The sequence below is a fragment of the Lepidochelys kempii genome, chromosome 1, assembly GCF_965140285.1.
Source record: "Lepidochelys kempii isolate rLepKem1 chromosome 1, rLepKem1.hap1, whole genome shotgun sequence".
Lineage (NCBI taxonomy): Eukaryota > Metazoa > Chordata > Testudines > Cheloniidae > Lepidochelys > Lepidochelys kempii.
In genome coordinates this window covers 258,074,739-258,145,539 of record NC_136380.1, presented here as the reverse complement: position 1 = coordinate 258,145,539, position 70,801 = coordinate 258,074,739, and the positions used below count along the sequence as shown (strand labels likewise).

At 52.7% G+C, this 70,801-nt stretch overlaps 1 protein-coding gene across 1 annotated transcript; it reads right to left on the bottom strand.

Moving 5' to 3' along the window:
• Positions 1–34,959: 34,959 nt before the first annotated feature.
• On the bottom strand, positions 34,960–66,126 carry CYTH4 (cytohesin 4). Its single transcript, XM_073330250.1, has 13 exons — positions 65,969–66,126; positions 59,350–59,432; positions 55,203–55,267; positions 54,641–54,707; positions 51,868–51,986; positions 51,296–51,376; positions 50,201–50,313; positions 47,664–47,812; positions 43,291–43,402; positions 42,864–42,940; positions 42,403–42,474; positions 36,752–36,906; positions 34,960–36,199 (listed from the first exon to the last, which is right to left on the bottom strand). The coding sequence occupies exons 1-13, from the start codon at positions 65,985–65,987 to the stop codon at positions 36,127–36,129; spliced, it is 1,185 nt and encodes a 394-aa protein (XP_073186351.1). The 5' UTR covers positions 65,988–66,126; the 3' UTR covers positions 34,960–36,126.
• Positions 66,127–70,801: the final 4,675 nt, after the last annotated feature.

Sequence of the window (70,801 nt, the reverse complement as noted above, 5' to 3'; positions counted from 1 at the left end):
TGCACAGATGGGCACATGCCCGTGTAACAGTGCAAACTGTCACATGGGAGGAGGAAAAAAATTACCTGTGGAGCAGCTGATTCCAATGAACCAGTCCTCTCAGGGGCTGCTGGGAGTGGGCGTGGTCTGGAGTGTACATAAACCAGGGAACATGTGTGAGAGAGAGGTGGTGAGGCAGCACCCAAAATGACTGGGAGGCCGAAGGAATTGCCAAGGGAAAACCAGGCAATCACCTTTTGGGAAAAGGTGCTGAGTTTGGAGAGAGCTGGGCATAGGCTGGGGCCTGCCTCCTTAAGAAAATTTGGACTTGTCTGAGAAGTGAGAGGTTTTATGGGGGAAGTGGAACTAGTGTATTGGGTGTAGGTGATACTGAACTAAATACTGATCTACCCCTTTTCTAAGTACACCTACATGCTCTCTGACTTCTCTCCTTCTCCCCCACCCCCCGGGGCCAGAATCTGCCACCCCCACACCCCCCGTGGTCAGCTTATCATAGAATCATAGAATATCAGGGTTGGAAGGGACCTCAGGAGGTCATCTAGTCCAACCCCCTGCTCAAAGCAGGACCAACGCCAACTAAATCATCCCAGCCAGGGCCTTATCAAGCCGGGGCTTAAAAACCTCTAGGGGTGGAGATTCCATCACCTCCCTAGGTAACCCATTCCAGTGCTTCACCACCCTCCTAGTGAAATAGTGTTTCTTAATATCCAACCTAGACCTCCCCGACTGCAACTTGAGACCATTACTCCTCTTTCTGTCATCTGCCACCACTAAGAACAGCCAAGCTCCATCCTCTTTGGAACCCCACTTGAGGTAGTTGAAGGCTGCTATCAAATCCCCCCTCACTCTTCTCTTCTGCAGAATAAATAACCCCAGTTCCCTCAGCCTCTCCTCATAAGTCTTATTCTGGCCCTCGCTGTGGAATTTGAAGTTTAACTGGATGGCCAAGTCACCTTTGTGATTGTCTGCCAAATTCCCTGGGGCTGGTGAGAATCCAGCAGTTCACAACTCCACACTGAAGCGCACAGATGTCCACACTCTTCCTTTACCTTCTGCCATGGATCCAATGATCTGTGCTATGCCCTGGCTTTTTAACAATCCCTTGGGAGGGTCTCTCAGAGTGCCAGACTCCCAAGGGGGTCACACTTTTTCTTACAGGCAGGTCATGTAGCCTCAGCACCTCCGAGACTGAGCCTCTTGGATCCAGCACTCCAGTTACACCCCATGAGCTCTGCCCAGCAAGTCTGACTGAGAAGATAGACTCTTGGTCAGAAACTTTCCCCCTCTTCAGGGATCAGTGCACCTCAGCATCACAGCAGGCAGCCTTTCAGAACAGAGTAGGGTTTATTGGTCAACCAGAATGAGTACTGAATTGTTCTTAGGTTAGCACAGAGAAGCAAAGGTTAAGACAAAGTTCCCATTGGCCAAAGCCAGGGCTCCCTTGTGCCAGGCTCCTAGAAACCATCTTAGTTTCCTTTCTCCGTGTCTGTGCCCTTGTCTTAGTCCTAGGAGAGCTCTCTCTCTCTGGGTGAGCCCAGTTCTTACCAACGCTTCCTGTCATCATCTCCTCCCATTGTCCTGCTAGGATCACCTAGCCAAGTCAATTGTTCAGTCATTGGGGTTTCCATTGTCTCATGGTCTTCCACTGAGATGGAGGTCTCCTGCTGTTTACACTCAGTCCATAGCAGTACAGACCACAGAGGGAAACTGAGACACACATTGCTACCATACAAATATGACCAAAATTCCCACATGTTTTGTACCTTCCTCCAGCCACCCAAGAAGCAGGTGTGCCCAGTGACACACACACACACGGACCAGAGACACAGGCACATACTGGGAAAGCCGTTGCCTACAAGCTGGGTAAAGAGCAGCTCCTGCATATGTTTGAAAGAGTCAAATTCCTTGCTGGCTTCCCCAGGGGCCCTGCCACCACTCCGCTTTGAAGGGCTTATTAACATCACCAAAAGGGCTGTCAGGTCACACTAGCCCAGTGCAAAACAAAAGCTGCCAGAATTAGGAGTTTAGCAGGAACCTCCAAAGATAGGCAGCACCCTGCAGACTAGGAGCTCAGGAGAGTGGCTGTATGAGCAGCAGCTCTCTGCTTTCCCCTCCTTTCCCCTGCTTTTCGTTCCCTCCATCCCTCCTTTCCCAGCCTACCTCCCTATTTCTTCTCACTCCTGCAGGTGCCACCAGGACTTGCCCTTGCCCAGCCTGCCATGGGCCCCATCTCTGCACATTGAGGAAGGCCCATACATCTCTCCTGATGAGCTTGCTGTCATTTGGAATGGGTGGCTCCTTCCCCACCTTGCTCTGGTAAATGGAGTCACAGTGAGAACAATTATCCATAATGACCCATTGCGGTAATAAATAGCCGGAAAAAACGGAGATGGTCATTTCTCAGTGTAAATGGCAAATCAATACCCCGCTGAGCCAGGTCCCCAGCTGCAGGGAGTCCCTCCGGAGAAGAGGAGATGGGGAGCTAACAGAAGGGGGGAGGGCACTGCTCCATGGGAAGAAGGATCTTCTGCATTCACCCCCAGCTTGCACCCACATGCTCTGCTGAGGCAGCGGGGAAAGCCTATCCCCATGTTAATTTACTCCTTGTGATCTCTCCCAGGGTGACCTAGAGAGGAGAGGCAGAGAAACAGTGCCCTCCTTGAGCGAGGCTAAGGGGATGGGTAAGAATCCCTTGCCTAGCACAGGATAGTGAGATCTTGATTTATGAACGCAGCCTCCCAAAGGAAAGTGGCGTCTGGTGCAGCAGTTCTCAGCCAGGGTTCTGGGGCTCCCTAGGGGATTCTGAGCATGACAGATAGGAGAGACAGCCCTTCCCCCAACTCCACTGTGGGCCACAGGGGGACTCCAGAGGTTGAGGGGTGGAGAGAGAGCCCTCTGTTAGTGTGGGGCAGACAGAACTTTGGGAGTCAGAGGCATGGGGAGGCTCATGCTTGTGCATGGGGTAGGGAGCAGTCCGTGAGGGAGAGGAATCGACAGTGCCCCATCTTGCCATGGGGCAGAGGCGTAGCTTGACAGGGGGATTAAATGAAGCACAGAGCCACCCTGCAGCACGTGGGGGCTTCTGCCACGGGCCTTTGTCATGGCCCAAACCCCTCAAAGTGTGGCCAAGTGTGAATGGGGCAGCCTCAGGGCTCCCCTGCGGTGCCTGGTGGAGGCTTGGGGCCATTCTTCCCCTCTTACCACCCTGTTGATGGGAGATGGGCAATTTCATTTCTAGCAGCCAAACCACAACTCCCCCTGTCCCTGGCATTTGAGGAGCAAAGCAGAATTTGAGGGGCAGGTCAGACTCTGCACCAGCAACAGAGACAAGGCTCATCTGGAATCATTTGTCTGAACCTCCCTAGACCAGCTAAAATATGGGCCCTGGATCCTAAGCGTGTGTGGCAGGGCCTGGCTCTTCCAGGCCTCCTGTTCACATGACAACAGGATTAAGTATGGGAGGTCTTAGACTCTCCTTTTCCTGTCCCTTCCCATTGTCTGCCCGGTTGTGACTCTCATACATCAAATTCCAACAAAGCTGTGGCCACCAAGGACTTCCCAGGTGTCACTATGCCGCAAACTGTGACGACCCACAGCTTCATGGTGGCAGCAGGGACAGATCTCTGATTCTCCTGCTCCAAAAGCACAGGCCCCTGCCACTTGATCTGAAGGAAAAGCACCATTAGCTGCTAGCAATGGAAGGCCTATGGCACATAGGTGAGCTGTTCTGAGCCCCTCCACTACACAGCAGTAACACACATGTACTAGTCATTACACTGCCCACCATTGAGCCAGCAACCTTATGGGTCCCTTTCACATGCCTACTCTCAGATGTCCCCCCTGCCTCCACTGCTCCCGAGTCCCCTTTTAGCATCTTACAGCTCCAGATAGGGTTGCCCATTTTGGTTGGATGTATTCCTGGAGATTTCATCACATGACATAATCTTTAATTAAAGATTCATCTTTAATTCCTGGAGACTGCAGGCCGAGCCTGGAGGGTTGGCAACCCTAGCTCCAGAGGATGCCTGTTTGCTGTCCTGATTTACTCATTGCTCTGCAGACCACCTGTGATGCCCCCTCCTCACCCACCGTGCTTCCTTAGCAACACGTGGTCCACAGGCGTGTAGGAAAGACATCTTTACTGAGGGTGTATCGTCCTTGTATGTATCTCTATATATGGTGGAAATAGGTTTGGTATATTTGTTGCTCTGGCAACAGAGGCCTTTCTTTAGGGTTAACTTGCACTCCCCCCGATAGTGCACTGTGAACGCCCATTCCTCAGAATGTACCCACGCATCCTCTTTCCAACCCCTTTCGCTCACTCTCCTCCCTCTCCCACACGCCTTCTCTCTGCAGGGCTTTGCTTTCCAGAGCAATCCAAATTTGTGTTCTCAGCTCCCCTGCCCTGACAGCTGTTAATTACCTGCCAAATATCCCAGGTTACAGAGCTCCGGCCTGCTTCCTCCTTATGAAATATTGACTCCAACCTTCGCCTCTTCCCCCACACCATATGTTGCCCGAACCCCCCCCACCCGCGCCTCGCCTCAGCTGTATTATCAATTACCTCCTTATCCACCCTTCCTTTTAAAAATTCTTTTTCATCTCTCAGAAGGTTTTTCTTTTTATGGTTTGTTTCCTTCATGGGGAGGGGGAGGAGAGAGACAGCATGGGGGGAGAGCCCCCCCCCGGCCCATCTAGAAATACAAAGACTGTTTATCTGTTGCACAGTTTTTAATTGGCTGCATTCTGGCACATCAGCCCTTTTCTCAGTGATGAAATGGAGCTTTGCCTCTCCTTTATATAAGGAAACATGGCAAAAGCAGAGCCTCATGTTCTAAGGCGGGAGGAGGGCGAGTCGAGATGATTCAGCCAGGAAGATATAGAGACAGCGACCCCAGCTGGCAGCTCCTACCACATGGTTGCCAGCTCTTTGTCACTTCCTGGGCTCCCTGAGTTGAGTCCTCACGTCAGGTGTCGACTCAGAAACAGCCACACAATTTGTTAATTGGCCTGCCGGGGTCTGATGCTGCTCCCCGTGGGGTGTGAACCCTCAATCTTCTGTGCCAAAAGCAGGAGCCTTTACTTCTTGAGCTAAACAATGGAGCCCTAGAGGCCATGGCAGTATTGGAACCGTAACTCTCTTTTGTGGACCAGCCACTTAGAGGGCGACAAAGCCCTGCCCTCTCCCAGAAGGGTGGGGATTTCCTAGGTCCCCATGGGAATTCTGGGCCTGGCGGTGCTCTGCTCGATTCCTGGCTCAGAGATGGAGGGGAGGCGCCCCTCGCTGCTCACCTGCCACAGGCGTATGTCTGCGTGAGGCTGAGGCTCAGCTGCTGAAATGTGGAGGATCTAGGAGCCAAACCCCTGGGTGCAGGCCCACTGATGGGGTAAAGTGCCCCAGAAGGGGGTCTGGCTGCCCATTGCCCACCGATGGCCCCGCTTAGGGGGAGTGCCCCAGTGACAGAGACTGGACACTAACCCCTGCCTGACTACCACATCGGCTACAGCAATGCAAAGAAGGGAGGCACGGGAGGCCTGAGGCAATACCATCACAGCCAGCCTCGCAGCTGGAGGGAGCTTGGCGTCTCCTCTCTCACGTGGACCCATTGGCACAAAAAATGCCATCTCTTGTCAGCAGCAGCAAATGTAAACCCCCTAGAAGGACTTATGAACATCGGGCCTGCGCCTGGTCCCACTGCTACTCAGGGAGAATCCCTCCAGAGGGACAGGGTCAGGGCCTCTCGTCATGTTGGGATTTGTCTGCTGTGAGAAGCAAATGGTCAGAAGGGTGGGGGACATGGGGTTGTGTGGTTGTATTCCACAGTGCGACAGCTGGGACAGAGGACAGGGCAGGAGAAGGAGCCTGTCTTTGAGTGGATGGGGTGCGTGTCTGTACCTGCTGGAGTGAGTTTCCATTTGGTTGGAGGTGGGCACCAGGATGTGACAGAGGGCCCGGGCCCTAACTGGTCTCTAGCAAGCAAAGGGTTAACCTGCAAGTCCGTGGCAAGCAAGGAAGCAGGGCTGAGGGCTGAAGATGCAGCCAGGATCTGAGAGGGGATGCTGAAAGAAGTTATTGGGAGCCAGAAGGAGAGAGTGCCGCGGGGGGGGGGGGGGGTGTCGGACTTCACACCTGGTGGGAACAGGGCTTGGGTGTTTGTATCAGACCATCTTGTCTGGTTTTTATTCTGGTGGCGGATTCGCTCCGAAAACAAACAGAACGTGGAGGAAGGAACCGGGGGAGTGAATGACTGTTTTTTTCATTGCTAAAGCCATCTGTTCTACTCCACCAGCTCACTGAGGGCTACGGGGGAGTGGGGGAGTGTATGTGTCTGCGTGGGCAGCTGTAGCTGGGTGGAGTGAAGGTGGATGTGGGGATGTAAGTCTGTTTGTGTTGGTGTTTGGGTGCATAACATTGGCGGGGGGTCTGTGTAAATGTGTGCATGTCTTTCTGTGGATGGACTGGGTGTACAAGCAAGTATATTTATGAGGGTGCATGTGTGTGAGATGCATGTGTAGGTGGGGCTGTGTGTCTGCAGGTGATGGAAGTGTGTGGGTATATGTGGAGGGGGGGTGTGTATGTAGGTGATGTATGGGTGCAGGGTTGTGTGCCTGCAGGTGATGGAAGTGCATGGGTGTGCGTGGAGGGGTTTGCATATGTGGGTAATGTAGGGGTGCAGGGTTGTGTGTCTGCAGGTGATGGAAGTGTGCAGGGATGTGTGTGTAGGTGAGTGATGTAACTGCGTGGCTCTGGATGTGTGGGTGTGTGCAGATGGGTGTGTGTCTGTGCATGGAGCTGGTGCATGTGTTTCAGGGAGCGTATGTGTGTGTGTGTGGGGTGTGCATTGGGGGGATGTAGGTGAGTGTGCATTGGGGTGTGGGCCACGGGCACTATGGCACATTGGCACGTCGGTGGGTGAGAGCCTTGTGTCCCCTCCCAACGCGTGTTGCTCCCAACAGCATTGCCTCACCCCTGCCTCTGACATTCAGCCACGCGTCCCCTGTAGCCGGCTGGTGTGCTAAGGATGGAGGATGGTGACAGGGAACGACCTCTGCATATCAATTCCCCCAAAGCAGGCTGTGTCCCCCCCGCCCCCCCACTGCCACCCCTACTCTCATTCTCTCTCACTCTCACCAGCCAAGGCTGGTTGCCATAGCAGCTGCCGACTCGCTGGGCCGAACCTCTGGGGAGAACAGCAGCAGCTGAGCAATGCTCCCTGGCAGGCCCAGAAGGAAGAGGCCTGCAGCAGGGACGTTCCTCCTGGAACACCCACCCAGCACCTCCGTCTGGACTCAGCCCCCCCCAGAGGAGAGGCCAAACACCTCCTGAGTCGTCCTGGGTGAGCTCTCGCTCCTGGGCTGGTGACGCAGGAGGCTGAGTCCTTCCCTCAAAGTCAGTATTGAACCAGTGCTGCAGCATGATGCTTGGGGGACACGGTGCTGCCATCTCTCAGAGGAAGCTTAAAACCAACGTCCTGACTATGTGTGATCACTAAAGAGCCCACTTCCTCACTGCTTAACCCTCCTGTCCTGGCCAGCGTGGGCGATTGCATCCTGCTGACCCATCTTGCCCCTGCAGTTGTGACAGGAGGAGACATTTTTCACTTTGTCGCCTGTGTCACACCGTTGTGGTGCAAATTGGCTGCCAAGTTCCACCCCAGAAGCAGCTTCATTTCAGGCTGGGATGAATGGTTTCTCTGTCTGTACGTATGTATTCTATAAAGCACAACGCATGAAGTGCATCAATGGCAAGTACTCGTATCCTGCTGGCATGATAGCCAGGGTACCATGATACTGTGTTACATTGTTTTGCATCTTTAGTTGCGATGATGCCTCACTGCAGGACACTATTGTGTGTCCTGGGGCACAGTCATTATGTGACACCAACTCAGTGCACTACATTAACATGTGGCTCTTTAATGGCCCATGCTCATGGGACATAGGACATTTACAACAATAGAATCATAGGACTGGAAGGGACCTCAGGAGGTCTTCTAGCCCAGTCCCCTGCACTCATGGCAGGACTAAGTATTAACTAGACCATCCCTGTCAGGTGTTTGTCCAACCTCTATGAAAAATCTCCAATGATGGAGATTCCACCACCTCCCTAGGCAATTTATTCCAGTGCTTAACCACCCTGACAGTTAGGAAGTTTTTCCTAATGTCCAACCTAAACTTCCCTTGCTGCAGTTTAAGCCCATTGCTTCTCGTCCTATCCTCAGAGGTTAAGAAGAACAATTTTTCTCCCTCCTCCTTGTAACAACCTTTTATATACTTGAAAACTGTTATCATGTCCCCTCTCAGTCTTCTCTTCTCCAGACTAAACAAACCCATTTTTTTCAATCTTCCCTCATAGGTCATGTTTTCTAGACCTTGAATCATTTTTGTTGCTCTTCTCTGGACTTTCTCCAATTTGTCCACATCTCTCCTGAAATGTGGCCCCCAGAACTGGACACAATACTCCAGCTGAGGCCTGATCAGCCTAATACTGTCCTGAGACCTCCAGGTGAGGCGGCAATCCAACTGTATGGAATCAGGAGACATGCGTTCAATTCCCAGCTCTGCCAGTGACTCCCTGGGTGACTTTGAACAAGTCACTTAGTCTGTCTGTGCCTCTGTTCTCCATCTGTAGGTACGTCTACATTGGAGCTGGAGGTGTCATGCCCAGCGGGAGGATACATACTGGTGCTAGCTCGGATCAAGCTAGAGTGCTAAAAATAGAAGCGTAGCGGCATGAGCACCAGGAGGGGCTAGTCACCTGAGTGCTTATCAAGGGTCTCAGGTGGGACCACACTCAGGATGGCTAGCCCCTTGCACCACTGTTTTTATTTTTAGCACACTATCTTGATCAGTGCTAGCACGGGTATGTCTACACAAGCTGGAAATTACACCTCCCTGCTCCAGTGTAAACATACCCCAAATCATGGGGATACTTCCTTTCTTCCACCCTCTGTAAGCTCTTTCTACCCTATACGTACAGTGAGGCCCTGACTTCAGGTGAGGCTTCTAGGCCCTACTGGAATTGTTATTAATAATAATTAATATACCACCAAGAAATAAGGGAACCATTGGCTGGAAACCAAGCGGGCAGCACTACAGTAGGAACCTATCACTTGGAAGTTAACACGGCTTCCAAGCTTTCAGTTTTCTCACATCAGGACATCCAAGGGGACCTTGACAGAACAGCACAAAAGCCACAATCTGGTGGGCAGAGCTCCTGGGAACCCAGTCAGAATAATGGACAAGGGCAGCAATCAATGGAGTTAATGGGAACCTTATTGACTTACTTATCTGAGACAGGGAGACACAATTTGATTCCAAAGAAGCCAATGGAAAAGAAGAAAGTGGGTTCTGTTAAGATGAGGTGGGGCGAGGGGTAGGGGAACCTGAGAGAGGAAGGAAGAGTTGAAGGAGAGACGGCATATGTGTGTGTGTGTGGAGGAATAATGAAAAACAGGGATGAAAAATGCAGGGCGGCCAGGAACAAGTATCTCATTGGCACCTTGTTTAACTGGAAGCTGTTGTATCCTCCCCATTTTTAGGTGGCTTTTAAGAGAATCTGATTGGGATTTATTAGAAAATAAAAACCCTCTAATTGAAAGCGAGTGGAGGCAATTTGTATTAATAAAAGCAGAAATCGTCAAATAATGGAATTGTTTAAAATCTATTACTTTGCTCCATGCAGCAAGAGGAAGGGGATGATTATCTCACCATACAGCACGTTAGAAGGAGAGCCCAGCCCGCTAGTCCCCTGTGCAGATTAAAGATGTAATTTATTGAAGCAATTTATTTTCTGGTGCGAAATGGGGGCGGGGGAGGAATGGAAAAATATGATAAGAGCTACAATCAAGTCTCAGATTCTTAATTTGAAGACCTGCCTCTTATCAGCGTTGTTTCAATCATAAAAGATTGTATTCATTCCTCAAATGGGGTGAAAGCTGCAGGAAGAGACAGAGGCTGGGTAAAGAAGAGATCCCATGAGGAGGCCCATTACTCACCTCTCGGGGTTGTGTTATCGAGCCAGTCACTGCAAATCCAGGGGCCAAAATGAGCATATTGCTAAGCTTGATGTGAATTCAGGGCTGTTTAGTGTTTGTCTATCTATCTCGTTTTATAACTCCTACCTCCTTACTGTAATAGCTAAGCACTCACTTGCCCTGTGACTTGGCCTTGTAGGAGAAGGAACCAACCTGCCATCGTCACCGTGGGTGGTAACTCCAGCTGGTCTCATTCTATGAGCATGTAGAATCACAGGGTTAGAAGGGACTGCAAGGGTCATCTAGTCTAACCCCCTGCCAAGATGCAGGATTTGTTGTGTCTAAACCATCCAAGACAGATGGGTATGCAGCCTCCTTTTGAAAACCTCCAGTGAAGGATCTTCCACAGCCTCCCTAGGTGTCTGTTCCAGTTAGGAAGTTTTTACAGTTAGGAAGTTTTCCCTGAGATTTATGTAAATCTGCTATGCTGTAGTGTGAACCCATGGCCTCTTGTCCTGCCCTCTGTGACAAGAGAGAACAACTTTTCTCCATCTTTTCTATGGCAGCCTTTCAAGTATTTGAAGACCACTATCATGTCTCCCCTTAATCTCCTCTTTTCCAATCTGAACATACCCAGTTCCTCCAGCCTTTGCTCATATGGCTTGAATTCCATCCCTTTGATCATCTTTGTTGCTTGCCTCTGGGTCCTTTCCAGTTTCTCTCCATCCTTTCTATACATTGGTGACCAAAATTGGACACAGTACTCCAGCTGAGGCCTAATCAGTGCCAAGCAGAGAAGTACTATCATCTCCCATGCTATGCCTCTGTTAATGCAACCTAAAATTGCATTAGCTTTTTCTGCAACAGCATCATATTTCTGACTCATGTTGAGGTTGACATAATGTTAATGAAATGGCTAGAACTAAATGCCCTCAGCTCCCTTATTGCCCGCCCAAAGTCGCCACTCCTGCACTTATGTGACCACCATAACCTGACACCCCTCACTCCCATATCTCCCACAGTGGGAGTTGATATTCTACTTACACCATCAGGAGCCAATGTCCCCCCAACGCTCACACTGCCTCCAGACGCTGTCTCCCTGCATTCCGGGATGTCCCGCAGCTCCCATAACACCTTGAGCCGGCCAGCACCCTGTCCTCATAACAACATCATGGCACAAAGTCCTGCCATGCCCCATTGCCACCAGAGGTCATCAGCCTACAAACCTGGCACAATCGTACCCTGGTGTCCTTAAGTCATCACTCAGAGTGTGCCATGCCTTTAGAGCCCACTGAGTGGGTGGAGAGATCATTCAAAGGGAAAGGGCGTGGATGGGTAAATTGGGCTCACTTAAAAATATCCTCGCTACCAGCATGAGACACAAAGGGCCAGCTGGAGCAGTGGCATGAATGCTTACAGATATCGGGTGAGGAACCAGTCCCCTCCATCTCTCTCCACAGTGTTCAGCCCATCAATGGATGTAACCTACGCAAGTGCTCTCTGGCATGTCATAGAGTCACTGATTCATTGTGGCCTTTCCTGGGGGAGCGGAGTCTCTCCTAGGCCAGGATGGCAGGATGCTAGAGTGGGAATGGCTGCAGCAAACCCCGATGCAGTCACTTTTGGGGAGTGGCGGAAGCACTGCTGCTTGGTACCCGGATACCATGGTGGTGGGAGACACTCAGATGGGTGGCAGATCACATTATAGACTCCTGTAGGTTAGATTGCCTAGACAGACACAATGGACAGACACACAGTAGATCAGCCACATTAAGAGGTCACTGAGGCATGGATTTATGGCTCCATGGCTTTTTGTGAGCAAGGGAGAAATCTCGCTGAACCATCCACGTCTCCTTCGTCTGTCCCCAAAATCTGCTGGCGCGCCTCCATTGTCACAGCTGTCTCCCACATCTTAGGACAGCTGAACAGGCCTGTGTCACGACTCAGCAGCACGGTGGGGAGACACACACCTGGCACAATGGGTCCGGCTTGCAGCACCAGTCCACAACGGCAACAGCCTGACTGGTGCTCTGGGCTCTCTATGTTTCCAGGAGTCCATTTGCATCTCGCAAGAGGCGGGCTGAGAAAAGCAAGAGAGGAAGGGGCTGTCCGCAGCTAAAAGCGCCCCTCTGGGGGACAAATGAACAGGGAATTAATCTCATCCCATGCTGAGCCCGAGAAGCAGAGCCCAGCAACCGCTGTCCCTCAAGGACAGAGTCACTGTCCTTCTCTGCCTTTGACAGGTGCTTAACTCAAACGCTGTTTTGTGTATGTGTTTGCAGGTATTGGCCTTCCCCCACTTTCTTAGGAAACCCCCGGTGGTAAATGAGCATGTTTTGTCTATATGTGTGGGGGAGAGATCAGGGACCTTTTCCCCTGCCCACGGTAGTGTGTTGAAATAAAGGCAGGGTTGATCACGCAGGTAATTTCCTCCTCCCTCAACGCGCTGCCTTTGCTTCAAAAGGTTTTGTCCTTGATTTTGCCTCCCTCTCGGTTATTGTTACATTTGGAATGAATTCCGAGGACATTTGAAAAACCAGAGACCGAGAGTGAGGATGGGGGGCTGTTATTGTTATTCTTACTATTCTAGTGGTATTAACTGGGGTGTGGTACAGCCTACAGGCCTCAGGAGGGAATCAGGGCCAGTTTGCTGGCTGAGGCTGGAAACTCTCCAAGGCAGGGACCGTGTATTCTTTTATCTCTGTACCACACCACACCCACCTATAGCGTTAGGTGAACAAAAAACTACCGTCAAGCTAGAGCTTGGCAAAGAGTTTCAGAAGCTTCCATCAACACCCCTCCACCCCTTGCTCATGCCCCTCAGTCCTGCTCTGCAGCATCCCCTGCTGTTCCAGACCAGAGACACAGCCCAACCCCTCTTTCTCAGTGCCCCTTACCTCTGCCCTGCAGCTCCCTGCCATTTCATATCCAGGCCATCCCACAGTTCTGCTAATGCACCTCCATGCCAGCCTTCAGCTCCCCCTGCAATTCTCATCCCTGGCTCCCAGTACAACCCTGCCAGTGACCCTTAATCTTGACCTGCAGCATCCCCTGCTATTGGCTCTGCCATGGTACTTTAGCCTTGATCCGGATGCATGGGCTATGAGAATCAGCTGGCGGGAAGAAAATGACATTTCCCCCCCAGACTGAAATTTAGATTAGTTTGAGGGTGGCCCCCAGAGTGGGGGTGTAATTTCCTTCCTTATAGACAATCTGGAGCTGTTGACTTCTCCATAGCAGTGAAGCCGACTCTCTGACAAGCTATTAAGTTCCTCTCAGAAGGGCACTGACTCAAGAACATGCACAATTCTACATCTAGCGCCAGCAATGGGGTGACTGACAGCTTCCCTGATTGAAACTGCGTCAAAGGCTCCTCAGCAGCTGAGAACAGGGAGCTGGTGGTTTGGGGGTAGGGGAGCAATCCGCCTGGGGCTGAGGCTGAGGCTTCACAAGAGACTTTATACCAGTTATCAGATCCCAGGCAGCCAAGCCCTTGAAAGGGTTTTCCCAAGAGATGATATGAAGAATGCTGTGCAGATGGGTTGCAGCCTGTGATTCTCTCTGCCTGTCTCCCAGACACACGGGGCCCTTATCTCCCAGTGATCATCTCATCAGGTCTGGGAGCGATAACAAGGTGAAAATAACTCATTGGTGCTTTGGAGACAGGGCCAATATGGGAAATTATATACTTTAAGGGCCTTACCCTGGGGTTCAATCAGCGCCTGACACTATCATGCATCTGGTCTCATGAGCCAAATTGTGAGCCCATGCTAGTGTCTCTCCCCCATCCACATAGGCACATGTTCCTGTATCAAACACATGCACACACATGCACTGGACTTCTGGATCACACAACCACACGTTGATATACCCGTGCATGCACCTCTGTTGCAAACACACCTGCATGTGCCTTTATAGCCCAGCACACTGAATACACAGATGCACTCCTGTGCCATTTTTTGACTCTGATATCACACATAGATCCATGCATGCACTTCTGTAATACACACATTGGCATGCATGTATTATATCACACACAGGCATGCCCGTGCATGCTCTCCTAATAACGCCTCGCAAACTGAATTGCACATGCGTATTCTGCTACATCACATGCATATAGTAACATGCAGCGGCATATACCCTAAAAGTACAAATGCACAGCACTGACAAATACAGGCACCACTGCGTCTCACACACAATGACACCGACATGCACATATGTTCCTCTATATGACAGGCAAGCACATGCATATTTTCCGGCACCCTCAGTCACGTATTTCTATATTTCACAGAGAGAAAGGCTTCTGCACATGGGTGCAACACACAGGTATTTAAACGCACACTAACACAAACACACACGTTGTCCTTTATCTTCCCCAATGATACACACACATTCTCCTACATCATGCACACTGGCATAGGCATTCTCCTGGGGCACGCACACTGGTGCATACACACACACACACACACGCACACGCACACGCACAAACTCTAACACACATGGGCTCCTGTACTGCACACGCATACAGGAGGGCTTGTATTCAGACGTCCTGGCTTCCTGCTACTCCATCTGAAGTCAGTGGGAACCGTGGGTGCCCACCACTGTTGAAAATTAGGCTTGTATTCCTGTTTCATATCGACACTGACAATCCAGTGCTCCCACCCTTATACTGCACTTGTGTGCTGACAGCTGCATTTTCTCCTAAATCTCTTTCTGCCACACCCACACCTTCTCCCGTTTCATAGGCCTGCACTGCCACAGGCCCACATGTAGTCCCATATCACATACACTCTGACACATTCATGCTGGATCATATTCAGTAACTGACCCACGCAGGTCCTCCTCCATGTATGCCCCACTGCCACTCAGATACACAGCGGCCTGCCCACAGTCCTACATATCACACACACACACACAAACACATGCACACGCACACCTCCTTGTGTCTCACATACTGACACAGACCAATCTCTCCCATGCCTGCATGCTCTTGTGTGTCACATGCACAAACATACCGGTCCCACCGCCAAGGAAGGCAGCAGAGGTCAGAGAGAAGCCGAGTGTGGAAAGCCCCCCCCCCCCCCCAGCTGGGTAAGTGCTGCAAAGGAAAAGAAACACTGAGCAAGGAGGCAGCTGCTGCTGGGCTCCCAGGTGTTGTGGGAGGACAGTGCCAAGAAAAAATGACACCAGGCAGGCCATTAAAATTACCAGTGCCCAGATGGCATTATGCCTGTGACAGGGCACAGGTAACACCAGCCCGGCAGTATGATCTCTGTCACCAGCTGGGGGGTGAGGGGGGGAGTAGGGAAGCAGCAGTGCTAATACCAGGCAGCTGAAGATTCTCGGAGCAAACTGGTGGGCTGGGAATGTGGTGGACGGTGTCAGTGTGTCAGGGGGTGTCAGGGAGCCAAGAACTGAAGGAGAAAGACGGTACTTTCTCCCCCACCCCCAGCAGCTGCTGCCAAGCGAAGTGCTCAGATACTCTGATGATGGGATTGGGTCCGTCAGGCCCGCACACACCTGGGATTTTATGCCTACTTAGGGTGGTTACAGCCGGACCCCTGGGCTCTAGTCCCAGCTCTGCCACAGATTCCCTGTGTAATCCTGGGCAAGTCATGCCAGTACTCTGTGCCTCAGTTTCCCCAGAATGGGACTATTCCCTACCTTACAGGGGTGTCTCACTACAGCCGAGTGCTAGTGACAGAAGGTTATTGCCTCATTTGCACCGGCTCTAGCATCTGCAGGTCCCCCAGTGCCTTCATAAAACCCTCCACTTGGGAGGGACTCATCGATGAGCCTAGGAAGAAGAAGAGAATGACATCTGGGGAAGCGTATCTGACTCAGACTCCTCCTTGGCCTTGCATGAGCATGTGTGTTGATGCTTGGAGTCAGCCAGACAGCTGAAAATCCAGCTGGAGAGTCCTCCTTCTAGTCCCCTTGTTTGAACAAATGGAGCCTCTCAAACTCTTTCCCTTTCCTTGCTACCTTTAATCACTTGTCCTAGCACCTTGCTTCATGCTTTTGGCCCTTTGCACCTAGTGGTACCTCCCTGAATGCATCTGGGACTCTCTCCTGTCACCAAGAGAGCACTTGGCCTTTTGAGAGTGACTGACAGCTTTCACCAGAGAGCCCAAATTCAACCTCATGTTACACCCCTGTGAGACCAACCCTGTTTTACAGAGGGGGAAACTGAGGTGTAGAGCTGTTAAGTGATGTGCCCAAGGCCAGGCAGTAGGTCAGTGGCAGAACGAAAGGATGACTGAGCTGTGATTAGTGCACTGGACTGGCTCTTAGGAGAGCTAGGTTCAATTCCCAGTTTTGCCACTGACTCTGTGTGCCACCTGGGGTAAGTCACGTCCTCCTTTGTTCCCCATTTGTAGAAGAAGACACTAATCTTGAGGCTTTCTTTAGTTTGTGAGCTCTTCAGGGCCGGGACCGTCTCTGATTATGTGTGTGTCCAGCACTGAGGTGGGGGAAGGGGGTGTCTCTGTTGTGGGCACTCCTGCAATGCAAATAATGAATAAGGACTGAACGGAGGAATGCTGAGTCTCTAGGGTGCAACCTCTCTGCTCATCCTCTAGCTTCCAAACACGCTCAGGAGCGGCAGCGTGTGATCTCGGGTGACCTTATCGGTCCCTTCCGTCCCTTTGAACCCTCTGTTCCCCTGCTCCCAGGGCGCCTTGCCGCCCAGCTCCTTTCACGCTCCCTCAGCCCTGTGCCTCCTTAGCTCTGCGGCCATCTTTGAAAGCCAATAACAGCCACCCCGGGGGGATGGAGCACCACACACAGTGCCACCCACCTGCTACCCTTTCCTGCTCACGTTCAGGCTGTGAGGAGGCGGGCACCAGCCTTTCTCCAAGAGACGAAACAAGACTGGGGGGGCTGGGGACAGGTGTCAAAAATAACCAAGGCCTCTTAAGCCATCAGTAGGGGATGCCGCAGCCCTGTTGGGTTGGAGGGGAGGGGAGTGGGGAAAGAGGCATCCGTATCTCTCGGCTAATGCTCTCCGGCAGCGTGGCGGCACTAATGGATATTAAAAGTGTCGGCATCAAGATTTAGCAAAATGGTACCTCTCCGGATCCATCTCATCCTGGCACGTGGAGCCCGAAGGGGGAGAGAGAAGGGCCAGTAGCTTGTGCATGCAAGTTGCAGAGGCCACTTCCCACCCCATCAAGGAGCTCACTCGCATGAGTCCCCACCTTGCCATGGCAAATCCAGTGTGTGTGTGTGTGTGTTTGTGTGTGTGGTCGGGGGAGATGGCTGGGCGGGGTGGGGAGTAAGGGGAAAGGAAGAGGCAGCAGCCAATTGGGTGCATCAGTTGGTTTGTTGAATGAGGGTGCTGCTCTCCTTGCTGGAGGTCTGTGGTCTCTGCTCCCATCCCAACCCCCTGGGCCTAGGCAGTGGGTTGGGCTGGTAGACGCAGGGCGAGCAGGTCTCCCTCTAAAGCTGGGGAAGAAGGAGGTAGGTTCTGATTCTCAATGGCAGCCTGTAGCCCGCCCTGTCTTCCCTGCGCCCCATCAAGGTGTTAGGCAGTGAAGTGTTGGGGGAGTGGCTGGCCTACGCCTCCTGGGCATGTTGGCCGCCAGGGAGCCCGGCGAAGCCTTCTTCCTTACCTGGGTGTGCTCCAGCCCTGGAGGATGGAGGTACTACCCGCCCTGCTCCCCAGCACAGCATTAGGTGACAATGTACTGCTGTTCTTCAGCATCCGGCCCTTGCTCGGGACCCTGTCCGGAGGGGCAACAAGGGGTTCTAGAGAGGACCTGGTCCAGAGCTCTTCATATGGAGGCGGGGGGGAAGGCTGTAATACCTTTGAGCTGGTGAGGGAGGTGGAGAAACTAATTGGGATCCCAAAGAACCCTCTTGGAGGGATGAGCAGCCCCCATTTCCCTCCTCCAACTACCCCTTCCAGCCTGCCCAGCCGTGACACTGCACCTGCCGCTGGGGCTAACAGTGGAGCAAGGGCGACACCCAGTGGCTAGTTTGGGTACTGTATGGAAAGGCTGAAGGAGGACTGAGTCCCACCCAGCTTGCCCACTCCCACTTTTCAATGTCAGAGAGAAGGGTGCGGCGGGGTAGCTTGAATGGGTTCCATCAGCATGAGCGGATCCCGAACTGAACCTCCTAGGAGTCAGAGTAAAGCCCCTGCAGGAAAGTTCCTCCTTCATTAAGCAGCCTTGGTCTCCACCCAGCCTCCCTTGGCTTTCCTATCTCTGGACCCCATGTCTCCTCACCATGGCTGGCTGCCATGGTCACCGCAGTTAGGGAGAGCAGGTCAGGCAGTCCATCCCCAGTTAGCCAAAGAGCCTTCCGTCCTGGGCTCTGGTCAGTGACCCAAGTGATGGCAGCTGACCTCGGCTGAAGATCTCCATTCTCAGTTCTTGGAGGGACTTGTGCATGGAAGAGCTTCTCCATCGCTCAACACCCCACCCATGCTACAGCCTAAAGTGCCACAACATAGGTATTCCCCTGCCTATGGTCCATGCAAGGCTACTTCCTGCCTTTGCACAAGAAGGCCTACCACTCCCCCACCACTTTAACCTGCATCCGTCTCTCCACCTTGTGCTGGAGGTAACACAGGGTTTTCTGGCGGGGGGAGGTTCATCAGGAGAAGCTGGGTCAGGTTCTGCTTGGGTGGTGCTGTTTCAGGATGGCTTGGGCTTGGCTAATGGGCTGAGAGGAGTCTTCAGCTCCAGCGTCTTGGGGCAGGATGCCCTGAATCAGATTGGTGGGTTAGTTTTGATAAGAATGACTCAGTTGCCAGGACCCCTCCAAAGGCTAATGAACTCATTTCAGCTTAAATGGACAGTGCTTATTAGGAAGCAGCCGAGGAACCACGGCCTCGTCCCTCCCAGTTCAAACCTCAGGAGAGCTGGCGGGTAAGAGAAGCCAGAAAGGAAAGAAGGGGGGAAGTCAAAGCGCAAGTGAGGAAAGCCCCAAGCGAGCAGAAAGCTGGAGGGGGGTGAGAAAAGCATAGCAGAAGAGAAAAGGGAAAGAGGGTAGATGAAAAGGAGAGAAGAGTGGGGAGGTCTGAACTCCCCCGGGCCTCTGATTTACCTCACTATTGTTTGAGCTTTTGTAGTGCAAAGAACCAGTGTAGTGGGTGGGTCACCCCGCTCCGGCCCTGAAAGGGTTAAAAGCCAGCCCTGGGAGAGCGCTGGGGCTGAGAGAAAAGCCTAGGCTGATTGGGGAAACAGTCACAGCTGGGGCCATGCCCCAATCAGGCCACAGCTGGCCTTATAAAAGAGCTGTGAGCCAGGGCCTCAGAAGGACTCTCCCTCTAGCTGTAGAGAGAGAAGGACCTCTCTGGGTGTCTAGGAGTAGAGCAGGGTTGCTCCAGCCTGGAGAACCCCCAAGCTACAGGCATTGCTGAAGGCCTGAAGCAGGTACTGGGGTTGCAGAGGGGCAGCCTAGGGTTAGGCAAAGGTAGCAGGTCCAAACCCTCCTTGCCAGTGATGAGTGGTTTACAGACTGCAGTCTGCCCCAGTGAGCAGGGGCTAGATAGTGACTGACAGTAGTCACTGAGGCAGGGTGGGGGTTCCCGGGGTGGGAGACCCAGAGACTGTGGGGGTACTGCAGGGGGCAGCACCCAAGGCAAAGGGACACTGGGGTCTGGGAGGGACGTGGTGGGCCAGCAGCAGGCAAGACACTGGCCTGCAGAGGGTGCTCCAGAGGCTGGAGAGCTAATTCCCAGGACGACCAGCAGGTGGCGCTGTGCCAGTGAGTTGTCACGTCGCTACAGCTAGCCATGCATGAAACTGCAGCCCCCTTGTTAGTCTGTGTATTGCAGCAGCGCCACCTAGAGGCCCCAGCTGCAATCGGGGCCCCGCTGCGCCAGGTGTTGTACGTACACAGCGTGAGAGAAGGTCCCTGCCCTGAGACGCTTACAGTCTAAGCAGGCCGCAGTGCGCCCCTTGGCATGGAGTGGTGTCTTGAGTCACCCAGCCCCTCTGGGGCCCTGCCTCTGCCTCACTAACCTGCTTGGGGCTCCCCCGTCCCTGTCGCTTCCCATCCTGGCCCCTTGCGCGCTCTGGCTCTGGAGCAGACACCAGCGCACACGGCTTGGCCCGGGCAGAGTCGCCAGTACAGGACGTGTGACTGGAAAGTCACCCACTTCTTTCTGCCCCCTCACCCCGAGCCGGAGGGGGGGCAGTGGGTGCAGCACCCCCCCTTCATTCCAGGGGGCTAGTGCAAAGCCTCTGATCGCAGTGGGGCGCTGGCGCCAGGACTCCTCGCCCTCTGCCCAGCTCCGAGAGCAGCGAGACACCCCCCCCCGCCTGATGTGCTTTGTTTTCCTCCCTCCCGGTGGCCCTGCAAGAAGCTGGGAGGGAAAGAGCTCCGCATTCCTCTCTGCTAAGCACTCTTCTGTAGCGCATCTCCCCCCGGAGCAGCCCTCTCTGCAGAGAATCTCCCCCTTTTGGCCCACCCACCAGGTAACCTTTCTCCCCCCCCCAACACCCCTCCCTACATTCCTTCAGGTGTATCTCACAAATCCCTCCCCCCGAAGAATCACTCCCCACCTTTGAACAATTTTCTCCTTCCACCTTCCCCGAGTCTCTCCCCCCCCCCCCGCCACTTCCTACAATGATGCCCGGGCCATTATTACCCTCCCCAAGGAAGGAAGCAGACTCCCCTTTGTGTTCTCTGGGGGAAGCAGGCCCCAGGGTGTCCCGTCTCCTTGCCCCCAGTCCTGCAGCAGTGGTGGCTGAGGAACACTCTGCAGAGGGGGCTGCGGCTGTCGCAGCACGAGCCTGGCGAGCCGCTGAGCTGGCTTGGGCATTCTGGTCGTGGCAGCGTGCAAAATCCCATTATGGTTTTAATGGTGAGTTTAATACACTGAACCCTTCGCTGCTCCAGCTGCCCCTGCTAGGCGCCTCTGTAATTCACACCAACAGGTTTTCAATCTCTCGGTGATTCCAAGCTGGCAGGCTACAGCACGGCTGGGAAGGAATGGGAGCATCAGCTCCCGGGCTAGCAAAGAGAACCGCAGGGCATATCGCCCACGGCAAAGACACATGCAGGCTTGCCGAGTGCTGGCAGCTCCCCTTCGGCTACAGTCCCACTCAGTGGCTGGGAAATCAAGTCAATGAGGGGCAGGGCCATGGAGTGCAGATGTCTCCCTTGGGAGCCCCTGGCAGCAGGGGGGAACATCTGCCTGGTCATGCACTGCCCAGTCTTGCGCTGCAAAACTTGTGATGGGCCCACACCCAGGCTGGATTTCACACCCTCCGTCTCCTGGGTCAGAGAGCTGCCTGCTGGGTCCCACGCCTCCAGCTGCCTAATGCTACTGGGAGAGGAAGGAATGACTTTGTGCTTACAGCAGTGGCTTTGGACATTCCTGTCTGCAACATGAGGCCAGTTGTCCTGTTTTGTTTGACTAGCCTGCAAGGTCTTTGGGGTGGGGACCGTGTCTTGTTGTTTGTACAGTTCCCAGCACAGCGAGGTCCTGCTCTTGATTGCCCCTAGAATGAAATGTGTGTTTAGAGGCATAGGAGTGCATGCATTTAGTGTATAGGAGTGTCAATGCATCCATTTAGGGGCATAGGTATCATTGGGACTGGGTGTCTTTAGGGGTGTCAGCAGAAGGGGTGGCTATGCTTGGAGGGCACAAGAGTAGGTGTGGGTAGTGTTGCCAACACTTGCAATATTATCATGACTGCCATGATATGTGATGTTTTTCTTAAAGCTCCAGCTCCTGGAGTCATGGGGTCAGTGGAGACTCTCCGCTTGCATTTAAAGAAAAAAGCAAGCGCCTAGCCCTGATGGTTGCCGAGAAACGCTTGGAAACATGAAGCAAGTGCACCCTATAGATTCAGAAACCAGAAGGCAAAGATAAAGACCTGACAAGCTATGAATCTCAGGATTTGGGAGTGGGGGGCATGATTGCTGAATACTCAGGGTAGGAGTGTAAGCAGCCAGTGGTGACGGAGCATGGGGTGTAGTTTGCCCACTACAGTAAGGGGGGCAGCATGGTAAGGGGTGGGGAGTCTTGGGGGGGGCAGTCAGGGAGCAGAGGGTGGTTGAATGAGGTGGAGGTTCTGGGGGGGGGCAGGCAGGGGAGAGGGAATGGGTAGGGTTGGGAGTCCTGGGGGCCCTGTCAGGAGGTGGGGGTGTGGATAGGGGTCGGGGCAATCAAGGAGCAGGGGGGGTTGAATAAGGAGGTGGGATCTTGGGGGGCAGCTAGGGGTGGTGGGTCCCAGGGGAGGGTGGTCAGGGGACAAGGAGTGGGGGGTTGGATGGCTTGGGGATCTTGAGGGGGGCAGTCAGGTGGCGGGGGCCAGGCTGTTTGGAGAGGCACAGCCTTCCCTACCTGGCCCTCCATACAGTTTTGCAACCCCGATGTGGCCCTTGGGCCAAAAAATTTGCCCACCCCTGCTCTAGACCCTGACCCTACCCTCCAGTGTATCTACCTCTCCCCCCAGTTTAGTGTCATCCACAAACTTGTTGAGGGAGCAATCCATCCAATCATCCAGATAATTAATGAAGATGTTGAACAAAACTGGCTCCAGGACCAAACCCTGAGCACTCCCCTTGATACCGGCTGCCAACTAGACATTGAGCTGTTGATCGCTACTCATTGAGCCCAATGATCTAGCCAGCTTTCTATCCACCTTATAGTCCATTCATCCAATCCATATTTCTTTAACCTGCTGGCAAGAGTACTGTGAGAACACGTCAAAAGCTTTGCTAAAGTCAAGGTGTATCATGTCCACTGCTTTCCCATATCCACAGAGCCAGTTATCTCAACATAGAAGGCAATCAGATTGGTCAGGCATGACTTGCCCTTGGTGAATCCATGTTGACTGTTTGTGATCACCTTCCTCTCCTCAAAGTGCTTCAAAATGGATTCCTTGAGGGCCCGCTCCATGATTTTTCCAGGGACTGAGGTGAGGCTGACCGGTCTGTAGTTCCCCAGATTCTCCTTCTTCCCTTTTTTAAAGATGGGCACTAGATTTGCTTTTCCAATCATCCGGGACCTCCCCCGATCACCATGAGTTTTTAAAGATAATGGCCAATGGCTCTGCAATCACATCAGCCGACTCCCTCAGCACCCTCAGATGCAGTACATCCAGCCCCATGGACTTGTGCATGTCCAGCTTTTCTAAATAGTCCTTAACCTGTTCTTTCACCACTGAGGGCTGCTAGTCTCCTCCCCATACTGTGCTGCACAGTGCAGCAGTCTGGGAGCTGACCTTCTCTGTGAAGAGAGAGGCAAAGAAAGCATTGAGTACTTCAGCTTTTTCCACATCTGTCACTAGGTTGCCTCTACCATTCAGTAAGGGGCCTACACTTTCCCTGACCACCTTCTTGTTGCTAACATACTTGTAGAAACTCTTCATGTTCCTTGCTAGCTGTGCTTTGGCCTTCCTGATTACACCCCTGCATGCTCAAGCAATATTTTTATACTTCTCCCTAGTCATTTGTCCAAGTTTCCACTTCCTGTAAGCTTCCTTTCTGTGTTTAAGCTCACCAAAGATTTCTCTGATAAGCCAAGCTGGTTGCCTGCCATATTTGCTATTCTTTCTGCACATCAGGATGGCTTGTTCCTGTGCCCTCAATAAGGCTTCTTTAAAATACAGCCTGCTCTCCTGGATCCCTTTCCCCCTCATATGATCCTCCCAGGGGATCCTGCCCATCAGTTCCCTGAGGGAGTCAGTCTGCTTTTCTGAAGTCCAGAGTCCATATTCAGCTGCTCTCCTTTCTTCCTTTTGTCAGGATCCTGAACTTGACCATTACGTGGTCACTGCTGCCCAGGTTGCCTCCCAATTCTTCCCTGTTTATGAGCAGCGCGTCAGGACAAGCATGGCCCCTAGTTGGTTCCTCCAGCACTTGCACCAGGAAGTTGTCCCCCAACATGCTCCAAAAACATCCTGGATTGTCTGTGCCCTGCTGTATTGCTCTCTCAGCAGATGTCAGGGTGATTGGAGATTTGCAGGGTTGTGTGTGTTTAGAGGGTCTAGGAGCTGCCTGAGTAGATGATGGGGCTGGGTACTTTTCTCCCACCTAGCTAAATGGGTCTGTGTATCCGAGCAGCCATAACCTCCCACTCCTGTCCTGCAGAGTCGCAGGGGCTTCCTCACACAGGGAAGCATGCTGGCTCCTGCAGAGAGCCCTCCAGAGAAAAAGTCAAGCAGCATATTAGCTCCTGGATACAGACATGGAGACTCCAGAGCAAAGCGGTCGGGTTGGCAGGGAACACAATGGAAAACAAGGCCAAGAAATAGGCTGTGTAGTAAGGTGAGGCCCTGACACATAAACTCTTGCATCAGAGGCCTGGTATGAAGCCTAAGGCCTGAACTAAAGTAATGGTCAAGACTTTGCCAATGTAACCCTTCTGCCCGTCAGAGTTGGCAGCAACAAGGGCCGGGTTCAGTATCTAGGGGTTCCATTCCAATAACACAATGCAAACCGGCCCGAGCCCCCACCCAGTGACCTGGGACAAATATATACCACCCCCGCTGGGCGCCTCCAAGAGGCAATACTTCCCCTCTCGCAAGCACATAGTCTGAGTGTAGCGAAGTCTTTTAATAACAGAGAGAAATAATGTGGCATTATGTTGGGGAAACACCACCAACAGGATTCATAACAGAACCCATGAGCAAAACCCACCCCAAGCAAATTGGGGCATGTCCTTTCCCTTTGGTTCTTGAGTCCAGCAACCCAAAGTCCCAAAAGTCGAACACCCCAAAAGTCTCTGTCCCTGGTCAGTGCAGCCCCAGAGTTCAAAAGTTTCTGTGGAGTTTTACCTTCCAACCTGGGTGGAGGTGGGGGTTAAGGGGCACCTTATGCGGTCTAAAGCCGATTGCCCCACTTCTCCATGGGGCTCCACTCTGCTCCACCAGCTGTCCCTCAAATCACTCTGCTCTGCCAGCTGCCCCCATGAGCTGCTCCAAGCATCCCACAAACTGCTCCACTCCACCAGCTGCTCTGCCAGCCGTCCCACAAACTGCTCTGCAATATATCTGCAGGCTCCTCCACTACTTAAACACCCAATGATTTCAGCTCTTAGTAAGTTTAGCTCTTTTGTGATTTCAGCTTGTAGTAGGGGAGACTCAGTGCTGGTGTACCATTGGCTCAAAGTGAATTCAGCTCAGCAGCCTGTAACTAGATTCCTAATGGAATCAAAATTAGCTCTGATAGTCCACAGCAGAGAGAGGAGGAAGTGCAATTAACATGTAAGGCCCTCACCATAGGGCCCATACCACCAGGTATTAATACCTATCCCCAGCCTCTCTCTAGTCACTGGGTTTTGGAATCCATGACCATTGCATAGTGAGTGCTGCTTAGTTGATGGTGAGTCCCTCCATCATAACAAAAGGCCAAGTACAGTTCCACTGTCCTTGATTCACATAAGCAGGATAATAACAGTTTATTCCTGCCCCAATAACAGAGAAACTGGGGCTCCTACAGCAGCCAAAGTGACCATCTAGGTGGGGTGGGTGTGCCTATGCAAATGAGACCAGCCCCTGAAGTTCTTTTCCACAACCCACCATGACTCGCCAGCAGATGTCAGGGTAAAGCTCATCCTGACTCTGCTTACACTAACCTAAAGCAAAGTTAAGCTGTGAGCCAGAGGCAGGCCCTGCTCACAGAATCTGGCAAGAAGAGGGCTGATGTTGCAAAAATACACATACCTAAAAGGTACTGGGCACTAGTTATGGAAACACGTGCCAGGATGGTACCAGAACGCTCCGGTACTAGCAGATTCCCCACAGATAACAGGAACAGGCTGACCTATCCTCAAGACAGGGGCAGGAAGGTAATATGGGAGAGTTGTCTTGTGCGAGGCGGCACCCTAACATGTAGAGGGGTTGCACCTCTATGCTTCAGGAGTGATGTGTAACTTGTTTGTACCTGTGTATAAGAATGCATCCCTCAGTGGATGTCTTTGTCTGGCCTAGGGGACAGTGGTAAATCCTGCCACTGACTGAGCCGGTTCATTGTCTGGGAGCACGTATGTACAGTAGTAGCAGAACTGTAGATATCTGATCCGGGGAGCTAGAGACCGTGTTTCATTTGGCAATAAACCTGGCCGGGTGCCTTCGTACCTTATCAGAGTCTGTGGTCACTGGGGGTTCTCCCGGGGTCTGCTGTGTTAGCGGTCTGCAGAGCTGGGGCAGCACACAGAGGGAACACACGCACGCAGCCAACTGTTGGGATAGCTCAGTGGTTTGAGCATTGGCCTGCTAAACCCAGGGTTGTGAGCTCAATCCTTGAGGGGGCCATTTAGGGATTTGGGGCAAAAATTGGGGATTGGTCCTGCTTTGAGCAGGGGGTTGGACTAGATGACCTCCTGAGGTCCCTTCCAATGCTGATATTCTATGATAGTTCTCAACATTGAACAGAGGAGAGCACCACACCCATGACTTCTGACAACAGGATGAACAAATCCCTTTTCCATGTCTTCAGAGACTTCATACCTGACAGGCCTGACCCCTCCCCCCTCGCTTCTTGCTCTAGTATTGGCCCAAACATTGCATTTCCCTGGGAGAGGGGCCTGGGCCGAGTGTAGGATTGCCAACTTTCTAATTGCACAAAACCAAACACCCTGCCCTGCTCCCCCCCCTTTCCCTGAGGCCCCACTCACTCCATCCCCCGTCCCTCTGTTGCTCGCTCTCCCCTACCCTCACTCACTTTCATGGCCCTCGGGCAAGGGGTTGGGGTGCGGGAGGGGGGTGATGGTTCCGGCTGGGAGTGCAGGCTCTGGGGTGGAGCCAGGGATGAGGGGTTTGGGGTGCAGAAGAGGGCTGTGAGCTGCAGCAGGGGGTTGGGGTGCAGGAGAGGGTTCGGGGTGCCAGGTCCCACGGTGCTTACCGTGGTGCCTGGGAAGTGGCCACCAGGTCCCTGCAGCCCCTAGATGCGTGGGTGGCCAGGAAGGCTCTGCCCACTGCCCTCAAACCTGCAGGCACTTCCCCCACAGCTCCCACTGGGTGCGATTCCCAGCCAATGGGAGCTGCAGAGCCAGCCCTGGGGTAGGGGCTGCACGCAGAGCCTCCCTGTCCACCCATGAGTCTAGGGGCTGCAAGGACCTGGCGGCTGCTTCCGGGAGCCGCGCAAAGCTAGGGCAGGCAGGGAGCCGTAGCCCCAGGCCTCCGCTTTGCTGACAACCGGACTTTTAATGGCCCAGTTGGCGGTGCTGACTGGAGTCGCCAGGGTCCCTTTTCGACTCAGCGTTCTGGTTGAAAACCGGACATCTGGCAACCCTAGCCATGGTCCATGGTGTAAATCCAGAGGGACCCTGCAGGAGTCAATGGGGTTATCTCAGTGCAGGAGATGAGACTCGGGGCCTTCTCGCTCTGACCCTCTGTTTCCCCTCTCTGCTTGCAGGCCTGGGCTTTCCAGGTGCTCAGCCCTGTGCAGTGCTGGCTTCTGGAAGGGTGTTTTCTCCAGTCAAAAGGCAACAGCTCAGGCAGAGGAACCCTGCTGGCTCCAGACAAATCACTATAATCTCTGCCTCCACTTCCTTCTGCTTGGAGAGAGCTGTGTATCTTTTCCATTGAGGTAATAACAGACTGCTGGCAAAGCCTCCAGCACAGAGCTGAGCTGCAGGTGATCAGCCGGGGCTGTGGAGTCTGGCTCCAGTTCAGTGACTTTCCTTCTGGCGATAATCGGGGGCTTTCCCGGGGCTCTGCCAAGGAAGGGCCTCCACTCCCCGAATGCAGACCGCTTGGGGAAACTTCTGTGACCTCAGAGAGCTCTAGGCAGCACCACCCCTGCTGGGGGGCCAGAGGGGGCTCCGTGGAGGGGTGGGGGCAGAGGGTACAAACTCTTGAGATAGCAGCTAGCGGAGAAACTATAAGGGTGTTTCATGAAAAAGCCACTTGTTCTCTTAAAGTGATCGTGACAAAAATACTTCCCGTTTTGGTTCAAACTCCCCTTGAGCACGGAACCTGGTTTGATGATTGAAACCAAACATTTTCCCCAGATTTTTTCCTTGTTTCCTTTTTTCTCTCTCTCTCTCTCCCTCCCCCATCCTTCCCTTTCTCATTTGCCCCTGAAAAAGGACAGGGAAAGGGAGAGAAGTGGGGGAAGGGGGAAAGAAAACAAACCAAAACCAGATTTTTGGGGGGAGGAATGGATGGGGCAGCTGATAAAAGAGCAGAAAAATTCGGAAAAAAAAATAACCATTTTACACACACATGCAAATTTATGTAGAAAAAGGCCATTTTCACACACTCTCATTGCACCACAAACATCAACCAGCTCACAAAGCCCCACCCCCTCCCCCCCAACACACACAGACACACTGGGCATGTGGGGAGATTGGACACTTGTTACAGCTCTCGGACCCCTCCCTCCAGAGGCCCCTGTGCTGCCCAAAGAGAAGTGTGTGTCGGGGGGAGGGGGCGTGCTGTGTGTGTGTGTGAGATGCCAACCTGTCAGGGCTGTGACTGCAGCTGACAAGTTTGCTTAATATAAATAAATATTCATATAATTGATTAGACATAATTACAACCCAAATCACCTCCTCTTCACCCAGCTCAATGAGCCTGTGACCCGCACGGAGAGAAAAGACAGCAGCAAGAAGTGTCTCTCCTGCTGGTATTATTAGGAGGTCTCTGTCTCTCATAGGAAAAGTCTGTCTTGGACCTTCTCACCCCGCAGCTCCTTGTCCCAGACTAGCCCCCAGGCCCCACACCAGGAATAGGCCTGTCTCAATAGCTGCCCCCTCCCAAGAATCCCCTGTGCCAGACTGGAATGGTGCTGTGTCTATAGATCTCTCTCGCCACCTAACTCAGCTGGGATGTGTCTACACTGTAGAATGCCCCACTCAGGAGTTAAGCCCATGCCTTTTTGCAGTGTAGACATATCCTCTGACTCCCCTCTGCCCCACGCTAGCTGCCCTCTCACTAACCTGGACTCCCCATTCCTGCACTGGGGTGAGTCTCACCTCGGCTGCAGCCCCCTGGGAGGTGAGACGGGAGCTGCGTCTGGGCCCGCAGACAGAGCTGGGGTGAGGAGTGGAGCCAGGCAGGTTTCCAGCCTCATTCCTTCACCTTGCCAGGAGGGGGCCAGCTCTTGGCTCTCTGCTGCACTTTGACAGTGACAAGAAAAGGAGTACTTGTGGCACCTTAGAGACTAACCAATTTATTTGAGCATGAGCTTTCGTGAGCTACAGCTCACTTCATCAGATGTTTACCGTGGAAACTGCAGCAGACTTTATATACACACAGAAATCATGAAACAATACCTCCTCCCACCCCACTGTCCTGCTGGTAATAGCTTATCTAAAGTGATCAACAGGTGGGCCATTTCCAGCACAAATCCAGGTTTTCTCACCCTCCACCCCCCCACACAAATTCACTCTCCTGCTGGTGCTAGCCCATCCAAAGTGACAACTCTTTACATAATCAAGTCGGGCTATTTCCTGCATAGATCAAGGTTTTCTCACATCCCCCCCCACCCCCATACACACACAAACTCACTCTCCTGCTGGTAATAGCTCATCTAAACTGACCATTCTCCAGGTTTAAATCCAAGTTAAACCAGAACATCTGGGGGGGGGGGGTAGGAAAAAACAAGAGGAAACAGGCTACCTTGCATAATGACTTAGCCACTCCCAGTCTCTATTTAAGCCTAAATTAATAGTATCCAATTTGCAAATGAATTCCAATTCAGCAGTTTCTCGCTGGAGTCTGGATTTGAAGTTTTTTTGTTTTAAGATAGCGACCTTCATGTCTGTGATTGCGTGACCAGAGAGATTGAAGTGTTCTCCGACTGGTTTATGAATGTTATAATTCTTGACATCTGATTTGTGTCCATTTATTCTTTTACGTAGAGACTGTCCAGTTTGACCAATGTACATGGCAGAGGGGCATTGCTGGCACATGATGGCATAGATCACATTGGTGGATGTGCAGGTGAACGAGCCTCTGATAGTGTGGCTGATGTTATTAGGCCCTGTGATGGTGTCCCCTGAATAGATATGTGGGCACAATTGGCAACGGGCTTTGTTGCAAGGATAAGTTCCTGGGTTAGTGGTTCTGTTGTGTGGTATGTGGTTGTTGGTGAGTATTTGCTTCAGGTTGCGGGGCTGTCTGTAGGCAAGGACTGGCCTGTCTCCCAAGACTTGTGAGAGTGTTGGGTCATCCTTTAGGATAGGTTGTAGATCCTTAATAATGCGTTGGAGGGGTTTTAGTTGGGAGCTGAAGGTGACGGCTAGTGGCGTTCTGTTATTTTCTTTGTTAGGCCTGTCCTGTAGTAGGTAACTTCTGGGAACTCTTCTGGCTCTATCAATCTGTTTCTTTACTTCTGCAGGTGGGTATTGTAGTTGTAAGAAAGCTTGACAGAGATCTTGTAGGTGTTTGTCTCTGTCTGAGGGGTTGGAGCAAATGCGGTTGTATCGCAGAGCTTGGCTGTAGACGATGGATCGTGTGGTGTGGTCAGGGTGAAAGCTGGAGGCATGCAGGTAGGAATAGCGGTCAGTAGGTTTACGGTATAGGGTGGTGTTTATGTGGCCATTGTTTATTAGCACTGTAGTGTCCAGGAAGTGGATCTCTTGTGTGGACTGGACCAGGCTGAGGTTGGTGGTGGGATGGAAATTGTTGAAATCATGGTGGAATTCCTCAAGGGCTTCTTTTCCATGGGTCCAGATGATGAAGATGTCATCAATATAGCGCAAGTAGAGTAGGGGCTTTAGGGGACGAGAGCTGAGGAAGCGTTGTTCTAAATCAGCCATAAAAATGTTGGCATACTGTGGGGCCATGCGGGTACCCATAGCAGTGCCGCTGATCTGAAGGTATACATTGTCCCCAAATGTGAAATAGTTATGGGTAAGGACAAAGTCACAAAGTTCAGCCACCAGGTTAGCCGTGACATTATCGGGGATAGTGTTCTTGACGGCTTGTAGTCCATCTTTGTGTGGAATGTTGGTGTAGAGGGCTTCTACATCCATAGTAGCCAGGATGGTGTTATCAGGAAGATCACCGATGGATTGAAGTTTCCTCAGGAAGTCAGTGGTGTCTCGAAGGTAGCTGGGAGTGCTGGTAGCGTAGGGCCTGAGGAGGGAGTCTACATAGCCAGACAATCCTGCTGTCAGGGTGCCAATGCCTGAGATGATGGGGCACCCAGGATTTCCAGGTTTATGGATCTTGGGTAGTAGATAGAATATCCCAGGTCGGGGTTCCAGGGGTGTGTCTGTGCGGATTTGATCTTGTGCTTTTTCAGGAAGTTTCTTGAGCAAATGCTGTAGTTGCTTTTGGTAACTCTCAGTGGGATCATAGGGTAATGGCTTGTAGAAACTCGTGTTGGAGAGCTGCCGAGCAGCCTCTTGTTCATATTCCGACCTATTCATGATGACAACAGCACCTCCTTTGTCCGCCTTTTTGATTATGATGTCAGAGTTGTTTCTGAGGCTGTGGATGGCATTGCGTTCCGCATGGCTGAGGTTATGGGGCAAGTGATGCTGCTTTTCCACAATTTCAGCCCGTGCACGTCGGCGGAAGCACTCTATGTAGAAGTCCAGTCTGCTGTTTCGACCTTCAGGAGGAGTCCATCTAGAATCCCTCTTTCTGTAGTGTTGGCAGGGAGACCTCTGTGGATTAGTATGTTGTTCAGAGGTATTTTGGAAATATTCCTTGAGACGGAGACGTCGAAAATAGGATTCTAGGTCACCACAGAACTGTATCATGTTCGTGGGGGTGGAGGGGCAGAAGGAGAGGCCCCGAGATAGAACAGCTGCTTCTGCTGGGCTGAGAGTATAGTTGGATAGGTTAACAATATTGCTAGGTGGGGTGAGGGAACCATTGCTGTGGCCCCTTGTAGCATGTAGTAGTTTAGAAAGTTTAGTGTCTTTTTTCTTTTGTAGAGAAGCAAAGTGTGCGTTGTAAATGGCTTGTCTAGTTTTAGTAAAATCCAGCCACGAGGAAGTTTGTGTGGAAGGTTGGTTCTTTATGAGAGTATCCATTTTTGAGAGCTCATTCTTAATCTTTCCCTGTTTGCTGTACAGTGACGCCTTTGCTGGTTTTGCGGCTGCCCCCAGCTGGGCGGGGGGAGCGAGCGCTTGCAGAATGGCAATGCCCCTGGTGGCAGCAGGGAGTGTCCCAGCCAGCCCCGAGAGCACAGAGAGGCTGGGAGGAGGAGGCTATGGCTGGTGCCCCAGTCTCATGGTCTGTACAGTGCCCCAAAGCCCTGGGGAAGCACAGCCTGCTGGAGCTAAGCAGAAGGACCCATAGCCAGGAAGGCCTTTTGCTGCTATTCCTGGCCATTCAGGCAACCCAGACACCCTGGGTAGCATGGGGGTGCTGGGTGGCTAATGAGGATCCAAGCACTCCCCCCGCCCCTTCCACTACATCACGGTTGATCTCCTGGGGCAGCACATGGTGGGAGGACAAGGTCCAGGGGACACATTCTGGCCCGGCGAGAATGAAATGACGTGTAAGTCCCTGGGACAGGCCCCATTCATCTTCGTCAATGGGTGAGGGAAGAATTGGAAATGGCAGGGCAAGATTAGACTGCAGCCCATCCCTGTCACAGTCATTTAGATCCCCGCCACCTCGCCACTGTGTGAGAGCGTGGGCGCCTATGATGCTGTCCATTCGGGAACCTCGGGCACGGCTCTCCCCCACCTCCGGGAGCCAGCTTCCCCTGTGGGGTGGGGAAAGCCGCTCAGGCCCTGTGACATTCAGGAATGGGAAGGGTGGGTGGCTCATAGTACAACTGAGCATCACCCTCAACCCCTGACCCAGTCAGAGCTTCCCCCTGTGCTACCCCTAAAACTCAGATTCTCCCACTCCAAAAGCACCCACCTCTCTGCCAAAGGAGAAGCCTTGTTTGTTTTCAGCAGTATAGGGCATATGACACATAGTTGAGCAGTGCTGATTCCACCCAATAGGGGGCTAACATGCGACAGCAGCACTGAGATACTGCAGTGAGGGGCACTATAGCAAGGCCTCAGAGAGCAATGCACCAATCAGCTCATTAGACTGGAGGACAAACGGCCCCTGGTGACAAACCTCAGAACTAAATTTGGTTCAGAATCCAACCCCACTGAGTTCAGGCATGGCTGGGCTTGAGGAGCCACTGTGGCCTTTTTATAGCGATCGGTGCAAATGACATTTGGCTCCGGAGCTGAAGTTTAACCCAGAATACAGTTTTGAGCCCATCCATCTGTTCAGCACTCATAAGCTTCCCCACACCTTCCTTTGTGCTGTGCTTTTTATGTGACTTGCTCTATACACACCTCTTTAAGCTGAAGTGTCTGAAACCCCTGGCTTCCCTCCCAGCTTTCACCTCCCTTGCTTGCAAATGATTTCTAGAAAGCCGTTTAAAATGTATTATCCTTCCAAGGAGGAGCCGATAAACAGGTGTGGGAGGGGCAGGTGCAGGAGACATAATGCAGTGAGCTGCCATATTTCCTGACTTTGCGTTGTTCTCCTCCTGGCCTTTTACCAAGATCGATGGCCATTTATTATGAAAATAAATGACCAGCTCCTGTGTGCAGGACTCCTTGATGGCGGGGGAGGGGGGGACAAGTGTCAGCCTTCCCTCTGTGTGTGCTTGGATGTGTGTATGTGCGTCACCCGCACCGCCGGTGACGAGCGAGCGGAGCGTTTTTCTAGCCATCAGTCTGTCAGATTTATTCTCTAATGGCGTGTGTGCACGTGCTGTGATTTCTAGCAGTGAGATGCAGGAGTATGGGTGTCTGTGGCCAGCGACACTGCAAATGTCCAGGGTCTGGCTGTTGGAGCCACACAGCTCATTCATGTAGTGAGTTTGTGGGTGCTGTGAATGTGTGTGCCAACAGTGTGCTGATTTTGGGTGGGGGGAACTCGAGTTTTGGCTATCCAGCACCGGGCAGCCCAGACCAGGGGGCCAATGTTGATACTTGTGCCCATTCTGTGTGCGCACGGGGCTGGAGTGGGCTCTCGGTAGGCATGTGTTCAGGCAGGGTGTGTGGGTAGCGAGTGTGCCTGTCTAGTGAACTTAGTGCGCCTTGTGTTGTCGGTGGGTGGCATGCACTATGTGAGTAGTGTATTGGCGTTGTGCTGGGTAGAGTGGGTGGTGCATGAACGACTTGAGAGATGAGATTTTTACACTGGAGCCTTGGAAGGATGACAAACTCTGCCCCCTGTCCTCCCCCCCCCCCCAATCCTGCTCTGGAGAGAACTAGCTCTGGAGCACAAGTGGAACTGCAGGAGCTAACCAAGCCAGGTCTGAGATAAGAGCCCTGCACTAGATTTCTGTGCCCCTAGAATGGAGTCGGGCCCGTGCCCCCGGGAGGAGGGGCAGAACCTGAACTGGAGCCCTGTGGCCCCTGGAGTGGAATATGGCAGGTACTGGGGCACAAGGACTGAAAATGATCCCCAGAATCTCTGCTTCTGGGCAAGGCCGGGAAGCCGGTGGCATCTTTTAAAATTCACAGTGGATTTTTGGAGAAGTTGCCAGCTGAGGGCAAGATTCTAAGCCCCTCCCTCCAACCCCACCCCTGCCCCCCATGATCCAGCCTTCCCCATGCTGGAGCCCCTACAGATGAGCAACTCAGACTTTCAATCCTGGAGACATTAATAAAAGAGACCAGACAAAAACCTTCACGTTCCTTCTCGTGGGTGAGCACGTGCTTCGACTCCGAGATACAGTCCCTGCCTCTTGAAATTAATTCCCCATCCCTGGTGCACTGGCAAAATAACTAATCTGGCTGTGCTGGGTTTGCTGCAGATTTCCTGGTGGACAGAGCCCCCTGCAGGAGGAAAGGGGGAGGAAGGAGGGCACAGAAAGGAGCCATGGAGAGGTTACAGAAAACGGGGATGGTAGGAGAGAGGAAGAGACACAGGGACCCTGCAAACTACAAGGTGGGGAGCGTGTATGAGTCTAACCTGCAATTCCCCTCCTACCTACCACCCCTTGGCTTGTGGGGACTTCTCCCAGTGGGCATCATGGTCTTCCATGGCTCCCTGCCACTTCTCCCCTGGCCTGTTACGACACTCACACACCCCCTCCCGCCTGCATCCAGCTGCTCAGTGCCTTTCTGTGTCCCGATACTGTGCTGAATCATCACCCTGGGTGTGCAGCTTACTAGAGAAGGCAACGTGACATCCTTTGGTATCGTCTGTGCAATTCTTACCTTTTAATGATCATTCCACCCTGCGGCTTGTTTGGGTTTTTTACACAAGAGACCAGAGTTCAAAACACGAGGGCACTGTATGTGCTGGGCATTCCTGTTCTCCCTGCTTCTGGCTGGGGGCAGCTGGGATGCAGAGATCTGCCCCCCTGAAACGGTGCAGCTGAGCGAACCCCGGGAGCGCTGCAGGCTGGGAGAAGACCCTGAAGGCTTCTCTCCAGAGCCTCTGCCCCTGACAGAGACCTGTTTGCCAGGCTCTGAGTACGAGAGACTAGGGAGGTAGAAGAGCAAAGCAAAGTGCACCATTTCTCCTTGTCCCCACCAAACTCCCTTGGCTTCCTTCCTGCAACCCATTATCAATGTACACATATATACACATTGGGGACTTCAGACTATTACTGCTGTCTTCAGGGGCACAGTGTGGAGGAACCTGGAATGGCAGCGTGCAGAGAGGGCTCCCCAGTGCACGGGGTCACGTCCCTTGGGCTCTGGTTTCACACAGGGGTTCTGAACCCCAGTGACGACCTCTCCATGGTCACAGGCCTCTCACTTCTCAGGTTTTTACTTGCGTAGAAGAGATGCAGCTGGCTCTTGAAGTCTGCTGCGGGCTTGGACAATCCTGGGGGGGAGGAAACATTCTTGGGATTCCCCCAGAAGAGCCCACAGGCCTGCTGCCCAGCTCAGTGGCTGGGGAGGGAGTCTGAGAAACCAGACTTCTGCAGGACTGTCCTGGCCAAGGCTGGGGGCTGGAGACCCCTGCAGCCTGTCCAACGTGAGGAGGCCAGCGTGAGGTGTACATAAGGCTATGTCTTGTCGTAGAGCCTCTGTCAGTTCAAGGGCGGGAGAGGCTGTGCCCATAGCCCCGGCCTCCAGATCCACATCTGCATCAACCTACTCCCCTTCAGATTTGAACTCCCGGATTGGAAAGGGAGAAGCCAAATGGGGCTTGCCAGCCATCAGTCATCTTCTGGCCCGTCAGGAGGTAGGAGAAGGTGCTGGTCCCCGAGCGTCCTTCGCTGGTAGAGCCCAGTAGGGGAGGAGATGGCCCAGCGATTAAAGATCATCTGGTCAGCAACGAGCAGGCTGGCAGCTGGCTCAGTTTTTGCTGGCGATCCTTTTCTTACGGGCTGAGACCAGGTCATAGAAGGGATCCTGGGTGATGCTGGTCCTGGATAGAGGAGGAACGAGAGAGAGATTCAGGGCTGGGAAATGACAAGGAAAACCACAAGGGTCTCTCTGAACCTGTAAACAATGGACCCCCTCCCTCCCCAGAACAGGGGATCTGCAGGCCCCTCAGCAGCACCCGGCGCCTCCAACTAGTGTAGTCAGGCTTTGCAGGCCAGAGGAGGAGCCTGAAGGTTCACAGCAAGGGCCTCCAGGCCCTAGATGGCTAATCCATTGGAGCCATAGGTGTGGAGAGGCGAGGAGGTCAGGGACGCCCACAGGTGCTCAAGTGTGAACGTTTATCTCCCTGGGGGCCTATGCCCCTCTGCTCCCTTGCATGTAAAAGAGCTGCTGCCCAAGTGCCCCCCAGAGGCAAGGTGAGGCCTCCAGCTCTGCATGCTGGCACAGCGTAGCCATTCACCTCTCTGCCCACTGGCGCATCACAGGTAGCTCTGGCCTCTGCTAGTGCCATGTCTCCCCTGGCCTGAGCTCACTCCACCCCATTTCACCCTGCCTGGGGGAGCCCTCTTGTCTCCTGCAGGGCCCGTCGCCTTACCGTATCGCCTCAATCCACAGGTCGCGCTCCTCCATTGTGGCTGCCGAGATCTTGTAGGACTGGTGCTTGCCTTCTACCACCTTCCCATCCCCATCTGTCTTGCAGGCTTTGATCTTCTGCCCCTTGCAGTTGGGATTGAAGAGCTCGAAGCAGTTCTGCAGGGAGAGACATGGAGGGGGTCAGGCAGTAAGTCCATTGTTCCGGAGGGCATGCTAAGGGAGTTTGCAGAGGTGGCAGTGGGCTCGTCTGTTCCTGAACTGGGGCCAGGATTTTGCCTGTCATGCTCCAGGCATCTCAGCATCGTTGAGTTAGATTCCAGTAGCTCAGAGGCGTCACAAGTAAAAACCTCCCCACTCTGCACTCAGTGATGCCTGCGCCGCCGTGGCCACCAACCATGTTTTACAGAGAGTGAGAGCGATGGCCGAGAGTCTGGAAAACACCCGGTGGTTTGTGCTGCGTCGCATGCACCCTGCCAGAGACAGTCATACAGGAACATTGCCTAGCAGCTTTTGGGCACCTCTAACAGTACAGGATCACCTGCCATACTGCACTTAACACTGGCTCTGCACAAGGGACAGACAGAAAGGAGAGCAGGTTGAGGTAAGCTTTCCTGGGGAGCCTCTCTAATAGCTCAGCGCTATTTCTTACTCCTAGACTTTAAGGCCAGAAGGGACTATCAGGATCGTCTAGGCTGACCTCCTGCACATCGCAGGCCACAGAACCTCGCCCACCCACTCCTGTGGTAGACCCCCTAACCACTGGCTGAGTAACTGGGGTCCCCAAATCATGCTTTAGAGACTTCAAGTTACAGAGAATCCACCATTTACACTAGTGTAAACCTGCAAGTGACCTGTGCCCCATGCTGTAGGGCAGTGGTCCCCAACCTTTCTGTGGGAATAGCATACTCCTATTCCCAGAAGACTGTGGCGGGCGCCAGACACCCCACTGCCGAGAAGCAGCAGCGGCAAGAAGCATCGCAGCCGAAATGCGGCCAAGGAAAGGCAATGCTTCTCGGCGGCATTTCAGCAGGCGGTTCTCCCGCGGCCGCGCTCGTCAGCGGCATTTCAGTGGTGCAGTGTCCTGCAGGCGCACACAACTGCCCCGATGGGCGCCGTTGCGCCCCTGGGCACCGCATTGGGGACCCCTGCTGTAGGGGAAGGCAAAAAAATCCCCAAGGTCTCTGCCAATCTGATCCAGGGAAAAATTCCTTCCTGACCCCAAATATGAAGATCAGTTGGGCACTGAGCATGTGGGCAAGGCCCACCAGGCAGACACCCTAGAAAGAATCTATTGTAGTAGCTCAGAGCCCTCCCCATCTAGTGTCCCATCACCAGCCGTTGGAGATATTTGCTGCTAGCAGTCGCAGATCTGCCATTTTAGGCAGTCCTGTCACACCATCCCCCCGTCCCCCTAAATTTATCAAGCTCAGTCTTGAAGCCAGTTAGGTTTTTTGCCTCCACTGCTCCCCTTGGAAGGCTGTTCCAGAACATCACTCTTCTGATGGTACGAAACCTTCATCAAATTTCAAGCCTAAACTTGTTGCTGGCCAGTTTATACACTTTCTCCAAAGTAGCTCACTGTGGTGTGGCACAAACTCCTGATGAAGGCACCAAACCCAGAGCCGGGCAGAGAAAGGTGGTTTCGTTTTGGGGAGGATTGCAATATTTCAAAATCTGGTTCCATTCAAACTCAGAACAAAACCCAAACATTTCAGCAGTGTCCTAGAAAGGGAAAGCCCAGGGTCCCCAACTCATAGACAGTGAGCTGGAGAGATGCTGGGTGGGTGAGTGGGCAGGATGGCCAGACGGGTTTCGAAAGCTGCCTGGTTTCTGGAGGAACTCTGTCCAAATTGAACCATCGCCACAGAAAGGTTCAATTTCAACTAGTTGGCAAATTGCCATGAAAAACCTCACAGGAATTTTTCCACCCAGCTCTAACAGAACCCTAGCGTCCCTGGCCTGAAGTCAAGACCCCTGCGCCTTGAGCAATCAGGTCTTGTTCCAGTCCCCGCTCCAGTGTACCAGGAGCTGCTGGAGAGAGGGACACGACTGCCAATAGGCATCTCAATCGTACTGAGCTTGAGACTGATTTTCCACCAGCGTAACCCGAGTAAAGGGCCATTGACTTCCACGCGTTACCGCTGGTCTATAGTGGCGAAACAAAGACTAGAACTGCAGCCTCGCTGACAACCTCAGCAGAGAGGCCAAGCGCTGAGCAGGCTATGGGGACTGAACTCCCCCTGTCACCAGTAGTGGCAGCCCGTCCTAGACAGACCTGAAGCACATCAGCAGGGCTAAGGTGTGTGGGAAGTTTATCCTGCCGCTGCCCATGCTGGGCCTGCCCCTGTCTTGGCGGTAAAGGCGGGGCTTGGTCTCTGCGGCTGTTGAGCCCGTGTTTCTCACCTGCACTCACGTGGAGCTTTAAAGAGAATCTGCCTTGGGTTGGCTCCCGGGGCGGGATTTCCCTACACCCCCCCCATGGGGGTGTTTACCCCCCCTGAATTTCCCCAACGCCCCCCACCCCAGTTTTGTGAATTAGTTACATGCAGGGTTGCCACTTTAGTGATTGTTTGGACATTTGAATGGAAATTGAAACATTAATACACACTTTAAAAGCATATACCGTGTATGATAAAATATGTGTATCTGAAAATGTCTAATAGATTTGAAACATAAACTAGCTTCCTTGTACAGCTGTTTATGACCATGTCAGTGCATTCATTTTGGTGATGTTGGCCAACCTAATAATTTCAAAATATGCTTTGTAAGCAAAGTCTAAATGAGCTCTCCCTGACAGTCAGTGATGAGCTGCGGGGGGAAAGGCTTCAGGACCAGATTGTATTTACATTCACACCTAATCTACCTAGGTATCCAGCAAACAGAGCTGTGTTGCCCAAGTAATAGATTTTGGCTGGGGTTGGGTTACAAATCACTTGAATGCGGGGAGGGGCGGGAGGTGTAATGAAATGTTGTTATTCTTACTGTAGGAGTAAAGGGCAGTAGAACTGCACTTAGCCTGTGCTGATTGAGGGACATCGAGAGAGAGAGAGAGAGAGAGAGAGAGAGAGAGAGAGAGAGAGAGAGAGAGAGAGAGGGTGGGGACAAGTGTTTTGCTTGATGGTTTGCCTGAGTCACAAGTACCTGCCCCTCTCCACTGTTTAAAGACAGAGCTGATTAGGCTCCATAGATAGTCTTTGTTTTGTTAAGTGATCACTACAGCTGAAATCACTTATAATCAAGTCTAAGTGCTTAGACCTGCTGTGGGACAGTGTTTCTGTTGAAGAGACGGCCCAGTCTGCACTAGCAGTGAGGTTCCCCCACTGCGAGCTCAGCTGAAATCACTGAGAGCTGGGTGGAACCTCAAGAGACCAACTCGCAGAGGTCACAGTGGCAGGTGGCAGAGGAAGGTGACAGCGCAGGGCCATTGGCAACAGAGCGATGGCGTGAACGGTGGCACAACCAACAACAGTGGCCAGAGCGAACAGTGAGCAGCTGGAGGAACGAGCAAGGTGCCTTCTTGCCCCCCACCTGGGAGATGAACTCATGGGAAAGCACCTCTGAACTCTGAGTCTCCACTGACCAAGGACAACACCGGTGAGTGTTAATGAGGCTGTTAAGAAAGCTGGAGACACAAGACAGTTCATGCGAACAAACATGGCCGTGGCATCATACTTTCTATTTAAGCAAGAGATACCACACACCACAAACTGGAGGCCAATGTTAAGTGCATTGTCACTTCTTCATCCTGAAGTTGAACACCGGTTCCAAACAAGACCAGCTAATGCTCACTATCTGTCTGCAAGAAACTCAGCTGACTGGCTAGACACATGTGGTGCAACAGTGAAAGACTCTACAGTTGAAAAAGTGAAGAACTCTCTCACCGCATTCAAAAAATGTGCATACATGGCTGATGAATGCACCAATGCAAATGGGCATCAAGTATTAAGTCACTGTGTACGTTATCTTGATGTCAGTGGTAGGCCAGTAGATGCATTTCTAGATATTCAAGTTATAGAAGACACATTGGCTGCATCTGTGACAACCCACATCTTAGAAGAGTTAAATGCTTGTCCATTGGACCCCAAACAGAGGGCTGCTTGTGCATTTGATGGAGCTGCAAACTTCTCTGGAAGACATGGTGGAGCACAAGCTTTGCTCAGAGAAAAGTGTAACCCTAATCTCTCCTATACACACTGCAGAGGCCAGCTAGTCCAACTAGCACTAGTATGAGCTGCAGACTCTTCAAAAGACATTTAAAAAGCTATAAATTTAATGTCTTCATTATATTCTTTTTTCAGCAAGAGTCCAAAAAGACTGAATATCTTGGAAAATACAGAAGATACATTGAGACTGAAGTTCAAATTACTCCAACCTGGGAAAACGCTCTGGCTTTCTCATGAGCGATCCTTGGCTGTTGTCTTAAAATTACTCCAGCCATTATTACTAACTTTGGAAAGTATCTACCAAGATGGGATGGATCTAAGTAGTGAGGCTGGTGGATTACTTTTGCTACTATGTTCAGAGTAGACTATTGCCATTCTCTCATTTGTAGGTCTACTGTTGAAACCACTTGGGTCATTAAACAATGTCATCCAGGCATCTGCTACAAGAATAGTAGATCTTTGTCCAGCACTAGAAGCTACATTTGGATCAATCAGAGAGCTATCCATTGAAAAAGTACTGGAAGAAGCAAAGACTTCAGTCCAGAAGTTGACTAATGAAGGCATTTATATTGAATCCTTAAGTGAAGAGGACAAGAAGTGTTTGTTAAGACAACTGAAAAAGTACACAGACTTGATTCTTAAAAATCTACAACAGCAACTTCTAGATTCTACTCAACCTCTACGTAGCTTTAACAGATCCCTGTCTTATAAAACACCGACAGCTGAGTGGAGTGAGGCACTACCAGCAATGGGGCTGCCATGGGCTCAGGACAGAATAGAGAATTTGAACACAGAGTGGAATATCATACGACGAGTGAATGAAGATTTGACTTCAACTTCTTTTTTATCATCACTAGTGTCTCAACCCGATCTTTGTGCTATGTTTCCTGGGCTGAAAGAAGTAGGAATTCATCTCTTGCTACTCCCAGTCACAACAGCTACAGCTGAGCGTTCTTTTTCATCATTGAATAGAATTTTGTGTTTTGAAAGAAGTCGCCTTCTGCCTGATCATGTGAATGAACTAATGAGCATATCAATTGAAGGAATGGAAGTACCGGACACATGAGAAGCCACCAAAGATGAATGCATTGCATTCAAGAAGTTCATTAACAGAGTTGTGCAAAATTATAACAAGAAACCAAGAAGGATGTAGATGTAGTGCTTCATAAAGTTGAGTAGCCAACTTTAATTTGTGTGATGATTTTAAAGTCTAATAAAATGCTCATGAAACATTTTTCAGTTTTTACTATGGTGCCATACAGCCCACCTTCACCCTCATGGTCTCACCCCTCATTGGCCCTGACTGCCCCCTGCTGTAAATTTGACCCCCCCCCCATTTCAATTCCTGGGGAAAACGTTCAGACACTCTGCCTTCCAAGACAGCAGAGCGCTGCCTGGGACAATGCCACTGAACAGGGCAGGAGGAGATAAACCGGCTAGCGTCTCTGATGACACATGCTTGTTGCGGTACCAAATGGTGGAGACTTACTGGCTTTTTGGGGTCGTCCACCTTCCGAACCGATAGATTCTCCAGGGGGATGATCCCCAGAGGTTCTTTATCCTGGAAGCCAATGAGAAGCAGGTATGAGGGTCTGACATGCTCCCAGCACCCAGCCCAATGACGTGTTTCTCCCCGTTGCCCTGGCATGCACCCCAGAGCATTATGGCAAAGCAGGCCCCCAACAGAAACACACTGGCAAATCAAAGGGGCGCTTGGTGCCCATGGCTATACCTGGCTAGAGTTCTGCCTGACAGAAGGTACCATGTAGTTGATTCTAATCAGTCTGGAATGGCAGCTGTGGGTCATAGCCTGGGCTGGGGGTGGGAATGGGGGGACTCAGTCTGACCGCAGTCCAGGGGTGACAGAGTGGGGTGTATCCCCATCCCTCATTACCCCTGGAAAATACAGCCCCCCTTGGAGAGATCTGCTTGACTGGAGTGCAGCCTTACCGTGGTATATTCAAAGTAGTACAGGCAGTTGTCAGTCAGAATGAACCAGCGGCGCTTCCAGGTCTTCACCCGGCCTCCTAGGGGCAGCAAGATTCAAAGCGTGTCAGTCCCTGACAGCCCCCGCTCACTGCAATCACCCCCTGGAGATCAGTGCTCCGGGATAGACCCTCCGCCCCAGGCTGAACGCACCCCGGGAGCTGGCACAGCTCAGAACTGGGGGAGGGGCGGCACCCTTCTGAGCAGACTGGCTTTGGGAGGCGCAGGCGTGGGCTGGCTAGAGAACAGCCAGGAGGTTTGAACCCTAGGGGTCAGGCTCAGCCCGCGGCAGCAGAAGGAAGGGCGGCTGCTGCAGACCTCCACATGGATGCGTAGGTAACCCTTGGGGTGACGCTCATGGGGGAGAGCTGCACAAGGAGGTGATTTGTACCCAGTTTAAGGAGCCAGCCCTCGCGGCTGGGGTTGAAGAAAGTGTGCGTGAGGTCATTCCCATCGTCCTCCGGGATGGAAAATGGCTCGTTCTTGATGCTCTCGAACAGATTCTGCCCCACAGAAAGAGGGAGAGAAATAAAAAAGCTGACATAGGGTGACCTGACTTAGCTCACTGACATTCCCTACGTATGGATGGACAGGGGTTGCTGGCTACGTGGTACCCCTTAATGCTCATCTCACAGGGACAAAATGGGAGTGGTATGTGTTCGTTCAACATTCCTGTGCCACACACACACACACTCAATGTGTGTACCCACACCTGTAAGTGAGCAATCAGGTGTGGGTACACACACACACGTATGCTTATGCGGCCAGCATGCTATTTTGCACAGACACACAAGCGCAGAGGGTAGCAATGAGAAGCAGACACAAACACACATGTGACCTACCAGGCACGCCCCAGTGCATTGCCCAGCTGTGGGAGGGGGATTCCAGTTTCTCGTCCTGTGCGGGGATGACACTGTGCTACTGGGGTTTGACATCATTTATTATGCAAAGTTCTGAGTAAAAAGTTCCTGCAATTTCCTCCAAACAACTGTCAAGAAGTGACATGACGCCAGAAAGCTGAGCCCTTCACACTGAGGGAGGAGTGGGGCGGAGGGGTGCTAAACAAAGCCAGGGCTGCTGCTGGGGTGGGTGGGTGTCGTGAGCAGTATACAGGGTTCTGGATGCCAAATCATCACTGTGGCCTGTACAAGGGCCCTGATGCCAACCAGCAAAGAGCGCATGGTTATGTAACAATAAATTCCAGCAGGCCTGACAAACTCACTACACCCAACACATGACTGTGAGACTATTTAGCCAAACACTGTCTTGTAAGGTATCATATGAAAACTGATGCCATGCTGGTCATGAAGATCACTCTGTGATGTATGTACAAGTTGTGTATAAAGAGTTGTGTATGCATGCTGGCAATACGTTCTTACAATATTTTGTGGAGGCAGTTGATAAGCAAGCCTGCTTTGGAGAAAGGAATGTGGCTTTACCTGTCAGCATGGATCAAGCTCTGAGACAACAGCATGGCTTGATCACAAGCAAAGGCCAAGGAAAGTACATTTGCCTCCAAAGTGAGTGAGCCAACTGAGAAAGCAAATTGACCAGAGGATGCGGAGCGGGCTTGTGGCCTGCACCCCAAAGAACAAGCAGCTGAGGAGAGGAGCCTTGGGGTTACTTTTCAGAGAATACGTTTCAAAGGTTTTCTGGACTATAAAAAGAAGCAAGGAGCCTCTTTCATTATCCATTCCTTAGGGAACAAAGGGGGAAGCGCGCTCTGACCCTGTGAACGGTGGGTCCTCCTGCCCGAGGGGTGGGGATGCTGATAGCTTGATGGGAGATGTGACAGCTGTTTAGGCGAAGATCGCTGCTTGCTAAGGTTAAGTTTGAGTCACTAGAAAAACGTGAGCTTTTTGTTTTGTTTGTAACCATCTTTCCCTCTTGCTTAGGATCTCTTCAATCTCTGTTCTCTGTTCAGACACTTAGACTTGGTTTTCCTATAGACCAGCTCAGTGCTGCGTATTAAGGTGAAGAGTGTCCTCAGCTGGCTGGTGTGGATTCTATCTCTTTGCAGGCAGCAGCAAACTTGGCATTTCAGTGGGCATCCAGGGCCGGGGCTAGTTGCTCCAGAGGAACACTTTTCCTGGGGGCTTGGGAACGGGTTCACTGAATGTTACCAGCAAGGCCAGGCTAAGACTGGCAGAGTCTGGAGGAGTTTGTTGGTGAGGTGGACAGACAGGGGGGTAACACAGTGGTTTAGAGTTCTGGGCAACCCAAGAAAGAGTCATAATCGCGGCACTGTGCAGGGCCCCTCTCCGCAGGCTAAACCTGAGCAGGAGTCGCTAAACCTTCCACCCCCCCCTCCTACCCCCCCCCCGGGTTTCGTGTGAGAAGGGAGGAGCTGTCATGCTGCCTTCCCTGAGACTCAGCCATGCGGTGGCTGGGCTCCACAGCTCTGGGAATTGCATAAGAAAAGCAGGGTACGCACACAGCATTTGGTCTCCTAGGGCCAGACTTTCTGCCCCCATTTAGGCCCCTGAACAAGGGCCACGGGGTGCTGCTCTGCTCTTTTAGAAACCTGGCCATTAAGGCTCTTCCTTGCCCAAGCCTAACGATGCTCTCTTGTAAGTATGGATCCCCGTCTGGGTACTGATGCTGCCAAGGGAGACAGAGGGGGTGAACCTGCAGGGGGTGCCACCAAGGTCCTCAGAAGAGGGAGGCCTAGCGAGAGGGAGAATGGCCCTCGGGCAATGCAGGAATTCACCATGTAAAATAAATCCCTTGGGGCTTTCTGAGGCTGGGCCAGGGGCACAAGGCCATTCGGGATCAGAGAAACCTGAGCTACAAATGGCATGACGTGTGCAGAAGAGACGCCAGAGTCCTTCCTTGAGCAAATGCCCCTCAGCAAAGACACATGGCATCGCAGAGCCAGGGTCTGAGACCCCTATTCCCGTCAGCACCTTACTCCGTGAGTCGTCCCCTGGGAGTCAATGGGGATGTTCCTGGGTGCTACTCAGTGTGAGTAAGGGGTTCATAATTTGGCCCACAATGACATCATCATCATCATCATCATCATCATCATCATCATCATCATCCCACAGATGCACCGGGCTGTGTACACACACCATGCCCTGAACAGCTTACAGACAAAGGCTGGGGCTAAGGGAGTCAGGTGCCCAGCTCTTTTGGCAAGTTACTGTGCGTTGGGTGCCTCGCTCCATTAGGCAAATTGAAAGTCCCAGCCCTACAAAGGCAGGCATGGCCACACACGGATACACACTCGCAGACACGCACCACGACACATCCCCGACAGACACACCCACCGCTAACCACACTCACACATGCGCACGCGATGCTCTCTCTCTCTGTCACATACACACACAAGCCCCACACTCTCCTGCCCTGCAGCACACCCTGGCCAGCAAGGCCACATTGGCAGGCTCTCTCCAATGCACCTTCCCTGTCCACCAGCCACAGCACATTCTCTCATCTTCCAGACACCCATACCCCCCTCCTGGAGCACACCTGGTCCCCCAGCATGGGAGAGTGGGTGACTAGGGTTGCCAACTTTCTACTCACACAAAACTCAACACCTTTGCCCTGCCACTGCCCCACCCCTCCTCTGAGACCCTGCCCCCGCTCACTCCATTCCCGCCCCCCCCCGTTGCTCGCTCTCCCCACCCTCACTCACTTGCTCATTTTCACGGGCTGGCTCAGGGGGTTGGGGAGTGAGAGGGGGTGAGGGCACTGGCTGTGGGTGCGGGCTCTGGGGTGGGGCCGGGGATGAGGGGTTTGGAGTGCAGGAGAGGGCTCCGTGCTGGGGAGTGGAACCAAGGGGTTTGGACTCAGAGTATGGGAGGGGGCGCCGGGCTGAGGCAAGGGGTTGGGGTATGGGAGAGGGTACTGGCTCTGGGCTGGGGATGTGAGTTCTGGGGTGGGGCCAGAAATGAGGGGTTCAGGGTGCAGTAGGGGGCTCTAAGCTGGGGCAGGGCGTTGGGGTGGAGGGGTGAGGGCTCTGGCTGGGGGTACAGGCTCTGGTGTGGGGCAGGGGATGAGGGATTTGGGGTGCAGGAGGGTGCTTCAGGCTGGGATCGAGGGGTTCGGAGGGTGGGAGGGGGATCAAGACTGGGGCGGGGGGCAGGGCGTGGGGTGGATGAGGGGAGTAGACGCCAGGTGGAACTTACCTCAGGCAGCTCCTGGAAGCAGTGGCATGTCCCCGCTTTGGTTCCTAAGTGAAGGCATGGCCAGGCAGCTTTGTGCGTTGCCATGTCCGCTGGTGCTGCCCCCGCAGATCCCACTGGCTGCGTAATTCCCGGCCAATGGGAGCTGTGGAGCTGGTGCTTGGGGCAGGGGCAGTGTGCAGAGCCCCTTGGTTGCCCCTGCGCCAAGGAGCTAGGGTTGGGGGACATACCGCTGCTTCCGGGAGCCGCGGGGAGCCACAGTAGGCAGGGAGTCTGCCTTAGTCTCGCTGTGCCACCAACCGGACTTTTAACGACCTGGTCAGCACTGCTGACCAGAGCCACTTGGGTCCCTTTTCTACCAGGAGTTCCGGTAAAAAAACAGACACCTGGCAACCCTGTGGGGTGACGCACCTTAGGCCTAGCAGGCCCTTGTCTCCTTGCACTTCCAGAACCACTGAGGAAGGAGGAATATATGGACTCTCCCACTCATGGAGACCATGGATGCTCCAGGAAGGGGCCACCCAGAAATCAGCACGATGCCCCAGGGAGAGGTATTGATGATGTCTTTGGCTGGGTTGGGTATTTCTCCCAGCTCAGTACCCGGCAGCAGGCCAGGTGAGCAGGCAGCAGCACTTACCCGCAGGAGCTCTTCAGGCAGGTCCCCTCCATTGTTGATGCCTCGGTTCATGGCCACAAACCTCTCGAAGGGGGGCTTGTCCTTCACGTTGGGGTTGTGCAGGCTGGTGTTCAGCATGATGACGGAGAAGGAGAGCACATAGCACGTATCTGCCGGTGAGCGAGAGAGCGCCCAGGGCTGTGTGGGTGCCTGGCAGCATCACCACTCCAGACACCCCTGCAGAGGGAACCGTGCTCCTGGGGTTCTGAGGGGAGGCTTCACCGTTCCCACTGGGGCTCTAGCAAGGTTCCTCCTGCAGCGGGAGGAGGCTGTCTCCCTTTGCCTGGGATCTGCTAATGGCCCTTGGATTGCCTGTTCCTTTGGTCTCCAGTACTGAGCACTTGGATCCCATGGAGCCCTCGGAAAGCAGGGAGAGGCTGCTCACCCCACTGGGGTCTGATGGCTGGCACACGGGGCCTGTCAAAGGCCTGCATTGTGCGTGTGGAGGGGACACAAATCCCAGGTGGAGGGTGTGACATTTATTTGCCTCCTTAACCTTGCACCATTATGTGAAGACACTGATTTAGCACAGGTGGCTGTCGATGCTCATAGACTTTAAGGTCAGAAGGGACCATCATGATCACCAGTGGTTCTCAACCTGTGGCCCATGGGCCGCTTGCGGCCCAATCAGCACACAGCTGTGGGCCATATGACATCCTCGGGGCCACACAGATAGTATTGGATGCAGCCCACAATGGTAAATGGGTTGAGAACCACTGTCTGACCTGCAGCACAGATGCTGATTTAGGACAGCGTTGCGGTGGGAGGACACAGTCGCTGGGACACAGTATGAAATGCTGGAACGTGCAGCATGACCGGTGGGTGCTAGGAATACACTGAAAGAGGGGTGGCCTGGGCCGATCATTCCAGGATGTGGAGCTGTGGGCCAAAGACACAAGCCTGATGGTGGTGACAGGCTTTTTCGCTGCTGGGACAGGATGGATTGGGCTGGCTTTATAATGGCTCAGCTACCTGAGTGCAGATCACCAACAGCACTGCTGCTGTCAGATGGCAAGGAGCCACTATCCTAAGCTGTCGGGTGCTGGCAAGGCTTCTGGAGCCAACTGCCTGAAGAGGGACAGTGATGATGGAGTGTGGCATGAGGGGAAAGGAAGGAGAGTGGCAAGAAGGAGGAGGAGAGGCGATTGGCCAGGGGAAAGAAGGAAGAAGAGATCAGACATAACAGGGGAGGAAACGGGAAATCAAGGCAACAAGAGGCAACTCCTTTTGTAGGTAAGAGACTACAAACTAGAGCTAGATCACAGAATCATAGAAGATTAGGGTTGGAAGAGACCTCAGGAGGTCATCTAGTCCAACCTCCTGCTCAAAGCAGGACCAATCCCCAACTAAATCATCCCAGCCAGGGCTTTGTCAAGCGAGGCCTTAAAAACCTATCAGGATGGAGATTCCACACCCCCCCCCCCAGGTAACCCATTCCAGTGCTTCACCACCATCCAAGTGAAACAGTGTTTTCTAATATCCAACCTAAACCTCCCCGACTGCAACTTGAGACCATTGCTCCTTGTTCTGGCATCTGCCACTACTGAGAACAGCCGAGCTCCATCCTCTTTGGAACCCCCTTTCAGGTAGTTGAAAGCAGCTATCAAATCCCCCCTCACTCTTCTCTTCTGCAGACTAAACAAGCCCAGTTCCCTCAGCCCTCCTCATAAGTCATGTGCTCCAACCCCCTAAATATTTTTGTTGCCCTCCGCTGGACTCTCCAATTTGTCCACATCCTTTCTGTAGTGGGGGGCCCCAAAATTGGACGCATTACTCCAGATGTGGCCTCACCAGTGCCGAAGAGAGGGGAATAATCACGTCCCTCAATCTGCTGGCAATGCTCCTACTAATGCAGCCCAATATGCCTTTAGCCTTCTTGGTAACAAGGGGACGCTGTTGACTCATATCCAGCTTCTCACCCACTGTAACCCCTAGGTCCTTTTCTGCAGAACTGCCGCTTAGTCAGTTGGTCCCCAGCCTGTTGCAGTGCATGGGATTCTTCCGTCCTAAGTGCAGGACTCTGCATTTGTCCTTGTTGAACCTCATCAGATTTCTTTTGGCCCAATCCTCCAATTTGTCTAGGTCACTCTGGACCCTATCCCTACCCTCCAGCGTATCTACCTCTCCCCGCCAACTTGGTGTCATCCACGAACTTGCTGAGGGTGAAATCCATCTCATCATCCAAATCATTAATGATCCCCAGCTGGGGTCAATCCACGTAGACTCGACTGACTTCCACGCATGGCCCAGTGGGTTTCTGTCAGTGAAGCGGAGAGCAGGATTGTCCCCTGTTTCTAGAAAAGCCACCTAAGGGTAGGAACTGGCAGAAGTGACAGGGGACCGGGGCCAAATCACCCGATCGAAGGGAAGCTAAAGCTGGAGGTGCCGCCTCTACTGCTCAAACACTATATTTTGTGAGTGGTGGATCATGGCCCCTCTTTAGCAAACAACTGAGCCAATGCTGGCAGCTCATCCCCACTCCCCACCTCTGCAACTACCTGTCGACTGGAAGACTCCTGGGTTACACTGGCAATACCAGTTGGCGAAGGCCTCCATCATCCGATCAATCTTCTGGGCTTCCCCGGGCAGCCGGAAGCTCCACAGGAACTGCCTACAAGGACACCAGGCCCGTGGGCTAGTCACGGAATGGCCAGGCAGGCTCCACGCCCCGAATACACTGGGGCGCCCTCCTTCCTCCCATGGATGTGCGGGGGTCCTCCCTCCACACAGGGAAGGCAACAGGACATCCTCATGTGCAACAGGGGCCCCTTTCTTCCCAAGCCTAGGGACACCCAGCCTAGGACCCAGGCAGCTTTTCCCTCAGCACCCAATGAGACACCCAGCCTGGGAAACAGGGGAACCCTTCCCTCAGCTCCTAGGGCAACAACTAGACACTGTCCTTCAGAAACGGAAACCCTCCCCCAAAACAAGGGAGCAGGACAAGACGCCTGCTCCAGAGCCCAGGGCCTCTCTCCCCACCACGTGGGCATCCAGCAGGACGCTCTCTTAGCAAACGGGGACCTCGCTCCCCAGTGCACAGCCTCAAATGAGATGCCTGCCTCAGGACACAGGCTCCCTCTGCTGGTAGTGCACAAGAGCCCGAGGAGAAGCCCGCATGGGCAATGTGAGAGCTCAATGAGACGCCCGGGTGGTGGTGGGGGGATCCCTCTCCCACAGCACACAGACACTGCCCACGTGGCCACCCCTGAAAACAGCAGGCCCTCTCCCCCCATGCTGGGACACCTCAAGAGGAAGGAGGGGGGCCAACCTATGAAAGAGTAGGATGCTTTTCCCTAATACAGGGAACTGCAGCAAGATCCTCCCAGGGAAATGGGGGTCACACTCCTCAACGCACTGCACAGCAATGGGACACTGCCCCGGGAAGTGGCTTCCCCTGCATTGGTGCAGTCGGACACCCACGTATGAAAATGGGGGCAGGGGTCCCCTCCCAGACAAATGCTTGGGAAGCTCCGTCCCTGCTCTGAGCTGTCTCCCTAGCCCCGGTCCCTCTGGCGTGTGTTCGCTTGCCTTTGCAGCCACGCCTGAGCACCCACTCCAGGCCCCTGCTGCTCTCTGCCTGTGTGCTCACTCACCGTAGTGCCTGCACCAGGTTGAGGTTGGCGAACGGGTGGCATTCCACAAAGGCCTGAAGGATCTGCAGGTTCGCCGGGTCCCTGGTTGAGGGAACAGGGCCAAGTGGGAGGGTGTGGGGAGAGAAGGAGACTGTGACTTTATGATGCAGCCTTACTATGTGACCTAGAGCAGAGCTGGGCTCAGACCCCTCAGAGCTCCGATTCCCCCAGGAACAGCTCTGCACACCCCCTCTCCCTGCTTTCAAAATTCAGCTCCCTTTCCCCCACAAAAAGACACCAGGACCCTTGGCAACGTTGTTACACTGATGCCTTTTCTGCACCGGGGGGTTTGCCCCAAGTACAGCCATCAGCAACTAGTGCAGCTGCCCCAGTGCTAACCCCTTGGATCTACAGGGTAAACAGCCGGAAGCTGAGCTATACAGGGCTTATCTCCCTTTCAAGCAGGGCCGAGCTCCCTCCGTGCAAGTCGCAGCTCTGCCTGTCTACGCTAGGGGTTGCTACAGTTCAGCTACACTGGCGGCAGAAATTGGGCCTAAGGCCTAAGAGAGCTGGATCAGCTAGGGGAGACTCACCTCTCTCCCAGGTAATCCCCAATGGCTGTCTTGTTCAGGCCTTCTCCCTTGTAGAGGAACCTGGCGATCTCTCGCAAGTCTGAGGACAGCACCTTGTGCTCGGTCAAGTACTGGATCCCCTGAGGGAAAAGCACACCCAGGCTGTGAGTGAGGGGGGTCTGGGGGGCTGGGGAAGGACAATTTAATGGGGGGTCCAGCCCAGTCATCTCTGGACATCATGTTTCCCCAGCTCTACAGGCCTCCTCCCAAATCCAGCTACTCCCCCTCCCCCTTGGAACGCAGCTGGGGAGCACACAGCTAGATTTGCTATCTTAATCCCTCCCCTCATGTTCCACATTGGTGCTAATGCTGTACCCATCCCCCTCCCGATCCTGGCCCGGCCCGAGAAACCTACTGTTGGGGTGCTGCCAGGTTCCTGAGCAGAGCTGTGCGGAGAACGGAAAGTCCGTTTCAAACAGGATTCTGAGATTTCAAAGTTTGTCTTTGTTTCATTCCAACGGAACCCCAAAATTTCAAAATTCTCCGCAGAAGAAAATTACACCCCCCTCCCCCCCAAAAAATTCATTTTGGGTCGATCAAAATTTTTCGTGCCCACAAAATTGGTTTGGTTCCATTCTGACTGTTTTTAAAAAGGCATATTCTATTATAATGTACAGCACCATGCACAGTTTAAAACATTCCGAAACGAAACATCTTTTCAAAAGGAAAAATGGAAACATTCCATTCTGAACGGGTCCAAATGGGGTGTTTCAACACCGTTGGAACTCCCCTCCCTTCCCCCCCACACCTTTTTTTCTCTGAAACAGAATTTTGATGAAATCGACATGATTTTGTGAAGCATTTTGATTTCGACAGAGCTGCGTTTTCCAATGGAAAATAGCTCCCTCTACAGGGTTCAGAGTAACAGCCATGTTAGTCTGTATTCGCAAAAAGAAAAGGAGTACTTGTGGCACCTTAGAGACTAACCAATTTATTTGAGCATGAGCTTTCGTGAGCTACAGCTCACTCTACGTTTTCCCAAACATCTCTGTCCCAGAGTAACACCCACTGCCCCTCTCCCGCCCTGGCACCCCTGGGCGGAGTCTGCACTAGCTATGGGTGCAATCCTCCTCTGCGCACAGGGACCAGGACAAAGACCAGGCATCACTAAAGTCCCACGTAGGGCCTCAAAACAGGGCTTGATTTAACTCTACATAAGAGACCGCAAGGGGCTGGATTGCCAGGCGGGAGGTAAATAGAGAGGAGTCCTAATGCTGGTTTGCCGGTACTCTGGAGTGAATGTCACCCAGACTGTGCTCACCCTTTGGTGGGTTGGTGGGTGGTGCCTACAGTTGCTGTGATGGTACAGAAGTGCAGAGGCAGTGTTAGCCCACTGGGGGCTGAAGCAGGAATACCCCCCCCCCCAATACAACACATAATAAAAAGGGAATATGGGGGCCCCTGGAGCTGCTCAGGACCCTAAGCAATTGCTTAGTCTGCCTAGCACCGGCTCTGCTGGAGGGTCCTCTTATGTGTCCTAGTTGGAGGGGGCGGAGGCGTGATGGAAAGTTGGTCAGAGCAGCAGCGGTTGAGCCGGAGCCAGTGAGACGGTTGCTGTGGTTAAAATGATGGGGGCTGATATTACTGTTGCAGCTTGTGGTTTTCTTTGCAGACTGAGTGGTCCAGCAGAGCAGGGGAGGGGAGAGAAAGCGGCCGCTTCTTGTTATTCACATTCACCTCTGCCTTTACACCCTGCTCTGAGTCCCCTGATGGTGGGGTGGGGAGTGCGGGTTGCGCCGGGGGTGGGGGAGGGGGGAGTTATCCAGTGGGTGGGAGACCCAGACTTGCTTTGCAGTCCAAGTCTTAGACTCTCATTCCCAGGCCAGCAGCAGGGGCTGCTTGGCCTGGCTGGGCCTGCTCTGAGTGCGAGAAAGCCTCACATCCTGTTGGGTGACCTCCCTCCCAACCCAGGAATGGGTTTTAGAGGAATCAGCTGACGGGGGTGAGAGAGCCTGGGCTGGGGGCTCTCTGGACTTGGGCTCCCTTGACAGACAGAAGAGTTAGTGGCTGGATTAAGTCTGGCCCTAGATTCATAGATTCAGAGATACTAAGGTCAGAAGGGACCATTATGATCATCTAGTCTGACCTCCTGCACAACGCAGGCCACAGAATTTCACCCACCCACTCCTGCGAAAAACCTCTCACCTATGTCTGAGCTATTGAAGTCCTCAAATCGTGGTTTAAAGACTTCAAGGAGCAGAGAATCCTCCAGCAAGTGACCCGTGCCCCATGCTACAGAGGGAGGCGAAAAACCCCCAGGGCCTCTTCCAACCTGCCCTGGAGGAAAATTCCTTCCCGACCCCAAATATGGCGATCAGCTAAACCCTGAGCATATGGGCAAGATTCACCAGCCAGATACTACAGAAAATTCTTTCCTGGGTAATTCAGATCCCACCCCATCTAATATCCCATGGCCCTGTCTCTCCTCCTCCCATTTCTCTTCTGCTTTGGGGGTGCTTTGATTGACACGTGTCAGCACAATGTGTTATGGGGAGGCAGCATTGCTCAGAGCTCTCAGAAGATATCCTGGTGCAAGGCATGGCCTGGCCGTGCTATGTCAGGCTGGGAAACCAGCTTACCTCCACCTCATCGCCCGTTCCTGGGACCCACCCCACGTGTGTCTGCCCTGATGGCAGAATGAATGTCTTTGGAGTGGGTAATTCGCATCTGATCTATAGTAAAGAGGGGTCCATATGGGATGCCAACAAGCAGCAGTCGGAACAGTACACCTTACCTTTGTGGGGTCCATGTTGAATTTCTTCCGGCCCATGCACAGATCTTTGTCCCTCTGGACCATTTTGCTGCAGATGCAAAGGTGGAGAATCAAGCCTGGCACAAAGAGAAGCAGCCAGCTGTATTCCCCTCCAAGGTGGGGCAGGAGTGGGGCTAAGTTCCCAACAGGAGTTCCCACATCTCAGCTCTGGCTTGCTCCAGGGCCAAGAAGAGAAGCCACCCCCTGCCTTAGAATGTGTCCATCCTAAGGCAGGGGGTGTTAACCCCCATGGAGCCTGGAATCTCTCAAGGGGCTGGTGTTTTACTGACCTCACTGCTCTCTAGTAAAGAGAAATCTCATGAGAGAGAGACTGTGCATGCAAGCGAGCTGTCTCCATAATTTCTCCTGTGTCCAGAAAGATTCCTCTCTCCTGGGACATGCGCCAAAGCCCACTGATGTCAATGGAAAGGATCCAGCTAGGGGTGGTTCCTTCTCCACCCTGAAGAAGAGCCATGCCACCTATGCACCAGAGGAACACCCATGCAATCGCCACCTCCCTGCAGGCATGTGGCTGGATCCTCACCTCTCTTCTGTGCTTTGGAAGCAATCTATCTCTGCAAACACCTGCGCAATCTCCTCCTTCAGCTTCTGTGGGAGGAAGAGACGGGGGTGAGAGCGAGCCAGGGGATGGGAGAGAGACCAGATGTCTCACCTCATCCCTGGGCAGCTGCCAAGCCCGGCTGGTGTGGGCAGGGCCAGCCCAGGTCACTGGCCATTGTCACGGGACCAGCCAGGGTGTCTTATCAAAAAGGGCGCTGATCTTAGGTGGCCTTCTCCACCCATGCTGGACACTGGCTGAAGGCAGGGGCGGGGAGTAAATGTTCTGACCCCTATTGTCAAAAGTGGCTGAAAAGTGGAGTGCAGAGAGAGCCAGGGAGCAAGAGAACAGGGACCCATGTCTGTGCCCACTCTGGAATGGATCCTGGGTGTTGTTCCATGCCCCTTTCCCTGCTGTAGCCGAGCCATGCAGCCAGGAAAGCTGTGCAGAGAGGCAGTGGAACCAGCTACCAAGCAGGGGGAGTCACCTTGGGCTTAGGTGTGCTGATCCTGTATCAAAGGGAGCTGCTTGAGCCCCTGGCATTCAGCAGTTGCCGCACAGACTGGTGAGCTGGTGGGGCTGCTCCTCACTATATTCTACCAGTTAAACATGGAATTCTGCTCCTTTGGACACTTGGACACATCCCGGCCCCTGGTTGGCTGCCTCCGGGTTACAAAGGGAGCCAAGTTTTTTGGGTTTTCTCCATGCCTCTGTTTCCCCTCCCACCCTTTGCCTGGTGAGTTGATTTAGATTTTAAGGCCTTCAAGGCAGGGACTGTCCCTGAGAACATGTTTGTACAGCACCTAGCAGAACGGAGCCCTGAGCTTGGTTACTGTAATACAAATTATTTACTGTTATTATTACTATTTCCTGGCACTATCTTTCAGCTGCTCAATAGGCAATTTGAGATCTACCAGCTGTTTATCTGCAGTGATAATGCACTAAGATTGCTGCAGAAATTCTCCAGGGGACGAAACTCCATCCTGGGACCCGGTTACCTAAGCACCTCCTGCTCCACTGGGCAGTGACTGGTTACCAACCAGCTTTGGGGAGATGACAGATTCAGACTATTGGCCCATCGAGTCCAGTATCTTGTCTCCTGCCACACTGGGTCGGCCCTCTGGTCCATCTACTCAGGTTTCCTGCCTCCTATGTTGACAGTGGCAAGGCAAACAAACAATGCAAACGGACAATTATGTAAGCTGTACCTGGAATGGGGGTGGGGGGTTTGCATTCCTGACTCTGTGGCAATCACTTCACACCGAGAAGCATGAAATGGGATTATTTATCTGGTAGATAATTGGCTTAACCTTCTGTCCTAGTTAAGGCCTTGCACTGCACTCGTCACCTGGGCATTTGGACACCTGCAGATTGTAGGCCAGCTCCTCAACTGATGCAAGTCAACATAGCGCCACCAATCTGGCTCAATAAGCTCTTCAGCAGGTGATGCTGGCAGGCCAGGTGCCAGCTCCTGGGGAGGCCCCTAGGCGTCACTGAACACTGACACATGCATAGCTGGAAACCAGTCTGACTCACTCGGGTATTAGTATTGTTAATATGGGTATTAGATTTAGAGAGATGTGTTTGGACTTTAAGGAATGCTTGTGAGTTGCCGCATGCATTAATCTCACTGGCACTATCTGTACCCCATGCTATAAGGTAATATTTAAGTGTTTGCTAAGAAACTGGAAACCCCCACAGTCAGGAAAGAAGCATTACCAAGCATGAAAATACTAGTTTACCACAAAGGATGTCATCTCCTGCTCAACAGAAGAAGGCCTATAGACAGCAGATGAACCACCGTGGAACATCAGTGGACAAAAGACTTTGCTGACTGTGCCCCCCACACCCATGAAGAGGGGAACTGCACAAACCCTCATCCCATCACAGTTTGAACTCTGAGGGAAGGGAATAAAAATCCCTGACCAGAAGAATCTGTATCACTGTGCTGCTTGGAATTTGGAGAGGGCAGTATTTCTAAGCATAAGCAAGGGATCCCCAAACTGCTTAGCTGGATTAACCCTAAAGGACAGATAGCACCTTTGACCCGGGGTAAGTGACTGGCCCTTTGGGACTGGGAGTAACCTGAACATTACAGCAGCTTCTATTTTTGAAATCTACAATTGTAACTTGTGTGTGTGTGTGTTTACCTGCTTTAACCTTGTCATACCTCCCTTATTTCTTTTTCCTAGTTAATAAACCTTTAGTTAGTTTAAGATAGGTAGGGCCCTACCAAATTCACCATCTATTCTGGTCAATTTCACGGCCAGAGGGTTTTAAAATTGGTCAATTTCATGATTTCAGATGTTTACAACTGAAATTTCAAGGTTTGTAACCATGGGGGGTCCCCACCCAAAATGGGATCATGAAGGATGCGGGGGGGGGTTGCAAAGTTGTAGGTGGGTCCCAAGATTGCTACCTTCACTTCTATGCTATCTCCAGAGCTGAGCTCTGAAGGCACCTCCCTCCCAGCTTCCTGCAGTTAGAGGAGGTTCCTGAGCTAGAGGTGGGTAGGATCTCCCCCATGCTGCTGGGAGCACCCCAGCTGGGGGCTCCTGGCTGCTAGTCCACTCCAGGGACAGATTAAGGCAGGGGCCCTGACCAATTTAGGCCCCCCCCAGGAAAAATGGGTGCCCCAGCCCTGGAAGAAGCCCCAGGGCAGAAGCCCCTACCAGGTCACCCTGAGACCTGGCAGAGCCACAGGGGAAGAAGCCACAAGCCTGGGTGCCCCAAGCCATGGCTGCAGCTGCAGAGCTGAAGCCTCGAGCCCGGACTGCCCCGAGCCCCAGCTGGAGTGGCAGGGGGGCGGAAGTCCCAAGCCCAAGCTGCCCCAAGCTCCAGCTGGAGCGGGAGGGCAGGGCAGAAGCCCAGAGCCCAGGTTGTCCCAGCTGCAGCTGCTGTGAGCGAAAGCTCCCAGCCTGGCAGGAGCCACTGTGGAAGGAAGCCCCAAGCTTGGCATCTGATGCTGCGGCAGGAGCTGGGCGGGAGGGAAGGGCGGGGGATGGAAGCCTGGAGCCTAGCTCCTGGGCTGCTGCAGTGCAGAAGTGAGGGTGTACCACCCTCATTTCTGTGCTGCCTCTGGAGGTGGGTCTGATTTCCCCACCAAGAGCAGTTGTGGAGGGGAAGGACAACTCCTGTCCCTCCCCAGCGTGGCTGGACTAGCAGTTAAGAGCCCTAGGCTCCTAGCAGCAGGGGAGATCAGTTTTCGTGGCGGAGGGCTGATTTCATGGTCCATGACACGTTTTTCATGGCCGTGAAATTGGTAGGGCCCTAAATATAGGATTGGCTAAAAGCATTGTCTTTGGTGTAGGATATAAGGTACAGATGACCTGGGGTAAGTGACTGGCCCTTTGGGACTGGGAGTAACCTGAATATTGTGATTTTTGGTGTTAGGGACCGTCTGTCACAAGGGCAGGCTTGCCTGGGTGGCAAGATAGACTGGAGTGCCCAAGAGGCATGCCTGTGACTCCCTGTTAAGGCAGTTATAGTGCCTCTGGAGTTCACACTTGACGGGTGGTTAAATCTAATGCTAGAAACACACGACCGGTTTGGGGTTTGGGCCCTGGTTTGTAGCTGTCCTGAGGTTGGCACCTGCGTTTGTGAGCCACTTCAGACAGCCCGACACAGGGCAGGGGCTCAGATGCCATGACAATGGGCATGGAATAGAACAGAAACGATCTGTTTTGGTTTTGTACGCTGCCACGCACAGCTATGGTACTAGACAAGTAATACGTGCTAATTAATAGTAACTCCACATATTGGGACAGCTGCTGTAAATTGGCATAGATCCATTCATGTCAACAAAGCTACCTCGATTTATCCCAGCTGAGGATCTGGGCTGTTAATCATATCGCTCATAAAGTTCGCCAGCCTTTTCAAAATGTCCCATTATAGTGTTTGCCTGGATGATCTCTTGCAACAGGGAGTTCCCCAGGCTGGAGGCTGCTTATTGGTGGGACTGGTGCCATTGGAACCTCAGAATTCCAGATCTGATGGTGCTTGGGAAAGTATCTCCTGCCAGCCCAGGGAACTGTTCTAGATGGGATGGGATGTTTGTAAAAAGTTCCCCCAGAGAGCAGGTTCTGGAAAGACCTGTCTGTCCAGTGACGGGAAGGGGCGGGATGGCCCATACCTGAATGTCCTCCAGGAGTGCCACCCTGTGCTTCTTGATAGTGTCTATTTCAGCCTCTTCAGCCTCGCTCAGATCAGATGACCCTGGAAATACAAAAGGAAAATGAATGCCAGTGAGAACGGGAGCTGTCTCAGGCCAAGTGGAACCCCACAATATTGTGGGCAGGACAAAGCAACCCCTGCCATTCCAGTCCTGAGCTGCTCCTTCCCATAACATTCTGCCATGGCACCTCCCTCCTGCCCGGCACCCTACCCTCCTATTCCAGTCCTGGGACCCAATCCCAGCTCTGCCAATGCTTCTCCTGACCCTGCAGCACCCCCAGACACACCAGTCCTGGGCACTACACCGCAATGCCAATGTCCCTCAGCCCTGATCTTGCAACAACCCCCCTGTTTCACTCCCTGGACTCTCCCAAGTAGCGGTGTTCAATCTTGCCAAATTTTGTTTCGTGGTTTCTCATACAAACGAGCATGAGCAAGATCAGGACAAATGAACTTGATAAAGCAGGTTTCAGAGTAGCAGCCGTGTTAGTCTGTGAAGTGAGCTGTAGCTCACAAAAGCTTATGCTCAAATAAATTTGTTAGTCGCTAAGGTGCCACAAGTCCTCCTTTTCTTTTTGATAAAGCAGTGACCTAAATATAAAATCTAACCCAATCAAAAGCCATTGGCTTGATCTCTCTCAATCTCTCAGAAATTCAAGACCTTCCATTAAATGCAGAAACAGATGCAAGAAACTAATGCAAATGGGACACAGAAATGGTTTAAGAGAGAGTCTAAGTTGATGCCATTTTGAGGGGAGGGAATTTGGAGGGGGGGTCGTCTGAGGAAGAGGAGTGATGGGGCTGGGAAGATCTTCCAATGACCACGGGCTAAACACAGATATAACTAGGGCTGCTCTTGCTTCCCCTCTTCTTCACAGGAAGACAAGTGATGACAGAGATGAGAAGACCGCAGAATGATTAATAAAAGACCTAGAAGAAGAAATGGAACGGTAGCAGAGCGGCTAAACACACTGTGGCCAGAGCGTAGCATTCAGCAAGAATCAGAGGAGAAATAGGAAGCTGCAGCAGCAGAAATTGAGAGCCCACGTCAGCAGCAAGGGAGTTCAGGGAGCCACAGATCAACCCATGCACATGGGCCGCGTGTGGAGAGCTCTCACTCAGCCCCAGGCCAGGAGCGTCTCTCTAGGCAAACACCTTCCCCCACCCCTGCGTCAGGTCAGTCCAGCAGGTATCCTGCCCTGTCGGTGCACACACCAAAATCCCCTGGGCCTCTCCTGTCTGGGGGGGAAAGGGGAAGTCTGACCAGCTGTCTTGGAAACTCTCTGAGTGTGCCTCACACACACGGAACAATGTCTAAAAATAGGGTGGAAAAGGGGAAGGAATCAGCTGTGGCAGGGGAGAGAAAAGAGAAGGGGGAGAAAGAACAGTAATTTCAGAGCACAGGGGCTTGTTTCCTTAAGCGTCCCAGATAAGTGAGGGACGGGGCAGCCCCACTGGAGTCTTACCACATGTTCTTACACTCCCCCAGTGCTACTCACCGAACTCTACTGGCTTCCCTCCAGGCTTCACATGCCCTGGGGATGCCCGACACAGACTAAGGGGGCAGAGTCACCCCAAGCAGTAGCCCTGAGCCAGCTTCCTGCAGACAGTTGTACACATGCACACAAATTGCCTTGACTGAGTTGAGGCCACTGAGACTGGGGAGAGCTGTGTGGACAGGAACTTGGACTGGGAAGGAGCATATCCCCCAACTCTGGAGGCAGCCTTGGTGGGGACCTGGAGGAAGCTGCATTGTCCAAGCCCCCATGCAACGAAGATAGGATGGGAAAATGCCTGCTCTCATAGACTCATAGATTCTAAGCCCAGAAGGCTAACCATCATGACCATCTAATCTGATTTCCTGCCGACCGCTATGCCACAGACCCTCACCCACCACTCCTGTAGTGGACCCATGACCCCTGGCTGAGTTGCTGAAGCCCTCAAATCTTGATTTAAAGACTTCAAATTACAGAGAATCCACCATTTACTCTAGTTCAAACCTGCAGGTGACCCGGGCCACACACTGCTGAGGAAGGTGAAAACCCCCCAGAGTCTCTGCCAATCTGACCCAGGGGGAGAATTCCACCCCAAATATAGTGATCAGTTAGACCCTGAGTACGTGGGCAAGACCCACCAGCTAGACACCTGGGAGAGAATTCTCTGTAGAACTCAGAGCCTCCCTCATCTAGTGTCCCATCACCAGCCATTGGAGATATTTGCTAATTAGTGGTCACGGATGGGCCATATGACATTGTAGGCAACCTCCAACTGCTGCCCGTGGAAGGCTGTTCCAGAACTTCACTCCTCGGATGGTTAGAAACCTTCGTCTAATTTCTAGCCTAAATTTATTAATAGCCAGTTTATATCCATTTGTTCTTGTGCCAGCATGGGCCCTTAACTTAAATAACTCCTCTCCCTCCCTGGTGTTTATCCCTGTGATGTATTTATAGGAAGCACTTTGTTAAGTTAAGCAAGTCAAGTTCCTTAAGTCTCTACTCGTGAGGCAGGTTCTCCATTCCTCTGATCATTCTAGTAGCCCTTCTCTGCCCCAGTTTGAATCCATCTTTCTTAAACACAAGAGACCAGAATTGCACACACTATTCCAGATGAGGTCTCACCAGTGGCTTGTATAACGGTTCTAACACTTACCTATCTCTACTGGAAACACCTCCTGTCATACATCCTAGGGCAGCATTAGCAATCTGTGCCAACCAGACCTGCAGGCTTGACAAGTGAATTATGATGGCTTACTGCCTGGCAAACGGGCTGCCAAACTCCAATTCAAAATCCCAGCCCCAATTCTGTGCCGAGTGCAGCTCAAAAGGGGAAAGGGGCAAAGGTGGCTTGATGTCACTTTTATGCCCCCTTATCCCAGGGTCAAGAAGAGACCAGGACAGCCCCTGGTGTGAGCAAGAGCAACCTCAGGGCTGCTACAATCTTTGCCTGGGGCTGTTTGGGCAGCCGAGGAGAGCAGTGGGGGCACATATTCCTTAGCCTCGCCCTCAGCTCTGCTCCATACCCTGATGGCTGTGGTGCTGTTACAGCTGATGTGCTGCTACGGATGGTCTGCATCACCTGGGGGTATCTTCCACTGACCAGTGAAGCCGGCACTGTGGCTGCTTTGCTTTGGTGAAACAGCTTAAAGCATGTAGCGAGCCCAAGGATCTGGCCCCCAGAGGACATCCACTGACCCACCAGCTGAGGCTGCAAATAACAGGGCTCCCTCTCCTTGCGAATGCTGCCGAACAGCCGAAGAAACAAATGAATTGCCTTGACTGGAAGAGAAAAGGGTAGACAAGGATGAGGGCAGGGAGAAAGTGATGGGCAGACTGACTCAGACATGGAAGGGGAGACAAGAGGAATCAAGGTGAGAGTGAGCAAGAAACGGGGCAGGTGGGTCACATTTACGAAGGGATTTAGGCACCTAAAGATGCAGAGAGGTGCCTAGTGGGATTTTCAGAAGCACCTAAGCAGGTGAGGTGCCTAACTCCGATTGGAAGCAACTTAATAAGTAAGTGAATTTAATGTATGCGCCTCTCTTTCATTGTGCTTCCCTAGCAGGCATTCCAAACCTCTGCATTTTGGTAGCAGAGACACGAGACGGCTAGTTTGAGTCCTTTGTTGCCTGCTTTGGATTCCATAGTTAAATTGGTGGGGAAAGGGGAGAATATAACCTAAAAGTCACCCTTTTGCCCACAAAATCCTGCAATGAGCCAGAATCGAGTGGTTCATTTGAAGAACTATCCGTTGAATCAATTGAATGGTTAAATGAGGGCAATTATGCTACTTAGATGATAAGCTCACTGGGGCAAGGGCCGTCTTTTTGTTCAGTGTTTGTATAGCACCTAGCACAATGGGGTCCTGGTCCATGCTTAGTGCTCCTAGGCACTGTGGTAATCAATAATAATAACGTGCAGGCAGCTGGCCTCTATTTTCCCAACAGCAGAGGAGGTTGACAGCAGCACAATGATTCCCCTTTCTTTCAATTCCTGCTTTTCTAGAAAACGGAGCCTGGGAACTTGGGAAGGGAGAGGCCCAGTGGATCTTCTCACTGGCCCACTCCACTCCAAGATGAGCCTGGGCGTAGCAATGCAATCAGAGGGTGAAGAAGTTCACATCTGGCACAGAGGAGCCACACAGAGTCTAGGTACCAGCTAAGTTCCACGTAAGCCCTGTGTTGAGGACTTGACTTAAATGATGTATAGACCATGTACAGGCCCTCTGCCCAGGGATAAATTTCACCCACACTGAACAGGAATTAGTTCAGTCAAGTCCAATGCCCCAGGGAGTCAGTGCCCTCAAAGGTTCATGAGCTCCTATCGTCTCCCCAAGACATGCTCAGACCTGTATTTTCGAAACTCACCTCTGGCGTGGATGGTGCAAATTTGGTAACCACACAGTACAAATGCCAAATAATTAACACAATGGTTTAGCCAGCCACACCGAAAACCACATACTGTAGCTAGGCATCTAAATGCATACCGCTGCAGACACGAACAACTGCATCTGCAATTTCCTCCCTCCATTAGTAATGGGTACAAAACTGTGCTGGCAATACTAGAAGCCAGGCTAAATGCAGGATCCACAGTACACAAGCCTTTGGTCTACCTTGGCATGAGGCTGAGTTTACAGCCAGTGAGAGGCGGCAGCAGACCCTGGAGCTCCTCACCCTCCTCCTCGCATGGATCTCTCTCCCAGCCTCACCACTGTTCTGATTCTGACATGATCATCTCCCCATGCTCCATCGCACAGCCCAGCCCATGGCCCTGCCGGCATAGCTCTCTCCCACATAGGAACACACAAGATGAAGTCGCTCACCTTGCCCCCCCAAGGGAAAGGGGTGGGAGTTTCCACCTTTCAGGCTCGCCCTGTCAGTCATCCATGGACTGTGAGGGAGGAGAGGAAGTTGAACATTTTCTCCACAGAAACAGACAATGGGCTTAATTCCCCGGAGTTGGCCCAGAGAGGTGCAAATGGCATCCCCTAGCACCAGCAGGGGTCACTGCGCCGCAGTGGGATTCACTCCAGACAGAAGACAAGGGAGTATTCACACCCTCACCCCTCACTGGGGTTGTGCTGGGCAACCTTAAACTGCAGAAGCTTCCTCACTGAAAGCTGCCTGAGGGACACACTCAATAGGGGCAAACTCTTGGCCCCCTGACCACGCCTCCTCCCCAGGCAGCACAGCTGACTTTTGAACCAGTGCCAGCCAGCCGTGGGTCCCCAGGCAAGGTGGGTTTGGGGGTCACTGTTCCAAAGGCCTCAAGGCAGATTTCCTGCCAGTGAAGACCCTTCCCCAAATGTCTGCCAGTGTCAAACCAAGCCCAAAGACCAATAGCTCAGCTCAGCAATAAAATCATAGGCCTGGATACATCCATGCGAATCACAGAAGTACAATGACTCCACTTAAGCTGCTTGGGGCAAGGACTTTGTGTTGTGTGTTTGTACAGCACCCGGCACTGGGGCCCCGGTTCACAAATGGGGCCCCAGGCACTACTACGAAGCACAACAGTACAAAGCACAACAATATTCATAACGTCAAGTAACTCACTGTGGCTATTAACAACATGAGAGCAACCCTATTTTCGTGCTGGACAACCAGTTTTGAGATCCACCTTTTCCTTGGACAAATGACCTTCTAGCGTGAGGCCAGCCAGGATCCCTTTGTCTGTCAGCTCCCTCCGCTTGTTGCCCACCACTTACCAAACCAGGAAATACGTTTTTATCTTGCTCATCGCCTCTCGGCTACTTCTGTCTTTCTAACTTCTTTTGGAATCCGTCGTGTTTCTGTGGTTCACAGGGATATGTCCAGGCCTCTGATTTTATTGCTGAGCTGAGCTACTGGTCGTTGGGCTCCCTCTCCCCCACTCCCCATTTCCAAGTGGGCCATTCCCTCTCTCCTCCGCTCAGGGGGCTGATTTACTGTTACCGTGCCCCATGGGGAGTCATTTACACCCCTGCCACGCACTGCCCAATCAGAACTCTGGGGGTTTACACACACTCACTTTGCACTAGCCCCAGCTGGGGCAGGGAAGCAAAGGCTTTCACAATTTCGCTGTTGAACTTGCAAGTCATGCTTTTGCACCTCTGTTCCTGTCACACCGAGGCTGCATCAAAGGAATCTGTTGTTTACAGTCATATGCTGACCCTCAGTCCAAACACCATGCACCTCTGATGCCTCAGGATGGGCCTGGCTTACTCCATGCCTCCTTGTTATCTAGCTACTCTGAGGGTCACTGACATGAGGGATTTAACCTTCCTCCTCAGAGATGTCCTGTCTGTACAAAGCTCAGTAATGGCTTGACCCTGGTCCCATTAATGTCAGTGGGTCGGCCCCCAGTGACATCTGCAGGGAGCCGGAACAGATCCTGAATAACTGGGAGGGATGGAGGGAGGTGAAAACAGCACAACACCTGCAAGCTATAAATCCCACCCAAAGCATCTGGGGAACTCCTCATCTCCCCTTTCCTCCCCAGCACCCCACTCCAGCTGGTGACACTGCCCTGACAGAGCCTAGTGGGTTAGCACCACTTTCAGCAACAAGACAGGAGAAAGAGGCGGCCAAAGGAAAGACTTACCGGTGGGACAAACATCCATCGTGATACCTGCTGAAAGGAGAATTCTTTCAACAGCCGTCAGTTTCTCTTTCCCCACTGCTCTTGTGGGTGCCTGTCACAATTAGCACTACTTCAACCCAGTAGCTAAAAGTGTGTCGGCTGGATGGACCGCTTTGTCTAGAGGCTCCACCCCCATCTCCTCCCCACATTGCTCATAATGGTGAAGGCAGCGAGGAACTCATGTTTCTCAGAGCGTACAAACCCTTATTGGTTACTTCCTAAAAATAAAATGAACCAAGCCACGAGCAAAAGCCATGCTGTTTTAACATGGGCAGCCATTCAGGTCTTTGCTGGGGGGTTGGTCTCGAGATTCACTGTCATCTGGTTTGATCCAGCATACTCTGGGGAGTGAGGAAGAGGGAAGTTGGCAACTCAAAGAGCCAACTTGCTTCGTGGATGGTTTTGTGCAAGGAAACAGATTTACACACACACACACACACCCCGCCCCTGCTCTAAGCGCCCAAAAGAAATTAGCAAAAGGTGGTGGGTGGGTGAGAATTCCAAAATTGGTGTGTGCTGGATCCTGCACTGCCCCCTGCTGACAGCTGATGGTCTTTTATCCAGACCAGGTTCCTTTCTCCCCATCCCAAATTGGTCCCTTTTGGGCAGGCTCCTCAGCAAGGATTGACTGGGCCATGGAGAGTGAGCTCCCCTCTCAACCCTAGAGTCGCTCTCTCCCTTGTGGAAGCCTTGCCCCCGGCAGGGCAGTGGCGGGAGCTTGCCCTGGCCCTGCCTGTGCTGTGTCTGTTCTGGAGAGTATAGGACTTTAACCACCAGGGCTGTCAGTGTCAAGCTTTCTCTTCCCCTCCCCCCAGCCCCGGAAGGCTGCACACTTCCCCTTGAGGTAATTGCACTTGGTTGCCAAGTCTATGCTATGTGATGGCCCTGACATGCTGTGAGGGGGAAGGAGGGGAGGGCATTGTCCCCACAGGGGGAGCTCGACAGCTGGCATCAATGTTCGGAGCTCCTCTTGCAGGGCAAGGGATTCACAGGGACAGTTCATTGTAGAAGTGATCTGGTGGTCTGGCCACAGGATTCCTCTCACTTCTGTGTCAGGCTTACGGCTGAGGATGGTGAGACAATGCCAGATGTCCTGAAGCCGAGCACAACCTGAGCAGGTGTCTGGCAGGCTTCTCCTCCACACAACCTACAGCTCTGGCAGAGCACCTCACTCCTGCCCGGCCGTACTCTATGCTTCTTCAGTTCTGCCTCCCAGCTCTGCCTGGGTCCCTCACTCCGGCCCTGCAGCACCCCCTGCTATTCCAGCCCTGAGCCCACCCCAACTCTGCCTGTGCACCTCGCTGCTGCATGCCTTGCTGTTCCAATTCTGCCCTCCACCAACTATGCCCATGCCCCTTGGTCCAAGAGCACCCCCTGCTACTGCCTTAACATTACCTCTCTTGAGCCGCCTGCAAAGCCATTTCCCCAATCCCTGCCTACTATACTTACTGCACTGTGCACGGGACTGGCCATAGGGTTGTGGGGAGGGTTTGGAAGATGGTTCCATGGGGCAACCCCAAAGCTAACGGACTCATTTTATATAAAATGGGGAGATTGGAAAGCTCCTCAGGTCACCCTCGGCCTCCTGCTGCAGTGTCACAGCCTGGTCGCTTGGGCTGAACTCCCTGCACAGCTGCTACCGTGTAAAACAGGTTTTCAAGGGACAATTTTCCAACTACACTGGAGGATTGGGGCTCACTGAGGGGGAAGGGAGCTTGTGGCAGCCCAGGTGGGTTCTGGGGTCCTCCCAGAAATCCAGCACCCCACAGCTGTGAATTACAGGCATCCCAAAGACTAAACCCAAGCAGCCATGGGTGGGGGACGACCATGAATAACCCACGATTTTTAGGAAGAAGCAGTAACAAATCCCCTCCACTTGCAGGTTTTCATGTCCAAGGCCATTTTCACAAGGCAAAAGGCTAGAAACTTATTGTTTGGGGCTTTTATTAAATGCAAGTTGAGATTTCTAGGTCCCCCATACAAAGGGAGGAGCCCCTGCATGAGACCCACACAGTGCAGACAATGCAGCTCAGTCCTGACCTTCAGCACACTCCGTCGCTCCAGCCCCAGAGGCCCTGGCCGAGTTCTGTCAATAAGCCTCATTCAGACCTGCTCTCCAGTCCTCCCACAGCTCTGCCAGTCTGTATCCTGGCCTGCAGCACCCCTTCCTATCGCAGTACTGGGATCCCCACACGGCTCTTCAGAGGCACCTCAGACCTGGCCTGCAGCTCTCTCTGCTCATCCAGTGCTAACTGCTGACACAGATCAGCCAATGCCCCTAGACTCTGCCACTCTTGGCCCCATCACCAGCTCTGACAGCGTCCCCTCTGCTATTCCAGTTCCAGGTTCCTTCCTCATTGGAGGCAGCCAGTCTTGGGGAATCCTATGAGGTCTCAGCGATGCAGCTAAACATCCAGGAATGACTGGTCTGAGAACCCCCTGCACTCATTTCACTAGTGACCTTATATCTGAATTCAACTCAGGCGAAACAAACATGTCAGTCAATCAAAGACCACAGACAGCAAGCGGTCGAGCAGGAAAGAGCCGCAGGAGGGGAGGAAGTAAAGGAAGAACAAAAAGCAGGAGGCAATTGATGGGAAGCTGAGCCGGTGGGGAAGTGAGGCAGGCAAAAGGGGAATAAAGCTGGGGCTGGAACCCATCACCCTGCCCTTCTGCACAGACCCGGCACGCAGTCAAGGATGCCTCAGTCTCCCGGGGTGGGGTGGGATGTGGGAAGGCTGCATCCCTCCTTGTGAAGTAATTGCCATTTGAGCCCTGGGTACACATATCTTCCCCCCCTTGATTGGTAGAGTCCTCTCTCTCATGTCCTGTGCCGGGATACAAGACACCCCCTCCTCATCTCTTCCCACGTTCCTTTCCCATCTCCTGGGCTAGGGTCCAGGCCTCTTCATCTGCTCCCACTTCCTGCTTTCCCCATGTCTCTGTGCTGGGCTAGGAGTTCCCCTTCCCAGTCATTCCTACATTCCCCCGGAAGAGCCCTTCTTCGCCATGCATGCTCTGCTGAAGGATGCTGTTCCTGGCCTGGGGAGCTGTCAGGGGATGACTGGACAGGGTACACTGAGGTAAGAAGGAAGGGCAGGGACAACAGTTGGGCGATGGGGCAGGGTGACATCTGGGATGACAGGAAAGGGGAGCAATGGGGTAATTCAGGTTTCTCCCTTCCCTTGGATTTGTAGGCTGGGGAAGCCTCATATTTGAACCCCCATCTCCTCCACCACCTGACCCCTGCTCCCCTTTGGGTTCCACAGGAATCCCACCTCCCGTGGGTCACCAAGCTGCAGAGACGATACAGCAAGGCCTGGGTGAGTCTGTCAGAGCGCAGCCATCACACCGACAAATTCCTCTTCCTCCTCCTCCCAGCTTCTTCCTCAAACTCTGTGAGAGAAACAAGACATGCTGGAAGCCAGCCTCCCCTTCCCCCCCATCTCCAGGGCAGCAAACCCTGGCCAAGAGCACCCCTTGGTGGCTGGAGAGGGGCACAAGGTGAATCATAGCATGCTGAGGATATAGGTGCGCCAAGTAATTCCAGGATATAAGCCTCTTCTTCCCATGGGCCTCCAAGCCCATGGCACCTGCACTAATAGGTCTTAAGGGGGCAGATGCCACCAATTCCCCTAGTCTAGTGTTGGCCTTTCTTAACGCTGGAGTGCTTGACTTTGCAACCTTAATGTTCTTTTAGCACAGATTTTTCAGAATGTAAATTTCTAAGCTTTTTAAATGTTTAAAAGCCAACAATTTAATCACATGGAACCATATTGACTGTCCTCTCCACCTCCCTATGGGTCATCAGCCAGGTTGTTATCTTTAGATTCACAGCACAGTCCTGTAGGCCGGAAGTAATGGCGTAACTGGTAGCAGTAAAAGTCTGTTACCTTCTCTGTGGACCTGCCACTAGAGGGGGATGGAAACACATACTTTGCCAGGGGGTTTCACAGCTATTTGTTAGACAGCAGAGGAATGGTGAAACTCTGGACTCTTGGGTTCTGTAAACTTTCAAGTTCTGTAGGGGAGTGTGCTCTAGTGGTTACAGATATTTTCCCCCAGCCTCTCCCTGTCCCCTTCTACCCTTGTCCCCATTCCTGCCCCTGTCCTCTCCCTTGTTGCTACCCCCTTGGCAGCTTGCTCTCCCTCTGTCCAACTCCTGTCCCTGTCCCCCCATTCCAATCCTCCCCTGGCTCCTGCCCTTGTCCCATCCTCCCACTCCTGCCCTTGTCCCCAGCTCCTGCACATCTTCCCCACCACGCCCCACTCTTATCCTCCCATTTCCATGACTCTTGTCCCCCTCCGCCATGCTATTACCCTCCCCTATCCTTGGATCCTGCCCCTCCCCACCCTTGCTCCGATCCCGCCACATCTGTCCCCCTCTGCTCCTGCTCCAACTTCCCTCCCTCCCCACTCCTTTGTATTTGAGACAGGCAGCTTCCTCCTTCTGCTCCATCCTGCCTAGGTGCCAGCAGAGGGAGCACTGAGAGTGTAGGAGGGACTGGGTCCCTGCTCTCAGCTCCTGTGCCTGGAGCCACAGGGTACGTGTACGCTGCACCTGGGAGGTGCAATTTCCAGCTCAGGTAAATGTATACATAGGGTGACCAGACAGCAAATGTGAAAAATCATGATGGGGGTGAAGTGGAGTAATAGGCATCTATATAAGAAAAATCCCCGAATATCAGGACTGTCCCTGTGAAATCAGGACATCTGGTCACCCTAAACATACGCGTTAGCTTTGATCAAGCTAGTGTGTTAAAAATAGCAGTGTAGCGGCTGGGCTAGCCCACT

Excerpts from the sequence above, each read along its gene's own strand:
- CYTH4 (XM_073330250.1), bottom strand. Across the intron at positions 47,813-50,200 it reads AGGAGTCTTCCAGTCGACAG|ATACGTGCTATGTGCTCTCC; the intron begins GTAGTTGCAGAG and ends GCTCACCGGCAG. Across the intron at positions 42,941-43,290 it reads GGGCTGGCTCCTTAAACTGG|GAGGCCGGGTGAAGACCTGG; the intron begins GTACAAATCACC and ends TGCTGCCCCTAG.